This window comes from Simochromis diagramma, unplaced genomic scaffold (genome assembly GCF_900408965.1).
Source record: "Simochromis diagramma unplaced genomic scaffold, fSimDia1.1 OVJJ01000216.1, whole genome shotgun sequence".
Taxonomy (NCBI): domain Eukaryota; kingdom Metazoa; phylum Chordata; class Actinopteri; order Cichliformes; family Cichlidae; genus Simochromis; species Simochromis diagramma.
This window is the reverse complement of record NW_024386883.1, coordinates 6,441,269-6,513,357: the sequence shown is the minus strand read 5'-3', so window position 1 is coordinate 6,513,357 and position 72,089 is coordinate 6,441,269. Positions and strand designations below refer to the sequence as shown.

The 72,089-nt window shown below is 39.7% G+C and overlaps 2 protein-coding genes across 2 annotated transcripts; one reads left to right on the top strand and one right to left on the bottom strand.

The window, feature by feature from the left end:
* Positions 1 to 13,308: 13,308 nt before the first annotated feature.
* LOC120733625 (replication protein A 70 kDa DNA-binding subunit-like) lies at positions 13,309 to 61,917 on the bottom strand. The gene is made up of 17 exons (XM_040031922.1): positions 61,786 to 61,917; positions 61,260 to 61,307; positions 59,763 to 59,841; positions 59,487 to 59,595; positions 59,302 to 59,393; positions 59,112 to 59,210; positions 52,909 to 53,116; positions 50,188 to 50,290; positions 49,994 to 50,062; positions 41,031 to 41,223; positions 36,513 to 36,649; positions 35,778 to 35,926; positions 32,737 to 32,866; positions 22,574 to 22,750; positions 22,324 to 22,431; positions 22,119 to 22,205; positions 13,309 to 14,053 (listed from the first exon to the last, which is right to left on the bottom strand). The coding sequence occupies exons 1-17, from the start codon at positions 61,816 to 61,818 to the stop codon at positions 13,952 to 13,954; spliced, it is 1,923 nt and encodes a 640-aa protein (XP_039887856.1). The 5' UTR covers positions 61,819 to 61,917; the 3' UTR covers positions 13,309 to 13,951.
* A 797-nt stretch (positions 61,918 to 62,714) lies between these two features.
* smyd4 (SET and MYND domain containing 4) lies at positions 62,715 to 70,042 on the top strand. The gene is made up of 10 exons (XM_040031921.1): positions 62,715 to 62,993; positions 63,202 to 63,346; positions 63,800 to 63,889; positions 66,159 to 67,128; positions 67,709 to 67,975; positions 68,078 to 68,265; positions 68,925 to 69,072; positions 69,174 to 69,290; positions 69,453 to 69,576; positions 69,844 to 70,042. The coding sequence occupies exons 1-10, from the start codon at positions 62,860 to 62,862 to the stop codon at positions 69,965 to 69,967; spliced, it is 2,307 nt and encodes a 768-aa protein (XP_039887855.1). The 5' UTR covers positions 62,715 to 62,859; the 3' UTR covers positions 69,968 to 70,042.
* The last annotated feature ends 2,047 nt before the right edge of the window (positions 70,043 to 72,089 follow it).

The window sequence follows — 72,089 nt, the reverse complement described above, 5'->3', positions numbered from 1 at the left end:
TAAAAAGTGCAACGTGATTACAGTAACATGGAACACAGTAGCCACAGTGCTAGTCTAAAAGCATTTTTTTGTACCAGGCATTAAACATGTCTGTTTCTTCTGAAGAGTTGGACAAGTTGTTAGTATTGACTTGTTTTTAGAGTCAACCTGAAGTTTAGAAATTGCAGTTCTTGGCACGTCCACATTTTATTTGGGGGGATTTATCTAACTAAATAATTTTATTCAGTATTGTTATTAATATCATTATTATTTATGTAGTAACTTAAACAAAAGTAAGATGTTACTGATTAGCCCAATTAGCAGGTTTCCCACTGCAGCATTATTGAATGGTCATATACAGCCCTCATGTACAGTATATGTTCAACAAGTAGGAGGAAGCAGCTTTTATAGAAAGACAGTCTGTATTTGATGCCAGTAAAGTGACATTTTCTTTAGCTGTACACAGTTTCTTTTCCCACCCACTGATATTTTGCCGAATTACTTTGAACTTGGCTGCAGCTTAAGCGAGAAGAGGTGGCTGAATAGCTGCGGCGGTGGCAATCATGAGAAGCAGCGCAATTTGGATGCCATGCATCACAGGTATTAGTGCTCATGCCACCCACCTGTCACACAGTAGCACAGCATGCGGTTTTGTTTTGATCTTTTTTTTAAGGGGAAGGGGGGGGGGGGGGGTTCACGGACATGCTTCAGTGGAACTTAGCACTCTTACAGGCCCCAAAGTGGAGGGAACATCTGCATTAGTGTTTCCAGGATGAAGGGCACATCCTGTCAAACATCTCCTGGAGGTATTCGTCTGAATTCAGGCATGGTGATAAAAGTCATAGGTCATAAAGGTCATAGGAGTCATATAATTTTCATACCCATGTATTATTATTTAGTAAGATAACACAGTGTTCACTCCTTGGTGCACTGGTATTCTGCACTGCTTAATGGTAGGTGTAAATCAGCAGAGCACATTTCTGATCAAATGCATTCTGTGTCAAAATGTAGTCAAAATTTAAACTGAAACTCTGAACTCTGAAACCTTTCAATTTAATTATTAGGACTATTTAAGCCTTAATCCAACAAAGAACAAACAAACAAACAAACCTTGTGTTTCTTAGTTTGTTTGTCAGTCAGAATGTTTAAGCTTAACTGACTGAATGATGCCACTGCCCACATATCCATATTCACTCTCGAGGATTGTAACGGTCCAATGTCTAACTTAAAAGTGTGAACAGCTCCAGACCATATATACTAATGACTGACTTTTCATGAAAAGAATTAGTGAAAAGAAATGTGCATTTTACGTTTTATATCATACACTTTTAAACGCATTAGCTGTTGAATAAACATATGAACCAATGTGTTATTCAAAAGAAGAATATTTTACTGTGTCTTCAAAAAAAAAACCCTCGAGGGGATGTTTAATTTTTCAGGACCGAAAAGCAAAATGGCACACAAATTTTTCCAGAGAGATTGCTTATTTGTTTTGCATCTAAACTAAATGGCTCTTTAATAAATAACTAGCAGTTTGTTGGTACATTAACCCTATAAGGTAAAAACTGGCTTTTCTTTTATTATTTGTTCTTCTGTAACACTTTATAATAATTCATAATTTATAAAGCATTCCTCCTCCTTAGTATAAAATTTATATTTAATTCTTGATTAATAAGCTCATTTATAACATGTTCATGGTATCATTTATAAAGTTTAAATAGGTAATTAAAACAGTATTTAGTTGCATATTTATTTATGTAATGAGCTTATTGATCGTGAGTGTGTTAATAGATATTTTATAATTACTTATTTCATAGCAAATTTTAATTCGATAATACTTACAGGTGCACACTGCTGTCGTTCTCTCAGGGCCTCTGCATAACTTATTTTTCCTTATTTGCACCACATCACTCCTATGTTGTTTTGCTATTTTCAGATTCCCTCATGATCATTCAAAGACCAGCATGTGCCTGTCCTTGCAGGAACCTGGCCAAATGTGGTAGGAGCACAGACAGGTCTCATGACAGTGTCAAAGTCCCCCTTGAACTCACCACTGTCCCATAAAAAATACACACAGACCTGTCATGTATAGCTTCACAGTTTCAAGAGTCCTCAAAACCCCACTTTTTCTTGGTTTGATGGATCTAAAATTCATCAGTCAACAGATGTGGGTCTAATTTGACCCAGAACAACCTACTGTATAAAAAGTTGTAGCATTTGTACAATAGTGTAAAACTTTAAGATATTTGAATTTTTGTGTATTTTGGGTCACTTTACAAAAATAATCAAATTTCAGCCCAAAAGAATGCCATTTAGGGTATTTATACTGCCATCAAGTTTCACAACAGATCAAAAATGGACAAAAAAACAGTATGAGAGGGTTTAATCATGCACCCCACTGAAGCCTGCTCTGTGGGCGCAGCGCACTCAACTCCACCACAGTAACTCAGGGAACTTATTTGTAATGGACATCCATCTGCCATAAGTGCTCTGTCCTGCGGTCCTAGCACATTGCTAAGTGAAAAGGTTATCTGCAAACAGTGCTGGCGTAACAATTAACCCACCTGACACTGCTCCCTGGATGGCTGCCCCACCTCTCCACCTGCACTGTGCACTATTAAAAAACTGGGCTAGGGTAAAGGATCACTTATGATCAGAGTACAGCATCAAGTCAGTTAAATTTCTGGTATATTGATCTGGTCAGTTAAGTAGCAGAGATGGTTGTTAATCACTTTCAACTCTTTTGGTTATAATGAAATTAAAAACAGGTGCACTGGGGTAGGGTCAGTGTCACTACTGGCAGCATGGGGCGATACCTGGATCCCACAGAGCTTGCACAGACAGTCCAACTCCTTCTGAATGGTACATCATTACGTGCCATTGCTGGAAGGCATCCAGGCACAATAATTCTTCCAGTTTTTTCCAATCACATATGCAGTGTTGACAACATCATGAGGTAACCATTGGAGCGTGTTTTTGATCTTCCAAAAATCTCAAATATCATGAGACATCTTCTTAAAAGAGATATTCAGGAATAGTACATTTTTATATTTTCTAAGCTAATTAAATTTAATGTGTCGCATATTCACTCACAGCAGTTCTGCACCTCCCACACAAGCACATCAGTCTCCTCTTGAGAGAAACTTTTGCTGTGAATACACTCCTGACTGTTCTTTGTGCCACAGACTTGAGCTCCATGAAGCAGAGACCAATCCTCTAGAAATGAAAGGCAAAAGGCAAATTTGATTGACTGAAGTGAGTCTCTTATCACATCCTGATAATCACGCCCTGTTTCCAACTGCACTTCAATGGTACCACATGCCTCCAGCAATAAAATATCAAAAAAGTCCACCACCACAGCATGAGTGCAGCACTCTGCACCACTGACTCTTTAGAACAGAGCCCAGAGACACCAATTTGTCCGTCAACAGCAGCCACGATAGACCAAAGTACAATGCAGTGTTTTGAGTAATGTGTACCATTCACACATTTTTCTTATTCTGCTACACATAAATTTCTAATTCTTCTGCTCTCCCTCTCTTTCTCTCTCCCCTGCTGTCATTGCTCTTCTTCTACATAAAAAAGTGCAACAGCTTGTCAAGTCTGAAGGGTTCTGAAATGTATTCATTACACTGTTAACCAAAAAGGAAGCAGTCTACATTCAGTTATATGAACTGTAACTCTATAACACTCTATAACAGTACTGCTGAGCAGGTTGTTGGCAGTAATTTCAGTAAGAAAGATTGTATTTTGTCATGTTCTACTGTCACTGCGCTGCTATGTAAAATGTGTGTAAATAGCACAAAAAGTCCTTCAGACTAAATTTGATTGGCTCATTCAATCCACAACATGTAAGCATTTCTAATAAAAGAAATGCGTATTGTTGCTTTAGTTAGCCCTCATCACAAAACAATTAATGCTAGTTTTGGGGATTCTTTTGCCTTATTTTTGCAGTAGTAAAAGTCTTGCCTTCTGTTAACTAAGTAAACTGAGGTTATTTTATTCAGCCCTAAGAATGTTAGAAACGTGGTGGCTAACCAGATATTAACATGGTATTAACTTGACCTCCAGTGATGTGAGAAAAATTTTGGAGTCATTTTGTCCTTCAGTGTGGATATTAAGTAAATATGTAGGACCTTTCTTGCATTTGCGCAATATCTTTTAAATTAGAAACATCCTGTTTTAGAGTGATGCTGATAAGATAGTTCATGCATGTATTACTGTGTAATTCATTATTATCAGGTTGTTCCTAAACCTCCTTGTAAAGTCTTTAGTTGACCCAGAATGGTCCAGCAACCATATTTCTCCAAAATTAGCTTCTCTTCATTGTTTCCACGTTAAATTTAAAACTAAATTTAAAATCCTGCTCACATAAAAGGTCTTGACATATCAGTAATGTTTTTGGTCTTACAACACAAATGGGAAAGTAAATTGCTCTCCCATTTGAACATATGTCCAGTATACATTATGTACTGCTCACAAAAAGTTAGGCAAGACTGGGATAACACATCAGATCTGGATGAATAAAATATTCAACTTCTTTAATGAATTAAATGTTGTAATTTATTGAAAATAAAGTCACATAACAATGAGAAATGTAAACTAAAATTATCAACCCTCTGAGGCCTGGATGGTAGTTTACACAGAGGCTACAATTCACAGATGATGATCATCATTAATATACATTGCCTGGTCTGATGAGTCTCGCTGTCTGCAGCAACATTCAGAGGCAGAATCTGGTGTAAAACATGGATCCAGCCTGCTTTGTGTCGACAGTTCAGGTTGGACCGTTTTCTTGGAACGGTTTGGACCCCTTAGTACCAACTGAACACTGTTTAGACACCACAGGCTACATCCCTTTATGACCACACTGTACCCTTCTTCTGATGGTTGCTTCCAGCATGGTAAAGCACCATGTCACAAAGCTCAGATCATCTCAAACTGGTTTCTTGAACATAACAATGAGTTTACTGTTGCCTCCACAGTCACCAGATCTCAGTCCAACAGAGCACCTTTGGAATGTGGTGGAACAGGAGAGTCACATCATGGATATGAAGCTGACAAATCTGCATCAATTGTGTGATGCTGTCCTTTCAACATGGACCATCATCTCTGAGGAATGTTTCCAACATCTTGTTGAATCCATGCCACAAAAAATGAAGGCAGTTCTAGCAAGTTGTACTTAATACTGTGTCCAGCGGGTGTGTGTGAACTGTACACTGAGATGAATGTGCAATGAAACAAATTTATTTCCAGAACAGATCAGAAAGATGAGTCATATAAAGAAAGACATTCTCTAAATCAAAACCAGAATACACCTGATACAGTCATACACATATATTTGCCCTACTCAATTTTCGAAATGCTGTATAAATGCATTATAATTGGATAACAGGTCTCAATGTAACAAGTGCTCGATTTAAAGTTTGTGTTACTTCATCTGATGTTATCTTATAAATTCCTCAACTGATCAGGTATGCACACCATATAAACATGTCAGTGTCGTTTCAGTTTTTTCTTACCTACTGGGATTAACCAACGATAGGCACCTAAAACTTTATGTCATCACTGCACCCAGTGATTTAAGTTATGATCCATCAAATTCCTTGATTAATGTTGTTCACAGAGTCGTAAACATGCTCATGCTGGCGATTTAAAATCTTTCCATCTCTGAAGAGTTACCATGCATAAGTACGGACACACAGTGCTTGCTGGCCTTGGTGTTGATATGGCCTCTGGCTCCTCAAGAGGAGCAGAAAAAAAACATAGATGCCCTCAGGCCAAATCTGTTTATGATAGTGAGAGAGGGCAATAGGCAAGGTTTATTTAAGTGGTGGTGGGTAGGAGAGAAACAAAGATGGGAGAAGATGAGAGGCAGCGCAGAGTGAAAAAAAGAAATCGATGAGGAGCTCAGAGAGAAATGATGATGGTTCTGTAGAAATTGTATAAAAAAACAACAGATACTGTAGGTGGACAGGAAGGCAGAAGAAAAGACTGATGAGGAGAATAATGGAATGAGTAGGGAGCTGAAGGGGGATTGAGTAATTCATGTAAAGAGTGGAAGGAGGCATGAAGGAAGACTGAATAAAACAAAGAATGGCCTTCTACAATAGAAAAAAGTCGACACCGTTAATGAGAAATCTGGACCTACAGCTCCCTTAAACAAACATATAGCATGAATGGTGAGACAGTAGAGCAGAATACCTGTGCCGCTGCCTCTGGAGCTCCATTTGACTGGGATAACTGAGATCATGCATTCATGCTTCAACACACACAGACACACAGAGAGAGAGAGAGAGCAGAGCCTATAAATACCCTCGCGAGCATGAAGTGTCCTTGATAACACTGTGAAATCCTTGAACAGAAACAGGCAGTCAAACTGTCTATTAAAATGTTCTGTAAGCTCTGCAGAGAATTAGTTGGCAAACCAAAGGGGAACGTTCGCAGAGCTTCGGAGGGGGAAAAAAATCTTCCTGCCAGCGGACGCATGTTGTGGATTAATCAAAGAAATTTTAAGTTATTCACATCAAAGCACAACATGTAGATAGTTGATGGGGTTCTGTGTGCAGGCTGCTTTTAAATTCTTTTTTTTTTTTTAAAATCACATAATCAATCAAACATCCATAAACATTCTATGAACCAAGTATGTGAAATTAAAAGTTCATTCTTCTTTTGGCAGAGACAAAGAAATGCCTGGTTCACTCTTATTGTGTCACCACAGCTTTCAGGTACAGACTGTCCAGCCGATTTAAACATAAAGACTTTCATTCTAGAGATAAAAGTGTTCTGATTGTTGACTTGGACACATATTTTACCTGGCATGCTCTGACATTTTGGTTCTGTGTTTTGTAAATACTCTTCATAGAGTGTATATTTTTGTCTTTGCAAATGCTAATAAGATATTCACTCAGTTTCCTAACCCGTACTGCCAGTTACGGGTTAGGAAAGTTATTATTAACCCAACTGGAGGCTGGAGGAATCCAGCCATATGCAACTACCATACTAAGCCTCCTAGGTGTATTAGTAATCAGTATGTGGTAGCAGCATATATGCCCACAGCAGCACACCATCATTGAAACCAGTGATGGACTGTAACTAAGGTTACTCAAATAAACTACTGGTCAACCAGAAACACTTGCATACATGCTCTGAGTTTTTCAGTTTTATACCAGAGCAGGGGTCCCCAATCCCAGTCCACGAGGGCCGGTGTCCCGGCAGGTTTTAGATGTGTCCTTGATCCATCACAGCTGATTTAAATGTATAAATTACCTCCTCAACATTTCTTGAAGTTCTTCAGAGGCCTGGTAATGAACTAATCATGTGATTCAGGTGTGTTGACCCAGGGTGAGATTTAAAACCTGCAGGGACACCGGCCCTCACGGACTGGGATTGGGGGCCCCTGCCCTAGAGGAATATGCAGTTAGACCAATTACTTTAGATTGTTCATGCATAATTCACAAATGTCCAAATTTAATTGATCTGAAGTTTCTGATAAACAGGAAAACTGAACTGTTGAGGTAGATGTAAAATCCATTGTCAGAGAACAGAAACCAGAGCTGTTATGGAGAGTCTTGGTTTTCAAAGAGCAGCAATGATACAAATATAGTCTATGTTCATCACACAGATGTTGTATGAGTATAAAATATAATACAACACTGAGGATTAAACTATCCAGTGCTTTAGTAGTTAAACATAGATCAATATATACAGCAGAAACTTCAATATGCATTTTTTGTTTGTTTTGTTTTTTCCTAATGTTGCCTCTGTACTGTACACCACTACAATGAATTTTAAACCAAACAGTCAAAATGTGATTGATGTGCAGCGTTTCCGCTTTCATTCAAGGAGATTAATAAAGTTGTTGCATTAACTGTTTGGCCAACGCCCCATTTTTAGGGGCAAAATATGGCTACAAAGACTCCTATAGAGAGATCTGACCCTTCAGGTGCTCCAGCTACTCTTCACTGAGGCCTCATAATAAATGACCTCAGTTTAAGGGTGACTTTAAACAAGAAATTCTTAAGGAAGGGTAACAATGAGGGCATCTGAGGTATACCAAATTACTCAAGAACTGTAAAGAAGTCAGGAGAGAGGTACAGCAGTGAGTGTCTACACCCATCTACAAGATACAGTGTAGAAAAGACAGTGCTGGAGACACAGTGTCAAAACTGATGGAGTGATGAACACATAAAAGTACTAACAGGTTTTGAAACATCACGCAGTACCATCTGAAAAGCATCTGATTGACAGCAGCTTCTTTTTTCATCATGACAATGATCCCAGACACACAAGCAATGCAATGCAAATGTACCTAGGAAAAGACACAGTCAAACACTGTGAGCCATGGATTGGCTTCCCCAGAGCCCAGACATCAACACTGAAGCATGCTTGGATCATCAGGACAGAGAACAAAACAAAAAACAGCCAATATCCAAAGAAGAGCTTTGAAACTTCATTCATGAAGCCTGGAGAATTATTCCTGAAGTCTATATTACAATGGAGCTCAGGCTGTGTTGAAGAATAAAGATGGTCATAAAAACCTTGACTCTTTTTCCTTTTTTCCTAGCAAAAATATTTTTTAAAATGAGAGGTGTCTGAGGACTTTTGATCAGTATTTACTTTACCAGGACTCTCCTGCAGCAGGTCAGGAGACTTCCTCAAACATTTAAGAACAGTCCATTATTTGCCTTAATAAGTTCTTATGTTACTTTCCTGGAATGTTTTGCATCACCGTCTGTCTGCAATGCAACATTTGTCCTTGACTGAAGCAAAAAATATCTCTGTACACAACAGAATTCATCCCTGCTACTTTAGTCAGCTTTCACACTGTCAAAAAACACCAGTGACACATTCGAATGGTCCCAGTTAATTAGCTGATTTTAGAGGTTGTTCTTTTGTTTTAGTAATTATGCGAGTTTTTGATGTACTTCATTGTAAAGGGTTACTCGCACAATATTTGGTATTCAGCCCAGTAATAAAAAATAATTTGTTAAACACTTGTTCTGCAACTTAGACAAATAGGTAAACATGTCTCTCTACAGAAAAGGGAAACAAAGGAGGAGGAGGCTGGAGCAAACACAGTTAGAGGTGCATTATTGAATGATGGGTTGTAAGCAAATTAAAGCACGATATACTTGAACTGATCAGATTGGAGGGCTTCATTCCAGTTTCTGTTTTTATATTGCAAGATAGACTGCTGTAGAATGAATGACAATTGTGTTGCATGATCTAGCCGTGTCAAGGTTCAACTATTAAACCTTTACTACTGTGAATTTCATGAATCCAACGATATTTGATAATCTTGTCACACAAGTCCCAATGAGTTTTCCTTTAGGCATCAGATGAACCTGAAGAAGACAGGGGGAATTCTGAGTTTTCTTTAAGGATGTCGGACTAACAAACATGTTGTGTCACTTCACATTTACTGGATCAAATTGTGGCTAATTGACAGCAAATTCCAGGGCTGCTTTTGTTGTTGTTGTTTTGTTTTTCCAAAATTGGAGTCCTGTCTATCTCTGCATGTGTCTATGTGTGTATACACGCACACTCAGATTCATAAGGAGAGAACAAAGCCAACACGCTTTCATTTACTGCGGCTGGTAATTGCTGCTGTCATTCTGTCTGTCTTATTAAAATGACAAGAAACTGTGCCTTGAGTTTAACACATACACTCGTGCAGACTGCACACAGAGCTTTGGTTGACTTGTTTTTACAAGACATGATAACATAGCTGGTATTTTTTCACCTTGTGAGTCTGTGTGCGTGTGTGTGTGTGTGTGTGTTTTGGAAAATTGTCATCTAGGAGATGCCTACAGCATGCCAACACAAAGGAGGCTTTGAGTACTGTGGACAGATTTGTCTATATAATAGAGTCACAACAGCACAGATAGATACAGTCATGAACATCCAGAGGTGTGTAAGGTGAAATCAAAATGATAGGTGGGTGTGGTCCAAGTAATGAGAACTCCTGTAATTGTTTAATTGTCATTTAGTTATCTCTACATAGTAATCATGGGTTGGAAGCCACAGGTTTACAGGTATCAGTGATGTGATCTTGATGTGTTCGTCTTAGTGAAATTAGTTGTTCTTTTTTTCTAGCTAGCTAGATGTTCCTCTCAGCAGGTATCTATATCTCAAGAGCTGTCCACTTCCAATTTCAGCCCCACGAGCCTGCTCAGTGTTTGTTGTCGTGCTTAATCCCCATTATTTTTATTATCAGTAGTCCATGCTACAGTATTGTTTGGCCTGTTTATGCTGTTGGCAAACTGTTCTTAATCATACTGAGAAAAGTAAAAACAAATAAAACATAAAAATAGGAGTGGTGGATGTTTATATGCTTAAAATGGGTCATTTCAGCCTGTTGCTAGGTAGTTGCTAGGCATGTGAAATTCAACTTTAATGGATATAAATGAGGTATTATTATTGTGAAATTAAAATGGCAGGATGACTTCATGAGGTGGTAGAGGTGCATAAAGGCTAAAACCAAGTCATTTTATCCTGTTGCCAGGCAATGTGATAGCGCCATAATACATCATGTGTAATACTAATTTTGTGGATATAAATGAGATGCTGTTGGGATAGGATGTTTTTATAAGGTGTTACAGGTGCCTAAATGCTAAATATTGTCATTTTAGCCCATTGCTATTTGGTTGCAAGGCAACATGGTGACATCATATTATCTCATTTAGTGGAGGATTTTCAAGGGTCTAAGTTGTACCAAAGCCTTTGAATGGAAGAGTTGCGTCTTTTTCACAGCAATGGCCGCTCATGGAGCCTCACAATAGATCCCAAAGGAAGCGTCATAAACTAAGTGCGCCATAGAGATATAGCAGCACAGTCTGAGATTCATTTTTAAAATATAGGAAGTTAAAAAACAAGTCTGTATGTTCTCAGCACACATTTCAACTGCCCTTTAAGCAGTTGGAGGAACTATTTGAAGGCTACATGACCCACATTATGACCCCAAATTGGGAACCCCCACTGATAGGACTCCGACTTATTCAAGGACTCTGAATTGTACATGTGTGCTCAGCTCCTGGTGGTTTAGAAGGAGTTGGAGGACAAAGACACAAACAAACACGCAGATGGAGATAGTAAGATTACTGCTATTAAACCAATAAGTATATTTGTTATTATGGTCGTCATCATCAGTATGGCAACCAGTTTGACACCTTTTGAATTGAAAGCTGTTCCAGGTGTCTCCCAGATCCTAATATATTCTCTCTTTGCTATTCTTTTCCATCCAGCCATTCAAGGCAGACAGCTGCTTATCCTGGATCCGGTTGTCTTGGAGGTTTCCTTTCAGTACAAAGAGAGCTTTACTCCTCAAGGATGAACTGCCGGCTTTCTCTCTTGGTACTGTAAGGTGTTGACCTCTGTTTGTAAAGTGCATTGAGATGAAAAACTGCATGTCATGATTTGAAGAAAAACTAAAGTGAACAAGCTGCAGAAATAAGGAATTGTTTTTCAATGACATCTGTGGCTCATACCAAAGGTCTTCATGTTGTAACAACGAACACTAATAATGAGAAAAGTTTAGCCCAGAACAGCTGAATGAATAGCTTTTTTCAAATGCCACAAGTACAGTATTATAGACAAGCATGTGATGTAGAATATGTAGATGCACATGAAATATTCATGTGCAAATATTCCCCTCTTGCATTCTAACACCCCACCTTCCCTCCCCACTTCGCACACATATCCGCACAGACAGGATGGCCTGCGGACAGATTGACTGTGATCAGGACTTTGACCTCCGTGATAACCGCAGCTCATTTCCATTTGCTGTCCTTGTTGCCTCACACACCTCGCGCAGATAGAGAGACAGACTGTGTATTCACCGGACTGAAACTCCCACATTCCCACAAAGAAGATATGCCAGCCTCACTGGCAATTCAGTTCACTACTTCTTCGCACGTCACATTCAGATAAAGTTCTCAAAGGATAATAAAAATTCTCCTAATCTCTTCGCTGTGTCCTCCTCTGTCCCACAATGCCTTGGGGCTGGCTAAGGCTGCAGATTGACATGTCTCCATCTTAAGTCTCAATCATCAGCAAAGCTTTAAGTTGGAAATGACTTTCTGATCTCATGGACTCCTTTTTAGATTTTCTGAGCAGAACAGAGGGTTACACTTACTCTACCGACTTAATCTAGCAAATAATAAAATACTTAAAAAAAAAAAAAGAGTTCTGATTTGATTTGACCTGGAAGAGTTTGGGAGTAAAGTGAACCTCAAAAGCTGGAGTCACTTCTGCTGTAAGTGGTTTGGCCAGTGTGGGACTATTTATGTTTGTTAAAAAAGTAGTATGACTCAAAGTCAACCTTTAATCACTCATGTAATTCCCTTCACACTTTGGCTTTAAAATGCTTTCTGTGTTAGTAAATGTCACTACATTCAATGTACGCTGTCTAATTTTTATGTCTTTAGAAAGTGATTATTAGAGAGTGACGCATCAGAGCACTGAACAAAAACAACAAAAAACTCATACAGAGATAATGGAATAAGTTGGGCAAGAGTTGACACATGGATAAAAAGATTACTGTGTGCATTATAATCTCCCAAATCTCTACACATGGCAGGCAGCAGGCAGGAGATGTTACTGCTGGTGCTTGGGAGAGGAGGGAGCAGGCAGCTTGCTGCCAACATAAATCAGTGTCATGGCCTTGAGCCACACCTTACTGGAGGAATGCCACTGAAGCACTTCCCTTGCTTTCTAGTGTCTTAATGCATACTCAGTGAGCAAAAAGGACTCTCTAATATTGATAGAGACATTTAATTTGAAAGTAATTTCGAACTGAAATGCCTGATTTATCAGTGAACCGAGTGTGACTTTTAATCACTGCATTCACCCACCTGTCTCATGGCCACGCCAGTCACATTATGAGAGTATTTTTCCTAAACTGTGAGGCAAAATATTGTATATATATATATATATATATATATATATATATATATATATATATATATATATGTATAATATTTCCAATGCCCTTTTTGGTTCTTGAGATAAAACGCCACAGAAAAATGTCCGTCAGCCTTTAGCTCAGTTGACTGCTGACAAGCAAAAGAAAACTTTTATTTTTTATGTATATTTGATCAGTTTTTATGTCTCCTTCCTAAAACTTTTAGCTTTCAATTTGATTATTTACAAAGCACGCCAGCTGCCTCAGGTCACCTTATCCTGTGAGGTGAAAACCTTTATATTTCAGAAAGAAATCCAGGTGTTTAATATCTCTAAAAAATATAATATTTTCTGATCTCCCAGCAAATGCAATTTTCCGTTTTGTAAGCCTACCTGTTAAGACAACACAGATAAAGACAAAGACACTTTCTATTTTAATGTCCTTTTAATGCCTGTTTTTTTCTTGTCTGACATTTCTTGGAAGCACAAAAGGAAACCAAACACAAACGCGCGCACGCGCACACACCCAGGGTATCTTTTAAGAACAAGGCGCACGCTGTGAACGCAGCTTAAACACGTGCATCCCCCACGCATTTTTTCCAAGACTCTGTTTGAAGAAAAAAAAACAAAAAACAAAGATTAAATAAATGTGACTCATCTACGTCTTACTCAACTAACACTGAGCATCACCAGTACAAAACCGAAGAAATAAGTCACGTTGATGAAGAAAAAGAAAACACTACAATCATAGTATTTACATGACGCATAAGATGTGAAAATGTAAGCAGGACACAGTAAAAATTCTTTAAACTGAAAACACAAAGTTAAATTGCCATTAAAATAAAGCTGGAAGTCACTTCCATCAGATCTTTTTGCCTTTTTCCCCTCCGCTCTGCTAAATATCAGTCTTTTGTTTGGCTGCCATTTAGATGAATCACTGGCCGCCCCCTCTCCTGTCTCAGCCTGATATGCTGTTATCTCGCAGGTGGGAAAAAGTCGGACACTAGTTGCAGAATAGCGAAAGATGCGTTTAATGACCAGACAGACATTTGAATGGGTGGGACTGAGTTCATCTAGCCAATTTGTAGATGTTTTGCAGGAGTCTCCGGCTGTATTCTCTGTGGTCGACCGGCTGGACTTCCATTACAGTTACCTTCACTCGACTCTCATCCTGTGGAGGAAACAGAGAGTTTGAGTTCAGTGCACAGCATCGGGTAAGGAAACAACAACTTTAACCTCTGTGATCAGCACGATTCAAGACTGCACATAATCATTAATCTACTGAACCAATTAAGACCCAAGCGGTGGAAAGTCTGCTTTAGGACTGAAACTTCCTGCTACTGACAGAGCTTTGCTGTCAGCTCAGACTTGTACCAACAACCTTCTTCTCAAAATCTATGCAAAAAGCCGCAAGGCCAGTAGATTTTATTGTGGTCTAATTTCAGATCCTTTGGCAAGTGTGAGCCATGATGTCGTTAGTCATCTCGAGCTGAGCTGCATAATTTACATGGTATTTAATATGTTGATTTTAATTTGCATTGCCTGCTTCTTCTGTTTTGATACGTTGGAAAACCTCACAAATGTAAGAAAACGAGAGCAGCTTTTTTTCCCCCCATGATGTAAGCGAATCTTGTCATCAAAGCACTCTCTTTGGGAACCAGACACCTCTGATGATGAATTTAAGCATTTCACCTCAAACGGTGAAAATTCAGCAAGTCAGACTGAGTCCTGACTGTCGCAAGACTAAAAAAATAAAAAATAAACAAGAACACAAACACTGGCTACTGCACGATCACAGACTTCAGCAATATTTAGCAAAAACTCGTGTGATTACTCAAACCCAATGTACTGTGTGATTATAAAGTGACCCTATGTGGCCCCAAGGCGGGAAGCAGAGCAGGAAAGGTGACACTTTCCATGTCATTTACAAAAGTAAGCAAAAAGAAGGATGTTCCACCTGTTCCCTTCATATTAATAAAAATGATATCAATAAAAACATATTCTAATCTGCCATATTATACAGAGCTACAGTGTTTAGTGCCTCGTAACTTGAGGCTTCCTGGATCCACAGGCCAGCTTCTGTGTGAAGTTTGCATGTTCTCGGTGTGCCTGCGTGGGCTTCCTCCTCCCACAGATCAAAGACATGCTGGTTAGGTTAACTGGAGATCCTAAATTACCCATCGGTGTGAATGCGTGCTTGTACTTTCACAAACACAACAACAATTGAGATCGATAATTGTGTACGCAGATGTAAGCTGTCTCAACTGTTTGCAGTAAGAGTCACCATCAGTAAGTCAGATTCTGTACCATCAAACAATGGCATGATTTCCAGTGAAAGCATAAAGTCAAAAGCTCTTTTCTGTCATAATCAGTGACAGTTATTAAAGGGATTAATCCAGAGAGAATTAGCAATTCACTTAGGATAACCAGCATCAAGGATTGAACATTTGTTCACACGTTGATTCCACACTTCTACTCGTATTTTCAATTTGCATCTACCTCAGGCAAATTAAACAATACATGGGGGGAGGGGGGTTTGAATCGGAGGTTCCACTTGACAAAAGGTGACAACTTATTTAAAAATAATGGTTTTCCAAATGGTAGGGTACTGAGAGAAAGAAGGCTTGGTAATTTAATATGCGCAGACTAATACTGCAATCGCATCTGGAGAAAACAATTACTTCGTAGCCAAACATTCACCCCTGTTCTCTAACTCAATTTCAGGCGGTGCGCTGAAGTGGGGTTCTTCCCTGAAGGAATAAATACCAGCACTTCTGGATGTGTAGACAAAAAGAAAAAGAAAAAACAGAACACACACACATGCAAAAGTACAGCGCACAACTAGCCAATAAACATTTACACTTACTGATGCCACATCTTCAAAGAGAATAATTAAGATGCTGTACTGTACTGAGCAAAAAAATAACCCAAAACTACCTGCAGAGAAATATTATTCATTAACAATCCAGCACTTAGGTCAAGACTGAAATATCTTAACACATCCACACAATAGGTTTTATGGAACTGAAATGAATAGGATAAATCCTACTACCATTTTTTCCCCATATATCCAGTAAAATGTATATGCAAGGCAACCTTGATAAAGGATTCTTAAAACTTGTCTGAAAGTGAATTAAGCCTCTGACAAGGTCACCAACCACCTTCTGTTAAATTCTACTGTAGGACTTTTGGGTCAAAAGGACTATTTTGGCCTATTTGCGAGAAAACACTGGAAAACTATTGCCCAGGAACACAAGTTTCTAGAAAGTCTGGCTCCTTGGAAACAATCTCTCTCTCTCTCTCTTTCAGAATTTTCAAAAATCTTTTTCCACACTCAAGGACAGCAAAAAGGTCTGAGTGTAATGTGGTGTGAATGCTGTGTTAAGAGTGTACTTGGCTCTGAATGGCCTGTCTGTTAAAACAGGGAAAGAAAAACAGATCCCCTATGACACTAATAGATTAAATGAGACACAATCAATGTATTCACTTCAGACTGATGCACTTGGACTCTGACACAAGCACAGATATATGTGCACTAATACAGCAACACATATCTAAGATGAATAATCAGCCAGCCTGGAACAGATTCAAAGACTAAGACTTGAACTTAATTATCACATCTGAGTACTGGTTCGAAATCAGAAATCAGATAGACATTTCTTTGGATTGTCTTTTAAACAAATGCAAATTAAAAGATTATGTGTAAACAGCGCTCTTTAGTGCTCCGTAAATCCAATTCACCATTGTGAATTGTGTGTGTGTAGGAGAGGAAGATGAGCCTCTACTGCACTCAGTTCTGGAGCACTAGTTTCTGATTCACTGCACATGCTCCTGCCTTTGTAAGGCACCACCTTAATGAAACTCGGCAGACAGTTAAGACAGAACTTTATTTAAATGCAGCATTTACATTTTTATTTACGTCTGTTGCCAGCTGCGTTGGACTTTTTCATCGTGTGAAGGATATGTAAATTTGTTTACCTGGTTGTGAATATAGACCAGATGTTGTGATGATAAATGCACATTTATCATCACAACATCTGTATAAGAGTCTCCCACTTTTATACCTGTCATAAAGTATAAAAGCAGGCCAATTTTATCAGTTACTGCTTTGCTTCTTGTACTTTCTGTTTTCAGAGCTCACTTGAGCAAAGTAATCTATTCTTAATATAATATTTGTTAAATGCCAAATGTGAAAAACCTGGCAAACCCCAAAACTTTCAGAGACTACACCCCCCAACAGAGGGGGTGTAGTCAAGTTGCCTTAAGCAATTTCTGCAATTTTCAAAAAAACAAAACAAAATGTCAATCACGTCTTCCTCATGTAGAGATTAGCCAGGTGAGAAGGGGGACAGAGGGAGTCTGACCTTCATTCTTAAACTCTCAATTATCATTCTTCACACAGCTGTCACCTTTAAAGCAGGGCTAAAAGAGACTGATGCTCTTCAGCACCGTCATCACCATATTTAAACAATTATTGTGGCTTCTCTGTAATTCTCATTAATCACAAAAAAACGTACATATACATAAGTTAGCAATTGGAATGCTTATGTGTGAATAATATTTGTTTACTTACAAAAACATATACATTACGGTCCTGGGATTAAAGAGCCAGTTTGCTGGATTTGAAAATCAGAGCACTTTGGCCACATCGTGACGGCTGCCACAGCCCTAAAACTAACCTTACCCATCGTCACGCAACAAAAGAAGCCTTAAACAAACTGAAAGGAGGTCATCTGGTCTGATGAGTCCTGTTTTCCTTTAAATCCCTCGTGTGCTATTTACTTTGGGAAATAACGTCAGTGCTGGTGTTTGCTTTTGGTGAGTGTGCTGCTCTGGCGAATGCTCTGAGCATCCCACATGGGTCCATAACACTGCTATAGACCAGGTACAACTCAGTGATTTCCCCCATCAGGAAAAACAGGCTATGCCACACTGCCCGTTGTTCAAGAACTGATTGAAGAACACGATGGACTCAAGGTTCTTTGAAACGTTACCTTCAATTTCCTCAAATCTCTAGAAAAAGTAGACACAACTACACAAATTATAGGCCTTCAGAGGTTGATAATGTTAGGGTGACCTATATGCTTAAGAAATCTGATATTAAAACATATCAAACATTTTTTTCTTCCACACGAAATAAACAGATTTAGCTAAGATCTCTTATGTGTAGCTATTTATTTACATGCTTACATTCTTCAGGACTGCCCCCTGGTGGTCAAACTAAGTACTGCCATGACTCATGAGATGGTTTTAATGGTCTCCTTTTTACTTCTAGATCTCATTTCTTGGCCAATATATATGCTTTTACTGGCCGGGCCCTTTTTTAAAATAGTATTTTCCTAAAATAGGCGATTATATAATATGAATTACCTTTGTGAGAGAAAGAAAAGAATTTATCATAACCTTGTCGAAACAGGATAATGGTCTAAATAGGAAGAGTGACTGATAGATAGATAGTACACTGGTAGAGTTGATGACTGAACAAAAACATGTGAGCACATTGTGCTTGTTAAGTCAAAAACCTGGTAGTTTGTCATCTCGCTTCTGTTCCTAAAAATAAGACAAACCTTAAAATATGATCCTAAGCCAGGTCGTTCTCTCTCTGCGTGTCTCTGTTATGACAAGTGACAAAGCACACACTTTACAACTTCATTAATCTTATTAGGTTCTGACATTTCATTGCGTTGTTCTATTTTTGTGAAAACAACGTGGTAGGACTTTTTGCCTTGTGTCACACAAGTGTGTAAGAATGAAGGCTTCGGTAGAAAGACAAAGTGAACAGCTCGTGTTTTGAATCGCAGGCTGTGCCAAATGCAGACGGAAAAAATGTCTGAATACAGTGATAAGCCTTATGTAGAACACGTTTCTATTCTGAGCTCATTATATCTACTTTGTTGAAAACTGAAACGATCAAAAAAGTGCTCCTATTTGTCTTGAACTCTTCCTGACACATCCTGCAATAGAAAAATAAGTATTTACCTAAAAAGTAAAAAAAAACAACTTGATTTGGATGCATTTGTGGTCTTGAAAAAACATGTTGTGAAAATGCTCTATGTCTCTCCACAGTATCACCTTTGATGCATAATTAACAGGTGATCAATGATTTTCTTTTTATTAAGTGCCAGCTGCAATTCATTTATTTTTAATATTGTTGAATTAACTGAATAACCAGAGCACTGAATTACATGAATAAATCTGTATCAGTCTCTGCCTCAAACACAGACATGCATGGCAAAATAGTGACTGTAATGACAAGCGCTTACTGTGCCTGCATTTGCGTTCAGGGTGGAAAAAAAACCTGATTGCTCAGTTAGCTGTTCTCAAAGCTGCTTAGTTGTTCAGTAGATCATTTAAACTGTGTCTAAAACACTGTTGACATATTTTCAATTTTTCATTTCCATTTGCTGCCAGCCAGGGCCCTCTGAACTGTGATGACTCCCCTTTTCTCTGTCTCACAATTTGAGCCCAGATTACCTTGAAATTTCTTTTGGACACTGATGGTTCTCAGTGGATAATTTACACAGAATGTTCATACTCCCAAGGTGAAGTAGTGTTTGTTTTGAAAAACTATGACTCCTTCTGTAATGCAGCCCTGAGGACGGCATTTTAAGCCCCACCGGTGGTAAGGCTGTAAGAAAAGCAAAATCATCAAAATGCTATTTGTTCTGACCAAAGCGTCTGCATTGTTCAATATAATGGAAACTGCAGCCTCCAGCATTTGCTCCTCTAACTTCAGGCTGGCAAGTAGACGTGATATGCTGACATTTAGCGTAAACAGTTTCCTCCGCTTTCTACATAAAGATCACTCTTTACTGAAATAAACATTATTGTTGGTGAAGTTAGACTTTCCTCACTTTATGGTTTATGAACTCTGCATAGTTTTCCTTGTAGATTTTCTCGAGGTCAGGACACAGACCATTCAGAGCTCATCCTACATCTCAATCATTCCACTCAGACTCTCGGTATGTGCCCCCAGCAGCAAATTAGACTCTGAATAATTACGCTAATTAGGCTTAGAAAGACAATAGCTAAATGCTAATTAGCGACTAATTAAGAGAAATGAATTCACAGCTGTATTTGTTTTCTGTTATCCAAAGTGCACTGGCTATAAAACAACTCCCCTGTCACTCTTATACTAATTGAAATGAGTTCGGATTCATGTTATGTGACTGACAGCATGTCGTGATTATCCGGTTGTTCAGTCTGACGTCACTAGCCGTGTCTGGGTCTAAACTCCGCTGCAGGTCCATATATCAAACGATCACTGTGGCATTACTGAGAGTTGAAAAACTGTCTAAAGTCTTTCATCTTTAATAAAATGATCAGCGTTCTGCTCTACCAGGTGTAACAATTGAGTTTAACATCCAGGCATCCATGAAAACGGAATTTATGACATTTAACGGAGTTAGAAGTTAGCAGGGAGTTAGCTCGCTAGCTTCTATCTAAATACAATATAGCATGTCCTGACTGCGGGGTTTTGGAAACAAATTAAAACATACAGCTTTCTTATCACTTCCAGCATAAATGAAGACAGAAAACTAAACAGCAGTGACGTTTGTAGGGTTACTGAAGTTTGGCTAGCTGGTATATAATGATGTGCTACGTGACCGCTAGCGACATAGCTATGTTAGCATAATATAAACAAGCTAACTTTTTTTCCACTTGATAAAAGTTAACGTGAGTTTTCTCGGTGGTCAGAAACAAATGTAATCGCATGGCAGGATGCTGTAAAAGGACCAAACTTCAGCCAGGAGAACAACTGAGATAATTCATCCACAATACAAAGTTAGTCATTCATATACTGCTGCATGGGCTGGGCTGTAGTTACATCCTAAAGTTTTAAAAACTGAGCTTAAATAAATGATTAGCGGTAATAAAAGCCGAGGGAGGTCAACAGGGATCACTGACTGTTTTAGGAGCTTTTTGAGATCAAATAGAAGAAAATACAAAACATTAAACATGTTAACAACACAAAAGCCATATTAAACGCAGACTACTTTAGGCCCGGAAGTAGGATTCGTCGCGTCATCACTGAACAACTGGATACTGCTGTGGTGGGGCGTGGTCTGCGGTGCCGTGCAGGGAGGGCGGACGCACCTGCACGGCATCCTTAATCACGCCCGCCTAGTTAAAAACACGGGGACTCAGGGGTTGGCGGGTGTTGTGGTGTGACAAATATTGAATAAAATGGCTCAAACCTATGAACCCGCCGTGTCTCATTCACACCACAACTGCATATGTAGCCTTACATGCTTGGGTCTGCAGTGCAACCGACTGGAAGACAATATCTGATGATGAGTGCTTTAACAAACTCATGAATGGCATGCAGATCATTCATTGATGCACTGCAATAGGTTATTATTGACAAAAATAATGCATGTTCCCTTAATCTAAGAAGAAATATTTTTTCTGTTATATGTCTTTACATTAATGAGAATTTGAAAATTTGTTCATTTCTACGTGACTTCATAAAGAAAAGTGCCAATTATGCTTGAGTAAATGAAGCCTCTGTTAACACAGCTGGTTAAATTGTGGTTTATGTCAGCACTAACACTTCATATCGCCTCTTTTAATTTCATCCTTAAGGATCCTGCTGATCAGTAAATACCTTCCATTGCTAAAACTACAAGCTTTTCCTTATATAATTTTTTAATAATTAGGCTTTATACAAGTATCGAAGCACCAAAGACACTTCGACATGCGGACTGGAGGGGTTTGGATTCAAACCAAAGGCCTCCTGATTAGTATGCTATATAAATGCAATCCATTATTATTATTATTATTATCATGTGTGGCTGTGGAGTTGATAAGCAGCAAATGTTGTAATTTCCCAAAACAATTACATAATTGTAATTGGTCGCTGTCATATAAAAGAAACAGCTCGCACAAACACATCTGTGTATTGTAGCTGCTTTTTATTGTGAAACTGACCCCGAATTAAACCATTTACTGACTTCTACAACAATGTGACTTGTGTGCAAACCTTTTGTGTATTTTGAAAGCATATTATTACCGTATTGGGGAAATAAGATGCTTGCTGGTGTATTTGTTGAATATAGCGATAATACGGCTGTTTGTGACACTAGCCAATCAGGGTTGAATATTCCTCCAGGATCACTGAAAGAATGCTTGTAGGACAATGATGAGCACTAGTGTGTACCAGTATATTCTGCTCTGCTGCTAAATTGTATTGCACTGTACCACTTTATATTGCACAGCAGTTTTTAGCCACTTACGTTGTAGGTCTCTAGCTTGACTCTGTTTTTAAAGATGTGAGTTGTGAAGTTGGCTTTCTGGAAGACTTCATCGAAGGCAGCTTCATCCTTAGAAACAAAAAAACAAGGGAAATACAACATCAGGAAGCACAGGAAATAGTCTTTTACAGTTAGACCTTCTGGCAAAATTGCAAAGGCAATTTTCTTGTCCGCCTATGTGTCTTACTGTGTCTCTGAGATGTCCGAGAGTTTCTGCGCTGTGACCCAACAGGGCCTCAGCTGTCTCCTGGAAGCACGTCACCCACTGGTTATCCCCGAAGTCAGCTAAGTTGGCCTGAGAGAGGAACAGGCCGAGATGATGAGTGGGCGAGAGATTATTTATATGTGTGTGTGGTCATGCATATTCATGTAGGTTACAATAATTCTCATCACAGTATGTATAACAACCACTATTGATGTGCACTGTGGACACTTACAGAAAGTAAGAGTCTGTATTTGAAGTTGGGGAACTCTTTGTTACACTTTTCGCAGCGGTACAGCCCGTTCTGCTGGTCGATGACCTTCTTGTTGCAGTCTGCAGATGGACAAGCTTGGTACAGACAATTCTCCTTACGAATGTACAGCACTGTCGCCACGCAGCTAAAATACTGTGCCTGTATAAAATGGAACACAAAAACATATTTATCTTATTACAGGGGTTGAGCTCGATTGCTATAAACACCAAATCATATTGCTGCAATCGGATTTTCTCGGAAGCTGCAGTTAATCTGTAGGTGCTGTGCTAACCAGCAGCAGTTTAATTGCATTTTGTCTATTATATTTTTCAGTCTATTACTCTTCCATATTAAATGTGAATGTGGCAAATCAACCAAATCACCCGAGACTTGTTTTAAGAACTTTGCATTTAATGTGCAATTTTTGCAACAGTCAAACTATTCCTGCTGGAACCGGGAGACAATCTAGCATTGTTTCACCAGCTAATTAACACCAGTCCTCAAAAGCATAATTTAAGTCGGTGTCAGTAAAAATATGGCAAATTGACAGCATACAGCTGGAGGAGAAAGGAACTCATGGCAGAATAATAGTCAGTGCCAGTGTTATGGATCATTTAGTTTTCCTGTTTAACTGGCAGCTTTCTCCTTTGAATGTTTACAGAGCTGGCAGATGTTAAAACAAGAAATTAACTGTAGCCGTCCTTGTAGCTGGCTCATATTTGCCTCCTTTCATTCAAGCTTTCAGAGCAAAGCCATCTGATTGCTTTTTTTTTTTTTGCAGTTCTAGAGTTGAATAAAACTGTTACACCATCTTGTAGACTCTTGAGCCAAGATTAAAGTTAAAGGTATGCGTATGAACACTGAAAAAAAACATATCTGTACAAAAGTTTGAAACAGTCTAAACAAATAATTGTAAATATAAATGCACTGTTCTTTCATAAAGTTATAAAAATAGTCCTGACTCAACAGGACTTATAAGACAGGTCAACAATAATCATTACAAACTGACAGCTGATGACATTTCCAGTGCTTTGTCATTCTATAATTCCTTACATTTTGTGGTAGCAATTAACAACTGCAGGCTGCTTTAAGGCAGCTGACAAAAGATCTAAAACTGAAGCTAACCACAAAAGACAAACAAACCTCCCATATAAGAGCTTGAGGAAGGTTTAGCTGACAGAGAAGAGGTGGTGCACCTTTCCCTTGTGCAGTGTTGATGCGTAAACAAGACTTACACAAAACAAGTTATCAGTAGGAAACATGGACTGCTACCTCATTCGGGAACTGAACATGTAATCTTTCAATAAAAAAGGAGCAGCATTTAAAAGAACGACAAACAAACAAACAAAAAACAGCAGAACACAGGAGTGGAATAATTCAACAAATACCAAAATCTGTATGCAAATATCACGCAGTCAATCAAGAGTGAAGCTAAAAATAAGTTAGCTTCTATAAAGCAGCACTGATGCACAATCCCTTTTACTGTTTGTGATTTGTAAATTGATAAAGAAAAAAGGAGTGCACTAATATTAATATTGAGCAGCACATTAAAAGAAACATTCATCAGCGCTCCAGGTGAATAACCCTCAGTGGATGTGTTGTTTTCATCTAAACATTGTAAGTATTTTTTTGGTATTTTCTTGTGTTTTAAGCTGCCTTACTTTTAAAATCGTGACTTAAAAGTGATGAAATTAAACGATAAAATCCAGAAGAAATGTGAGATCGAGAGGAATAAAAGTGGACCTTTCAGAGCGGACAGTTTTAAAGAGGGTGAAAGAGAAATATTAAATAAAATAAAAATAAACTCAGATCAAATTTGGCATCAACTGTAAAACTGTTGCCAACAAGTTGGCCCAGCTGGTAGATGCATGCTGTTTACACATCTCTATTTGACTTCCAAACAATCTTGGAACTGTTTAAAAAGAGAGCAGAGGGAGTTTGAGAATTCTTTGCATAATAAATGCAAGATGAGACGGATCTCTTTCTCTCTTCCTCTCTAGTTTTGAAATAATGCTAATGTGCTAATGTATGCGCGCGCACAAGCACGCTGACATATACACACGGCTGCGGTGCAAGGTTATATGCAAAGACCCAAACTTGTGCATTTGCAATACACATACAATGAGCCGAACTTCTTTCTGTTAGGAATTTAAATTAAAGTGTACACAGTCAAACAGCATCAAATTAAAATGCAGCGATATTGCTGTAATTTAAACAGATATTAGCTCCTTAGGCGGGAGAACTCACACTGGTAAAATCAACAGCTAAAAAGGAAAGAAATGCTAATTCTATGGGGGGAAAAGGCTATTCTCTCATCCTGTGGAGACGCTCGGCATTTGATTTCCATAAATATAAATATAAAGAATGCACACAGCACAGGAACTGCATCTCGTTGGGAAAAGGCACGCACGTGGACGTGCCTGCATGCAAACATACACGCGGTTAAGCACGGGGTGATGAATGTGATATACCTGCACATGCTTGGAAAAACCACAGAAAAATTTATTTTCCTCGATTCACCAGAGGGTATTTCTTCTATCAGGAGAACAGGTCTTAAACAAGATGTTGGAATTGAAGCCAGAATTTAAAATGAAATGCTTTAAAATGCATTCTAAACAACAACTACAAGCTAGAGCTGGGCCAGACTCATTACTAATGTTGGCCTAAATGAGTCTATCAAAGACTCTTTCTAGGATGCCGGCCAAATTCGCGCGCACACACACACACACACACACACACACACACACACAGACACATATACACACACACACACACACGCTGACAGAGCAATGCTGTTCCTTCGTTATACAGCCCACACTCGCTGTAAAGTGTTTAGTAAGAGCATGGAATGTGAAAAGGCCGTTGTGTTCACAGCGTCGCTCATGAGAGGGTTGATGATGTCCTCTGTCCTCATGACCTCTACAGATACTGCCAGTCAGACTTAGAGCTCTTTGACACTTTTTCCCCCTCTAGCTAACACTGACTCACAGCCTCATAATCTGTCCACCCATCCATCTACCCAGTACACATGCCACACGGCAAGAACCCCTCTTGAACACTTAGTAAGGCTTTTTTTTTTTAATTAGGAGAATTCCTCCCGTTAGCAACAGCGCTCTCCCCCTCAACACTCCACTCCCATTTTCCGCCTGCCTCATCACGTTTTGCAGACTTGGGAAGATTGGAGCGCTGGAAGGCTGGAGAGGTGGGAAGGCGATGAGTGGGGAAGGTGGTAGAAGGGTGGACGTAACAAGAGAAAAGAAAACAGGATGCTTTTTGAGAGCACGGGGTTGTTGAGGACTCCTAATGTTGGCAGATGCTACAGACAATGAGCGGATAGAGGTCATCGCGATCTGAACCATAGTGATTCCTACAAAACTAGACCACTCTAAATAAATCCCACTGCATTTGTCATCATCTTTCCAGTTCTCCCTTTGTGTTTTATTCTCTCCCTCAGTATTCCAGTGTGGACACAAAAGCCTTGGGGCAAAGTCTTAACCTTAAGCACACTGAGGAGCGCCTGGAAGAGTAGCATGACTAACGCTGCACATAAAAATAGACACACTACAATGCAAAAATATGTGTGCACACTTACCTAAAGATTCAGAAACATTAACACACACACACACACATAGCTCTGAAAATAGTTTTCATTCTTATCACACCAAATCCCTGTGTCACCTTCTGGCACCTAAATGCAATTAAAATTTGTATGTGGAAGGGCAACCAAGTGAAAATCTACTTCACATAATTGACGTGGCTGCACATGCCAACTTTAATGCTTGTCCCCAAACCCCAACACACACATTGCTACATTAATTAGAAATAGCTTGTATGCTTGCATCCGTGTGCGCGCGCACACACACACACACACACACACGCAAACAGTCACACACTTAAATGGAGGAAAACAGGTAGAATGTCAAATTAGATTCCTTCAAACTATAAGCTAATGATTTGAATTCCATTATTATAACCAAAGCCGCAGCCTCAGAGTGCGCGAGAGACAAGCTTCTTAAAGCCTTTCAATTACAGAAACGGTAGGTGGTACGCAGGGCAGACAGCTAAGAAGACAGAAAAGAGGACAGGACAGAGGATAAGAAGAGGGGAAAAATAAGAAAAACAAGAAAAAGAGGGATTTCTCACCATTCAACCCTCATCCTGACTTTACCTTTTCTTAATAACCCTTGTCACTTCTATCCAGTCCACTCTTCACTACTTTCTTTACACCTTCTTCTGTGGCCTTGGTCCCCGCCCTCCCCCGAGAAAAAAACATCCCTCAGTGCAACTTTGTAAGTGACATGTAGCTTGAGTGGCTCTGCCTGCCTTTTTCCACTCATCAGCTCTAAGTCTCCCACATTTTCTATCTGCGCCACTTCCCTTCTGGTAATGTTATGCCCTATAGGCTTCCCACACCTCCAAAAACATAATTAGAAATTTTTATTAGAAGCGACATTGATCTTGAAGCTACCCGTAAGTGGCTTCCAATTAAATGCGAGGAATGAGGCAGACTAGTCTGAACTAAATCTCATTAATTAGAAATTTTAGGAGTGGCGCATCACATTTAGATGCACTCTGCTTTTGGTCAAAAGGTTGATAATTCTGTGCAATGACACCTCTTAAAATGGCACACATTCAATTTGAAGGTTCTTGCGTGCTCATCCAATGGCGTTTGGCTTTACTGCTAATACGTAAGCATCGCTATCTCCCTACCACAGCTAAAACAAGAGAAGCATGACTCTAATCCATGAAGTCATAGCAAGGCACAGCCTACAGCTGCTCTGTTTACAATGAATGGAAGACTGACTGTGGATTTGTGTTTGTCTAAATGCTTACATTTAAATGAGGCTGAGCAGCAGTCAGGTCTAAAAATCACTGGAACCATGTCTGTTTACAGAAAATCTTCTTTGATAGTTTTTAATAAGAGGCCTTCAATCACATTATGATCCTGTGATGTTTAGCAGTAAGGATTGCTTTCATCGTGCATTTTGTGGGTTCAGTTCAGTGATAATGGCTTTACTGGCATGACCATATTCAGACTCGGCTGTGCTGTGTATGAATTCTGACATGAATTTAAAAGAAATTCTGGTTATTTTCTTACAGGACAGGGAAAAAAATACAGCATTTTTGTTTTCAGAATTAAATTTAACTTTTCTTTTCTAACTCCCTGTCAGTTATTTGCACTTTGTGAGTTCCTGATTTTTCAGCAATTTCCCTTTCATATAGTGTATTACATTGCATATTAAAGTGAAATATTTCAAGCCTTTTTTAAATTTAATTTTGAAGATGATGGCTTGCAGCTCTTAATGCTCAGAAATCCAGTATCTCAGATTATTATTCCACGATTAGATAAAAAATGTTGGGGCTCCTTTTACTGCATCGGAGTGGCGCTTGTGGCAAAGCTGAGGTGTTACTAAAGTCCAGATCGCTTGCTGCCTTCAGCTCATCTGGATTTTGGGATTTTCCTCATCTTCCTCTTGAAAGTACCCCATAGATTCTCTGTGTGGTTCAGGTCAGGCGAGTTGGCTGGTCAGTGAAGCACAGTAATAACATGGTCAGCAAAGCTTTTGGCAAAGTATGACGTACTTCAAAATCTCCTGTTTTACGCCCGCTTTGACTTTGGACTTTGATTAAACACACCTGACCAACCTCCACCAAAACCAGCAGATGACATGGCACCCAAATCATCACAGACTGTGGAAACTTCACACTGGACTTCAAACACCTTGGACTCTGTGCCTCCTTACTCTTCAAGTAGACTCTTTGACCTTGATTTACAAATGAAATGCAAAATGTACTTTCATCTAAAAAGAGGACTTTGGACCACTCCAGTTCCTTTTCCTTCTGACGCCATCTCTAGTTTAGTAGTGGCTTTACATCACTGATATTAGCAATGCAACAGTTGTACCTCCTTTCCTAAAGACATCTGCGTGGTGAGTAGGGCTGCCACAAACGATTATTTTGATAGTCGACTAGTCACCGATTATTTTTGCGATTAGTCGACTAATCAGATCATGCATCCATTGGACGTAAAACGTACAGCTTATTGCACAAGCATGCATCTGCTCTTATATAACTATCATTAGCTTACAGCTTTAAGTGTTTAAGGTATGTGCTAACTAAAAATAAAGACAAGATGATAGTTTATTAAAGTTTAATTAAATTTGCAGATTGTTTCGGTGAAGTTTAATAAACTCCTTGCTTGCCATCCCATTCCAGTGAACTTTTCACTAATACGGTTTGGTACACCACTCTGCAAACAGCCAGCTTTTTCAGTAGTAACCTTATGTAGCTTACTCTCTTTGTGGAGGGTCAAGCATTGTCATCTGGAAAACTGCTAAGTCAGCAGTCTTCCAAGTGACTGCAGTACTGCACTACACCAAAGGAAGCACTTTCTGTAATGCTGCATTTTGGATTTTCATGACCTAAAAACTGTAATCGCCTAAATAAACATATCACTATATTTATTTCAATTCATGTGTAATGAACAGAGGTGTGGACTCGAGTCACATGACTTGGACTCGAGTCAGACTCGAGTCATTAATTTTATGACTTTAGACTTGACTTGAAAAAATGTTCTAAGACTTGTGACTTGACTTGGACTTTTACACCAATGACTTGGGACTTGAATTGGACTTGAACCGGTTTACTTGAAAAGACTTGATATTTTACCCCAAATATAAAATTTAACATGCATATTATATAGAGATTGAAAATGTGACGTCATTCACGGGTAGAACCGCAAAGGATTCTGGGAACTCGTGGCAAGCGGTACTAGCGCACGCAGGCTTTCAATTAAAATCAGTTATACAGCGATAAAAAGAAACACAAAAATGTCAAGAAGCTGTTGTATTATTAACTGCAATAGCCGGTCGCATGACAGCCACGGGAAGCCGACGGGTAAAGAGATCGGTTGTTATCGGATTACGTCGTTGAAGAGAAATTGTTCGAGCCATGTTTCCGAAGTAACAAAGAGGCGACGGATGGCCTGGATTGCAGCCATTCAAAGACCAATTATAACGCCCCAGAACACTCCAGCTCACAGGTTAGTCTGCTCCAAGCATTTCCACAAAGGTCAGTCTGCTGTTGTAGTTAATGCGTCATTTTTCTTAACATAATTGGTGATATAGGTTACAAGCAAGTCTGGCACTGAACAGAAATTGTCGCGCTATGCTCCTTTGTTTATTGTGCATAAATAGTGAATTGTCCTGACACAATATTGTGTTTCGCTTCTGTTATTATGGTACATTGACAAAAACATATACTTTCATTCACAGGGTAAAACAGTTGTTTTGTATCACCAATCGCCCAGTACGATTACAGCATACAATATTATTGTCACTGCTACATTTCTGTGATGCTACCAGAAATTATTTCCACTGCTAATTAATTACCGTTGAGCTCAAAGGTCCTATTAATAAACGGTTAACGAATGTGTATTTATGACGACGATTTGTGAGACTGGTAAACTTATGATACGTACGATGGTCTTTACTTTCTACACGGTGCATTTCAAGGTCCTGTACCCATCCGTTGGTAAACTGTACCTGGGCTTGTTGCAGTGACCGGAAGTTACTAAACTTCACGAGTGTATGCACTCACTCCAAGAAGCGTATAATTATAAATATGCATATAAATATGCTACGATGAGATAGCTGACTTCATCTAACTAGCAAATGTTTTCCAGGCTACGTTGGTGATGCAGTTTTTTTTTTTTAAATGATATTTAAAAAAAAAAAATCATTTATTTATGTATGATATTTTGTCATGCGATTTTAAAGCCGGTCCTACAAGCGCATCCAAGAATAACATGCAGCTTATCTCAGAACTGTCAGTGAAAATTATTCTTGGAGCTAGGTTTAATTGAGCTGCATTTTAAAGAGGTGCAATTTCACAATTTGTGTATATTTTCTAAGTTCACTATTTTGTCATGTGTTGAGAAAAACACAGATTTAAAAATTACATGGTCTAATATTTACATTTAGCATATAACTGCAACATGCTTTTTTTCGGGTTTTTTTAAAGACTCGAAAGGACTTGAAATTCAAAATTTCAGACTTGTGACTTTACTTGGACTTTTACACCAGTGACTTGAGACTCGACTCTGACTTGCCTGACATTACTTGAGACTTGACTTGAGACTTGAGGATAAAGACTTGAGACTTACTTGAGACTTGCAAAACAATGACTTGGTCCCACCTCTGGTAATGAATACAGAATATATGAAACAAAACACAATCTTTTTTGCAATATTCTAATTTCTCCAGACGCAGCTGTATAGGAGGGGTGCAACGATACACAAAATTCACAGTTCGGTTCGATACTTTGGTGTCACGGTTCGATATTTTTTCGATATAAAAAAATGTTCATGCCTTTTTAATTTGTCATTTATTAAAATTATAAATATATATTTTAACTCAAAAGTACAGTTTTTAAATTTAATGTTGCTGAAACAACAAAATAATAATAATGATTAAAAAAAAAATCTATCTGATCGAGAAATCACTCATCTTTGGAAAAGAGAGTTTATTACAGAGAAATGTCTCTTTCCAAAATAAAAGCTATACTATACGCTTCTTCTGGGCTATATTCTCAGCAGCATATTAAACATATCAGGTCCCCATAAGGGGAATCATGTGCTAACGGCTGTCTAAATGACTCGGGTAAAGTTTGTAGCATGCATGCTTGTTGTTTTTGTCTGCTTCCACTTGTCTTTGCACTAGGATGATGTCGGCGTAAATGTGCAGTCATATTCGTTGTGTTCCCACTAGTGCTGTCAGCGTTAATCTCTTTAAAATGACATTAATGCCATATCGCGGCAAATCTCTGTTAACGAGTTACCACGGATCGCCCCGTGCGTGTGGCTGGACGGCGTCAACACGTTAACAAGCTAACTGTGCTAACGCACTAGTTCCCACAAATTGAGCATTGCGTGGCACATCCAACATACTGTTTTACTTTTGTCCATGACGCGCTTACCATCAGGGTCATGCTTCACATGAAAACCAAGATAGTACCAAACGCCAGCTCTGGTGGGGGAGGTTCAATTTTGGGTAGCGTTGAGGCAGTTGCCATGTTGCAACGAGCTTACCTTCTGTCTTGCTAGCTTGCGCTGCGCTCAGTGGATCTGCACTCGACAGTGCAGCCTAGGTGGAGTAGTCGAACGCAGATCCACTGAGCGCTCAACACAAACAGCATCGTCAGAAGAAAAGTTGATAAAATAAATAAAAAAATTTGTGTTGTTCGATACATATGTGTGTACCAAACCGAAAGCACTGTATCGAACGGTTCAATATCGATATGAGTATTGTTGCACCCCTACTGTATACGTAATTCAAGAAAGCCCAATCCACACTGTGAAGGTAACAAGAGCAAGCAAGTTAAAGTTAAGAAATAAAAAATGTAAAAACAACATTACACTCCTGACGTCAAAGTCCGTCAACATGATGGATTTGTCCCCGTGTGACTGGAAACTTTCAAAGCATTAAAGCTTTAACTCTTTGATTTTTTGGGGCTGGTGCCAAAACTTAATGTTTACAGTGCTTGTCTTACAACGCTGGAATGATTTTCTGTTATCAACCTTGGCTGTACTGTAGCTATGCTGATGTTACATCATCTGCACAGGGTCTCTTTCATTCCTCTTCAAACAGTAGCCAGCTGCCTGAGTGAGAGAAGGATTTTCTGACTCACATATCAATCTGCTTTCTACCAAGATTTTCATAAAGAACTGACTCAGAAATCAAACTAAAACTGCAACACAAACAACAAGATTTACCCTTTTGCTGTTTAACACCTTGTGGTTTAATTTTGATCAGATTCACTGCAGATCTCACACTGTGCATTCAATGTAGCAAGCACTATAGCTGCTTGTGGTTCATAAAACAATTAATAAAACATAAAACAATCAAAGACTGTAAAACAAAGTCACCTAATCCTAACTGCAAAGAACATTTTAATGGCGTCCATGGATCTTACTTTAGTCTCGTCCACCCCATTCCTGAAATTTATTCTGATATTGGCTGCTATTTGGGTAAAGTAAACCTTCAGTGATCTTTATTTTATTTCCCTTTTAAATCTAAATGCATAATGTCTTTGGAAATAAGGTAATGCAATGTGTATGTAAGTATGTTTGCATGTGTTGATGTCACCTTCTCTCCATGGCCCATGTCTTCATTCTTAATGTCGCTCAGTGTTTTCCAGTTCATGTTTAATCCTGTGCCTGCTGATCTGGTCTCTGTCAGCGACTGGCTGTTGACTGCAAAGCCTTCCCGGTCATACCTATAGAGATGACACGTACATGAATAAATATGCGTCGATTAGGCATAGCATTATAAGCACTGACAGGTGAAGTGAATAATACTGATTCTCTCTTCATCATGGCGTCTGTTAGTGGGCTGGATATATTAGGGAGCGATTGAATATTTTGTCCTCAAAGTTGATGCGTTAGAAGCAGGATAAATGGACATGTTTAAGGATTTCAGTGAGTTTGACGAGGGCCAAATTATGATGGCTAGATGACTGGGTCAGCGGGGTGTTCACAGTCACAATCTATTAATAGCAGCCCAAGGAAGGAACACTGGTGAACCAGTGACAGGGTCATTATCGGCCAAGGTTCACTAATGCATGTGGAGAGCGAACGGATGAGCTACTGTAGCTCAAATTGCCAAAAACGTTTATGCGAATTTCTGATTAAAAAGTGTCCAAATACACAGTGCATCACAGTTTCTTGTGTACGGGGCTGTATAGCTGCAAAACAGTTAGGGTGATTATGGCCCCTCTTCACCACTGAAAGTGAGGATCAGAACTGGAGCAGAGAGCAATGGAAGAAGGTGGCCTGGTCTGATGAGTCACATTTTCTTTCACAACATGTGGATGGCCAACTTTGTGTGCATTGATTACCCACAAAACACCTGGCACCAGGATGCACTATGAGAATAAGGCGAGTCGGCAGTGGCAGGGTGATGCTTTGGGCAATGTTCTGCTGGGAAACTTTGGATCCATCTATGTGGATGTTACTTTTACATGTAGCAGCTACCTAGACACTGTTGCAGACCATGTACACCCTTTCAGTGAAATGGCATTCCTTGAGCTCTCTTTCCGCAGGACAATGCACCCTGCCACAAAGCGAAAATGGTTCAGGAATGATGCATGAGGTATTTACTTGGTGTCCAAATTTCAAAGCCCTCAATCCAATCAAGCATTTGTGGGATGTGCTGGACAAACAAGCCTGATCCATGGAGGCTAATATCAGATACCACAGCATACCTTCAGGGATCCAGTGGAATCCATGACAAGTCAGGGCTACATGGCAGCAAAAAGGGTCCCAACACAATATTAAACAGGTGGTCATAATGTTATGCCTGATGGGTGTATGTCCAGGCATGCCTATGAACCAAAACACATTGGTATATTCTTTTTAAATTGTCATGCACATTATACAGAGAGCAGGGAAAAGAAATACGGATTTGATAAGTCAAAAGAAAGCACACCGTATGCTTGAGGACACAAGTAAAGATCCCTGGATACTGAAAATATTAAACTACACTAGATGTTCCATAAACACTGGACCTGAATATGTTCAGCAGTGTATTTATTTGTGAAAAAGAAAGTGTCAAAGCAAATGTGTGTATATTTTTTTACATGTTTGTTCTATGGCATTTTCTTGTGGAGTAATTAAACTCAATCACTAACTGCACTGTATCAATTATATTCCAAATAAGCATCTTCAGACATGTCTGAATCGCTCTTGTAACTGATTTCCAGACACAACATCCTGCAATATATCTGATCTGACATATGGCTGCCAAATGCATTAACAGACCATTTATCATTTTTTCTCTGCATACATTAGCATCCACATACACAGTTCATTCACCAAGTGAAAAATACAAATAAATAAAACCTCTCGAGTATTGTCTATGCATGCCTTTTATTAATTTATCTACCTTTTTAATATACCATCTAAAATCTTCATGGATCAGTGTGACTCCTGCTCAGCAGTCTAACTAAGCAGTGCAATCTAATCAACTCATCATCCAAATTCATCAGCTTCCTTGAATTATGCAAAGAAGTCTGGTCCAAACAATCCCACATAGCACCGCATCGCCACAGGAAGTAGAGTCAGACAGACCTCCTTTGTCTTTCTAAAGCACAGACCTAAATATAAAAAAGAAGTGGATAACTGTCTGGTACTTGACTAACTTCATTGTCATTCACTGACTGCTGCCAGCATGTAAACTTGAATAAGCACCAAACAGCAGCTGAGATTGAGAGGAAAAGCTGCGGATTAGAGGAGAATGGAAGGAGTGATGAAAGGAAGGAGGGTGCTGTTCTTTTACTTATTTAGCCCTTTAAATATCAACACCAGAGACCAATAAGACCAAGATTAAAGCTAGATCAATGCAGCCTACCCCTTCACTTTCTCCTGCACACAAAAGTAACTGGCATAACTAATATAACGTACCCGTAAAAGTGGCCAAAATGATCAATCATGGAACAATTAGCAGAATTCATAATGCAGTCATTAACAATTTAAAAGTGTGAACAGAACCATGCCTTCGGGAACACGCCTGAAATTACTGTATTTACACTTTGAAGGTATGAGTGCTGTTTGACGCAATTTAGTGCCTACGAATAGATTTCAAGAGTAGCACACAGGCAATCATATGCACACAGAAGGATTGTTATGTACACAAACACACACACACACAGAGGGAGGAAAAAGGAAAAAGCATTTTTGTTTCAACAGTGTCCAGACTTGGGAACAGCCTTAATGAGTGAATGAGTCATAATTCAAAATCCCTCCACAGGAGCTGCTAATAAGAATCCAGTTTGATGCTGCTCACCACGTTCCCATCTTTGTGAGCAAGTACAAAAGCAGTTAGGAGCTGGAAAACACAAATACTTGTGCTTTGTTTCTGTGGTGCTCCCTCCTTCCGCCCTTCTGTCTACATCCTGTCTCGAGTCCTGCTGGGACTGAGGGGGCACATGCCACCAGTCTCCAGCCAAGTAATCACTGGGGCTTTGTATTTATATTTATGTGTGAGACGCCTGGTGGAATTTACCATACTTCATTTCATTTGTATGAGCAATGCAGTAGGGTATTTTTTTTTTTAAAAGAACTTCTTGATGTGATTATCGGTGCAAGTGTATAATTGTTGGTGTATGGCTGCACATCAGAGTGACTCACCAGGCTCTCAGTCTAAAGGCCTGTGGTATATCTGGGTTGACCATGACTGTTGAACTGAACAATGCAGAGAGAGATCTTCCCCCAAAATCAGACAATCGAGCTCCTTTGATGGCAACCACTGGCTGTGTAGAGCCATCAAACTTTTCTGCCTGGAGAAAGAAAAAAAAGAAGAAAAAAAGTGTCTAAGAAAGTAATTCAGGAGACAGAATGCGAGGCTGCAAAAGCAGTTGTATTATTGTCTCTTACTTGTTTAGTCTGTGTCTGCAGCTTGAAGACACCAGAAAGTAATATTTGGTATGGTGTGCTTTCATAATTGGACAACCTACAAGTTAATTTGAAAGTCATTTTTGGATTTCTGCAAAAAGGAGGGGATTAGCTCTTGCAGATCGAATGAGCTTAGAGAAGAATAGTGCTATTTCATGCACATTCGAGAGTTATTTAGCCTTCTGTCTCAAATAGGAGACTCTCGTCCAAAAAAATCACTGAAGGTCACAGGAATGATTTGACCGATCCAAATTTTACAGCCCAGAAAACCTAATCAGAGTGTTTTTGTACTCGAGAGCACCCAAAGAGAGATGTGTGACTACACATGCATGGCTGTATGCACACATACATACATGGGCAACTACATAAACACGTTCAATTAAAGAGTGCTCAACACTTTTTAATGTCAAATTGGAAATCAATCCATGGATACAAAAAGACAGAGAGTGAGAGAGAGATTACAGTAATTACCTCTTCGCCCCACAGTGTGACTGTCACGACTTTGCCTGTTTCGTCGATTATGCTGAGAGCCCTCTTGGAGACTTCTCTGCTGTTCTTAGTGGTGATACGGGATACATCCTCAGCACTCTTACATATTCCAATCACATCTAGAGGTAGAGAAAATCATTTTACAACTCCATCTCTTGATAACAGGAAGACAATATCCTTACAGTTGGGCATGAAAAAGGGCGTTATGTGAAGAGCACCTCCTGAGATGTCTCTACACAGTGTAGAATTTAAAAATGCCCCCTGGATATACTCTACATAATGTGAAGTGTTATCACATCATAAGCAGTAAAGGCCCAACAGAGCACAGAGCTGACACCCCTCTGATATTGCCAAGTTACAGCAGAGTGACATAAATGTCATACCAGGCTGGCTAACACCCAGCACCACTTTCCAAATGACAACAAACACACTCATCCCTCTTTCAAGTTTCTTGTCATGTCAAGGCCTAAACACTTCATTCAGGATTACTGCACTGAGGAGCAATGAGGAGCTCTAAGATAATAAAGAAAAAATGATAAAAACAAAATATTCAAATACAGATTTCAGTTCGACTTGAGTCAACAATTGCGATGTTCCTTTACAAGGTGGAATCAAAATGGCATGACTCCACCCATAAAAAGCATAAAGAAAACATGACTGAATATGGCAGATTTCTCCATCTAGGTAGTCTTCTTAAGAAGCTCATCACAATTTCCTCCTGCTATAACTGGATCACTCCCTGTAAGCTGTCTGTTTCAAAGTGCTGTAAACAGCCACATGATGGCATTCACCGTGGCATTCAGATCATTTGTTCCCTCAGATACATCAGAAAATGACAGAATTGTGCACTGATAGTCTAACCATGGAGGACAAACTGGTAGTGCACAAACATACTCCTGCTAATACACCTGAAGTTAAATCTGAAGTACCTGTACCTGAAGTGTACCATTTTCTGGTTGTGGCTAATAAAGCTGTTTGGCTTCTGGGTCAAAACCCAGCTCTCATCAACATGTAAATCAGGTACTATTTTGTGTTTTGCGGTCATTGTCTCCAGCAGTGTATTTCATAAAGTAATTATCGTCTCACTGTGAAGAAACTGCTTGGTACCAGCATCTGCTGAGGTGTGTAGTCTGCTACATGTGCTGCAAACAGTACTGTAGTATTATAAAAATGCTGCTATGTGGTGACACCACTGATAAATTACCCCAAATATCTTTTCCATGCATTAAATTCTGTAAAAACAACAAGCTGGCATATTGACAAGATCAGACATTTACATCATATTTCTGATGGGTGATTATAGGTATCAGACAGGCGTTGACTACCTGTCATAAGAAAACACAAATATTTATTTATTAAGCAAATAACAAACTAAATAAATGTTTTATACCAAAATCTAGACAAGTCAGAAATTAATCAAGTATGACATCCATCCATTTAAACTATTTTTCTATCCAGGAACGCAAGGAAATAACAGTCATTTGGCATTTTAGTTTTTTATAAAAAAGCAAATGTGAAAATGCACGGATAACAACAATAATTATATTTTAGTATTAAAAACAACATTTGAATTAAAATGTTTGTGCATAAAGGTGGATTAACCATTACTGAAAGATAAGAAATGAGTTTTGGTACAAAATACTGTTACAAATACTGTTTTTACTATTTTACTATTACTATTTTGAATATTGCCATCTCTGAAAAGCCTCATTGCGGGTGACTGTTGCCATTTCACTTGAGATAAATGATGTTTATAACATTATTTATCTCCTTGTGTACGTGAAATAAAACACAAAAAAATCTATGGGGGGTGGGGTCTGTAGCACGTTTCATGGTGTCCTGAGGATTTACACATTTGTGTTCATGTATTCAACAAAATAACTACACTGAATAACAACACCTTTTTTCAGATCACTCATCTGGCCTTTCTGCCTTCTCTGCTAGCCTTTTTCTAAACTCTCCCCTTCCTACCCATCCTCCCGGTATTTCTGTCAGTGCTCTCTCAGCCCTCCTTAATTCCATTATGATTGAGACGTCATCCACCTCTGAACTCCATTATCACCACAGGAACAGGCTGACAGTTCTCATTACCATGTTATAATCCCCTATTTAACAAAGGAGTAGAGTGAGAGGCAGTCGAGGGAGAGAGTGAATAGAGTCAACAGATGACACACAGGACATGTAACACTGCCCCTCTGTGACCAACGCAAACACACTCCTACAGCTAAACTGCTCAGTGCATCTCTAAACTATTTAGTGTGGTGCTGTGCTGGTAGTTTGCAATAATGTAACCATGTAATATAACTGTTCAGGATGTAAACCTACATGGAGCTTTCAATTGGTAGGGTACAGCCAGTTGCTTATATTTCTTTCTGACCATTAATTTCTTTTATAGTGTGTCCAGCACTTAAAAGATTCAACATGCCTGCTTCTGTGCTATCAGTTTTCTTACTTGCTCTGTTAGCCCATGACGCTACAACACTGGATTACTGTGCAATGCAAAAATCAAATCTCACACAGCGCACAGCTCTAGCATAAGACAAACGCAACAGACCTGAACTTTTCAACCCACAGAGGCCAGCAGAATAGGTTTCATCCAAACAGGATTTAGTGTAAAATTCCTCTTTAATCTTGTTTTAAAAAGCTGTTTGTTTTTAGCTTGCACAAAAAATGTATTGGAATAAATAAAGAACAACTAAGCAACAAAAACAACATATTCCTGTGAGAATTACATCAAAAATCACAAACTAAAGTGAAGTCAGGCCAATAAAAATCAAAAGAGAAAACTGATTTAAATTTGACAAATCTCCCCTTCAAGGTAGTGTCCTTGCACGTTTCTGGACTCCTTCCAGTCTGACTGCTATTTTGTTTTATTGTTAACTGAAGGCCCTTGTTTGTACTTGTGCAGACTATAAACATCAACTTCTGTGATGCTTTCACATTCAGAGCTCAGTCTCGTTGTACAAGTTGCAGATTAAACAAATGTTATGCATTGGTTTTTTTTATAGTTATTAGTCTAGAGGGCATTCAGAGAAAATAAAGCCTGGAAAACAGTATATTTGTGTATATATATATATATATATATATATATATATATATATATATATATATATATATATATATATAGAGAGAGAGAGATTTTTTTTTCTCCCTTTATGGGTGGAGATGCAGATCTCTAAAACTGCAGGATGTAACGTGCATACCGCCTAGGAAAAGTTTTTTTTTTTTTTTAATCTCTATTACCCTAACTATAAAAATGTCACTCATACCTTTACATCGTCTCACTAATAAAAAGGAAAACACTACCAAATTACTGTCTCTCAAACCTAATCTTCATTTGGATCATCCCAATTTATCTGCCATGAAGATAAAACTTACCTGTCACGCACACTGTGTCCAGGAGCCACAACAAAACTTAATAAAAACAGCAGAATAAACGTAATCGTCTTCCTATGACTTCTCTTACAGTATGCCTGAATTAACCTTGATTTTGATCCTGCCATAACAAATTTTCCCAGAAAATCTGGCTTACAACTGACACGACCGTGCCTGTCAAATAGATTCGTTTTTTGTAGCATCTACACCTATGGCCTAATTGCCTAAACAGTAGAAGCAGAAAATCATGTCTTGTCATGTCAACAACAGCCCATTTCTAAAAACCATAAACCATTCTAATTTCACAAGTAATTTAAATTCACTTGTGACATACAGCAATTTCTCCTTCAAATTAAAAGTATAAACAAAATGCCTGGCCAGACCAGTTTAAATTGCAATCAGATAGTATGATACTCCATGGGCAAAAAAACACTAACTGAGCCAAAGTCATAAAGCCTTTATCTAAATGATTTTTGATTTTAAAGACAAAAAAATGAATCCTAATTAAATGAGTAATATTCATAAGGTTTTCCTGTTAATGGAGTCAATCGAATGTGGTCTACAAGATAACATCACAGAGAAAAAAAAATTACCTAAAATTTTGTTTTAGGTAAAAATATATAAAAATATTCTTTCATGGTTGAGAAATGTGTTGTATTCTTTGCCTGGATTGACTCACACAACAGTCACTGGTATGTTTTTTGTTTTGGCTTCTGATTTGTAAAACATACACACGCACAACACAGTTGCTGAATCACACTAAAGTTTCTATCTTTAACGCTCTGTTTAAGCAGTTGTTCCACAAAGTTTGAAGAGGCTGTGAGTCAGGTCATCATCAGAACGCTCACTGCAGTCTGCCGATTGGTGTGACAAATTCCCATCTGGATGAGTTCATTAGTAATGTTTCTGAGCTGTGATTGCAATAACCGAGCTTGTCAGATGCAGTTTGGTTTTGTGAGGCTTAAAAAAAAGAAAAAGAAGCAAGTAGTCACGTCTCCTGCTTTTGCCTTTTTTCTAACCATCCTTGACACTGAAGCTCTACCTGCTCACTCACTGTTAAGTTTTTCTTTTATCTGTTAAATTGGAGAAATGTATAAATAAAGTGTGATGAATGTTGTCTCCTACCAATGATAGCATCTTTGTCTCGATTTTCCAGCTCTGCGATGGGCACAAAGTCACAGTGCACTGTGGGGATGCTCTGATTGTCATCACATGGCACGATGGATGAGTGAGCGTGGAGGGTCATCTCGTAGTCGTTCTTCAGCGTGGTGTACTGTTTGTTGGCCGGCTTGAGTGTAGCCTTGGAGATGTAGTACACCTACCGAGAACATTAGATCAAAGTTGTTGACATCATAAAAATTTGACTTGAAAATCTGCAGTTTCCTGTACATTTAATGCGATTGATTGAGTGGGTCACCAATTTATTGATCGTGTAAAAGGAAATAATTATTAAAAGGCTGCTTGTGTTCAACCAAAACCTAATAAGAGTTGAAAACCTTCAGGTCCAACTAAAATGTGGTGTCATATCAGCCCCATCAGTCCTCTAATTCACCAGAAAATGAGAAGCAGCTGAGAGCGAGGCTGCTAAACAGCATAATTTAAACTCAATCTCCGAGGCTCACTTCTTCATTTACTCTCCCAAGTCTCCGATATCCCCCCTCTCTTTCCGCCTCCCAGTTTGTCTCTGTGACTCTCTTCTTTTTCCTTCATTCTTCCCCCTCTGATTTACCCCACACAGAGATGGGAGCATGAAACCAATGTGATAAGCATTCTGGCTGCTCAGAGTCAGTCACACCCACTCACTGCTCTGTCAATACCCAGATCACGAAGAGACGATGGATTCGTTCCTTTATCTTTGGAGGGCAGAGGACACAAATTGGATATGAGCCTGTGTTGGGAGTCACTGCCAGTGGCTGATACCTGAGCCAATGTGACTACCAAAATGATAGCGAGGGTTAATTGAGTTATTAAGCTCTGTGGGCGGGACTAAAATACGCAAGCGCTTTACCATGTGTTCTACCTGTCAGGTAATCGGACAGGTAGATAAGACAGGAACAGGTGGCTGAGAAGATTTCGACTGGTGTTTACTTAATCTTTCTAGAAAAAAATTATTGTCAGTGATTATAGAAAGAAGGAATCTATGTGCAGCAGATTTATTTTTACTTGATTAAAAATGTACTCAGTTCTTTGAGGTTTCTTCTAAAAACCAAAAAACTAAATTATATTTATATTACTTGCCAAAATGATTTGTATTCTTGAGACAGAATGAATGTCTTCAATTATTTTTTTTACCCACAAAACATTTACAGGGCTGACATTTTTCTTTTTCAAAAGCGCAAAAATGTTTCCTTCTGTATTAAGTAGTGGGTTAAACAAAATTTTGTTGCAGATAAAATTCTTGGTGACTCCTATGTTCTGTAACGTACACTGAACGTCATAAATCAAACACACGCAAACGGAGGAGGTAACATCACATTTGCAGGGTGGTGATACAATGAATATAATATATACATGGAAATCAAAAGAATTAGGATTTATAATATGCTACGATCATTATAGAAAGATTTATCATTACAATGCAGCTGACACGTTTAACAGGACAAGGAAATTATTCACAGGTGGAGATAAACATCAAAATATCCAAAAACTGGTACACAGATTCCTATAAGTGCTTTTTTGATGAAGCCCATTGGTTATTTGAAAACTCAAGATGGTAGACAATTTCATGTTAGCTGTCAAAAAAGGCAAGAAACATAATAATTTTCCAAAGTAAACTAGAAATCCAAGAATGTGTCACGGTTCGGGGTCATGTTGACCCAGCTTTCTGTTTCTCATGTTTTGGTGTTTTTCTAGATTATGATTTATGATTTGATTAATCAGTGATACTGTTTTGATTATGATTATTATTTAGTAGGTTTTGGTCAGTGTCAAGTTTGTCTCTCTCTGTCTAGTCCGTGTCTTAGTAAAGTGTGTTTTGCTTCCTGTTTTACTTTGAAGGTTCTTGTTCCTGTCTGATGTCAGTGTTCCAGCTTTGCTCTCCCTGTCTCGTTAGGCCTTATTCCTCCCAGCTGTGTTCCCCTTCTGTCTCTAATTCCTTGATGACTCCCTCAGTGTATTTAAGCCCAGTGTGTCTTTGTGTCAGTGTCGTGTCGTTAACGGCGTCTACTCTCATGTTAACTGTGTGTTCTGTCTGCTCGCCTGCCTGCCTAGTTCGGTTTTTGTATTCCCAGTTTAGTGAGGTTCCTGTTCTGTTGCTATCAGCAATAAAGCTGAGTCTTTTGAGTTTATGTCTGCCTTCGAGTCCTGCATTTTGGGTCCTTTCTCTCCGTCTGCCTGCACACGGCCATGACAGAATGATCTTGATGTCAAATCATACACGACTGAACACATAAAAGTCAACTATAGAAGGCTGAAATTACTCAGAATTGTTTTGTTTTTTTTGTTTTTTTTAATTTGCAAATATGGGTGTAGTAATAAACATCTCCTGCATGGACCTTTACACTCCTCACTGGTTACTCAATTCTCACCTACTACTAGGGCTGTTTGATATAACGATATATATCGGATGATGATATAAAAACGTCTGTCGTTTCATTTTACGCTATCATTTGTTTCGTGGTGTTGCAAAATACACTGTTTACAGCAATATTTTTTTCATCGTTTTGATGGTCACTGTAGTGGCTATATTCATTTCTTAAAGTTCTCTCTTTCTCTTATATTTAATATAAACACACTACGGACGGACAAGCGCCTGTTTTTATGGGTTGTGGTTAGCAAAAACGACGGTAACAGCATGCGTGTCCGCTTGTTTATGTTCCACATAAACCTTTCACAATAAAGCTCAAGATCCTGTTGAGACTTTTCAAAATAAACTGAATCACGTGAAAGAGCAGATTATTTACGGATGAGAAGTAAAAAAGATCCGCCATGTGCTAAAAAATAAACCTTAGACTCAAACCTTAGAACAGGCTTTTCCCCGTAGCACGCCGTGTAATAAATACTCACAAAGAAAACGGCGGCCGTTACAACTTATGTCTAAAAATGTATTGTTTCATGCATCTGTTAAAACACTCGACTCCAGCTACATGACGCCCAGCTGGAAACACTTCCCGCAAGTCGAGCTGCCCGAGATTCACAGAATTTACAGAAAATGTTACATTTTTGTGATTTATATCGTTATCAGGACGATAGAGGTTTTATATTGGGATATGAGATTTTGGTCATATCGCACAGCCCTACCTGCTACCACCAAAAATCATGTTATAGTGCCTCGGGATTGAATAAGATAGAGAATGGATTGGTATATCCTTACCCATCCATTCTGGATTGCATGTGAGTGTTAAAAATGTGTCTGTAGGTGCATATTTAAAAGTGCTTGGGTGCTAGGTGAGTGTACCCATATGGAAAAGATATATATAAATCTTGTAAAGTTTGTATCTGTCTTGTGTGAAACTTGTATGAAAAGCATGTAAGAGTGGAAACAGATATAAGATCCCTTGAAAAATTATATAATGAAACTTGTATGTTTTGGATACTTACTAAAACAATGTATGAAAGTAATGAGAAAGTGGCCACTTTCATGAGTAATCACATATAAGTTTTTACTATTTCTTTTCCATATGGTCATTCAGTCATTCCCCATGAACTAAACTAGGAGACATTAGAAGATGAACTAACATTAAATCTTGACAGTGTATTTTAACTACTTACATTAATTAACCAAAGAAACAAACAGCTAGGCATCACAGTGTTACATTAGTTGCCTCACATTAAGGTTTTAGGTTTGAATCTATCCAAAGAGCTGTAGTTCACTGAAAGTGGCTTTTGGTGTGATGGTAAAAGGTTATCTCTGTGTTAGCATGTTACAAAATAAATGATTAAGAAAATTGACGACAGGGTGTGTGAGCATGAGAGCTGAGCAAAGGGTAAAGAAGCCTTCATGCATTGAACACATGGAATTCACTGAATCAAAAATTAAGAATAAATCAAGAATAAATTGGCACCGGATGACTGTTAAATGTCTGAACCTAGTTGTAAGCATAGTATCAAAGAGATAAAAGGGTAATCCCTCTGCTTGCACAGCACAGTGCAATTTTTATTGGCCCACTGGAGCTTCACTGTCAATGTCTCATTGCAATTATTTTGTTTAACATTTGACAAAAAAAGGCCTGAAGAACATTCCAACTTCCCCTTTAGTGTGTTTGTTGGGCAGCTTAGATAATGTCACTACAGATAAGAATATAGCCCATATGGTTTTCACTGCCCTATGCATAGCCAAGAAAACAGTCCTCATGAACTGGAAAAATAAAAATAATCTTAATTCTAACCAATATAGAAATTATCTATTAGATTACATTAGTCTCGATACAGCCTCTGCCACCACATCAGATCAATTGCTCTGGGCTCCTTTGATTAGCTCCATCACCTAGTGGGGGTGGGGGGGTCATAGTTTGGTCCCACCTTCGCTGTTGTGATTGGTGTGGGGGTAGGGACAGGCTTAGGGCATCGGGGGGTTCCCCAGGAGCATCTTCCTTGGGGGGCTCAACCCGGGGTAGCGGTCATGGCCTATTAGGGGCTCTGTTGGCTCTAAGGTATCGGTTTCCTCGTGGCTGTGTGCAGCAGGGCTAGGGGAGGGTCTGTGCTGACGGACGTGGGTTACTGACCTGGTAGTCTGGCTACCCCTGGGTGGGTCCGGGACGGGCGTGAGGTTCTGGGGGCGCTCCGTCTCTGGGCTGGGGCCCTGGCCGGGCCTCGGGGGCTTGGGTCCTGGTTGGTATGTTGCTGGGGTTGTGGGCGGGTGGGTGTATGGGGGCCCGGCCCTGGCGCAGGGTGCCACCAGTGCATCGAGCCACCTGGGGGGCTCTTCAACTGGTGGGGGAGGTTGTTACACCTTGCAGGAGCTCTCCTCTCTTCAGGAACTCACTCTGCAGGAGGGGGAGATACAGGAGAGGTGGAGAAAGATCTCAGCCTGGGCGTCTATTGTCTTGTGTAGTCTGAAAGATGAGTGGATGGTGGGGTGGGTGCAGTTTTCTCTGTGGTGGGGTCAGGTGGGCTGTCCCGGGCTCTGTGGGGCCGGGCGTCGCTGCTGTTCTGGGCCCCGGTCCGGATGGGCCTGGGCCCCCTTTCCCTGGCAGGTTGTGGAATATAGGGGTGCCTACTGGGGTCAGCGGGGGAGCTGGCCCCAGGGAGGGGTCACTTGCCCCTCCCTTCCTTCCCTCCCCATCTCCAGCTGCCTCCCTCTTCCCGCTCCACCACAATCACCCACACATGCAGGGCCTTGGGGTAAAGGTGTGTCACCAGGGTGCAGGGGAGGCAGCCCCCCCCCCTCACCCCCCCCTCTCACCCCCCCCTCTGTCCCCTTCTGGCTTCTTGTGCCTCAATTTTATCTCACAACTTAGACATTCACATTACTCACACTCTCATAACACATACATATAGGATCTTGGGGGTGGGCACGCTACACGGACTCCAAAAGACCATCAGGGTGTACACCTCACCCCTGGCGTCGTTGCCCACCTCTCAATTTTAAATACACGTAGACATTGAGGGCTAGCAGGAGGGACTATGCGCTTACCTGCTGCTCTCTGGCAGGTAGCTCCACGCCCTCCTGGGTTTTAAATGCACCTTAGAACACACATGCATCAACACTACATATGAGCGGGCGGAGGGAGGTTTTGAAGTCTTCTCACACCCCCGTTCTCTGCGACCTGCTGGAGCGGGGGGCCAGGATCCCTGCTGCTGCGGAGTTGGGGCAGTCTGCTTCTCCCCACCGCAGGGAAAAGAGTAACACCACCTGGGTCTGGGTGCAGTTTCCCCCTCCAGGGGCAAGGGTACCTAGACCCGGTTCTTAGAGTACGCTTGGGGAGTGTGATCGTGTGTACAGTGTCTCTCTATGTCTGTCTCCACGTTGGTTGAGTGTGGAGTAAGTGCATATGAGAGCATGAGGGTGGGAATGGATGTTTGTGTCTGTGTGTGCCTGTATGTCTGTGTCTATATGTCAGGTTGGGTATCTGACGCCACCTCTCTGGGGAAATCTCAGGACCTCTAAGGTATGGAGGCCTATCTCCCCCCACCACTTCCCCTGCCAGTGGCAGACGCCCTCAGACATCGGTGCATTGGTGGTTCTTTGTGTCTGGGGATGGGCGCCCAGGTACACACCGGCTCACTCCTTGGTGGCTGCTTATCGGGGCCTGGAGCCTGGGGCTCGCTCGGGCCATTTCAGGGGTGGGGTGCCCTCGGCCTCTCGGCCTGGGGCTCGGTCACTCTGGCACAGCTGGCTGCCGGCGGAGCTCACGGGCACATCACTGCAACCCCCCCCCTGGCTTCTGCTCCGCGGCTGCTGAGTGACCCCTCATCTGCGACTCTCCTCAGCTCTTTCTGGGATAGTGGCGCAGCTGCCCCTCCGTTGGTCTTCCTTGGTCTCTTGTGTTCTGGGGGCCTCTGGATGTCTGGAGTCTTGATCTCCTCCATACCTGCTTCATGCCCTGGTGGACGGGGCTGTGGCTCCCCACACCCTCTAGCAGATCATTACATGAAGGAACCTTTTAAAAACAAGCGCATCCATGCTCACAGGTGTACACATGGGTGCTCACACACACAAACTACACCCTTTTTGGCTCCTACTTCAAAGCACAGTGTGCGCTGTCGATATTACGTGCTGCACAATAATGTTTAATATTTAGTATTTACTATTATATTCCCATATATCATCGTGATGTTGTTTATTGTATTGCTCTCGTTTTCTTCTGCTTGTTTTCTTTTTTCTTTTTCAACAGGTGATCCAGGTGATTGATATATGTATTTTTTTTGTCTGCTTATTTAGTTTTTTGTTTTTTTTGCCCTTTATCCCCGTCCCTCTTCTCCGCTGTTTTTTCCCCCTCTTCCTTTCTCCCTTTTCTTTTCCTCATTCAAGTCTGTCCCGTATCTAGCAAGTGAAAATAAAAAAACAAATAAAATAAACAATAAAAGGTGAATCAAATAGACCATTATGGCAAGGCTGGGATGGTCAATTTGGTAAAGTAAATCCGTTGGGCATCTTTCCTCGCCTTTAGACAATAATTCTGATGGCAAAAGAACCAAACGGGACAGGCAAAAAAAAAAAAAAAAAAAAAAAAAAGGCCTGAAGAAGTTTTTTACGTATAGTGAAGTACAGAGCTTATAAATGGAGACTAAAACCTCAGAAATGTATTGGCTGAAATTGTGTAGTAATAGAAATAATAGCCAAACTGGAAATGTTTAAAATTCGTAAAATTGAAGTGGCTAATGGGATTTCTCAGATTAATGGCTGCATAGAGACAAACATGGAACTTTTGGCATTTGTATCCACTTTTGAAAGATTGTTTTACTTATCTGCAGCACTATTACATGAATCTGTCTCACTGATCGTGTTTTTATGAATGTAGCCACTTGAAAGCAAGATGCAATGATTTAATAAAATTCTTATAATTAATAAATAATTATTCCTTACTATCATTTGGAATTTATATAACCATACTTAAATTTGATCAAATATCTTGTTTGATTTGCAGCCCTGCAGTAAGCCCAAGGATCAGTGTCTGTGTCAGTTATGTGAGTGCAGCTGGAGCTTGTAGGCGTAGCATTTCTTTCTAATATGGATACTTTCTGACACGGGGTTTGAACCAGGGCCCTCTGGTCATAAGATGATCCTATTACCACATGATATTTCCAAGATTCTTTAAGACCATCTGGTTTGGCAGAGACACACATAAGCATCAGTGCTCGACTTTCTAGTATTCAATCATACATGCCCATTTGCACATTGAGGGGGGTTACTGGTCATTTTAATCATGCTCACCCTCTAAACTTGAAGCGAAAAGAGACATTGCTTGTAGTGCAATGAAACTCAGTGTGACGAAAGCCTCTTTTATACCTAAATTACCACAGGATTTATCCACTAGACTGAATCTTTAAATAAAGGGTAAACCTTTGGGTATGTATTCGAGTAACTGTAGCCAAGTCAGTTTTTCAGAAGCATGGATGAATAAGACAAAAGACTACACAAATCGTAAGCAACATAGGAGCAAATAGATAAAGAAACATCTAGCAATTCATCCCGTTAAAAATATTAAAAGATTATTCATCTGCAGGTAAATGTACACAAATATTTAGCAGCCCACAAGGTTTTCTTGAAATATGTCAGCTTCATGGGTATCTTTCATATATTTATAGTATTCATGGGAGACAGACAACACTGACAATAAAGCTATATCTGATTATTAGAAAAAAGATACAGAGATAAATTAAAGAATGCTGATCAATCATATTAGCTTTTCACCAAAATAAATCCTGTTTTACTCCCAGTGTCGTACAGTCGTACTCTCTTTATAAGAAGAGAAATAATGATTATGGTCACCAACAAAATTCCTGTACTAATACAGACATTTAGGTGCTGTATAAAGATGGATAAAAATTCATACCAGTCCTTTAATAATTTACAAGAACACACTTAAATCTGTAATGCCTGTATCAATTCCTTAAGCTCTGAGTGACAGACACTGATGTCAGCCTTAAGGCCTCTGGCTAAGAACATCAACAGCAAGGCTAACAGTTATTTCTGACACAATAATGGTAATAAGACACCCGAACCACAGCCAAACAATATCACAATGTCGCATTTTAAATTTTCTTACAAACATTTCCAGTCTTACATATCCACACTGCTCAATATGTCTCAAACACACAGGTATATATTTTAGCAAAAATGACTTAAGGAGTCTCCCCTATAAAATCGAAAAGTCCTCCAGACATGAGAAGATTTTACAGAAGGATTTTATTAGGCAGTATTTCACCGATGTTGTTTGAGGACCTGTGTGTGCATACAAAATAAATACCTGAGACTTAAGCCGCAAGCAGTGTGTAAATTTTTACAGCCTCTAAGATCGTCTTTCTTTTGTCAAAATGAGTATTCAGTCAGATTTATTGGCTCGAATGCAAGCGCAAACCTTTCTTTACACTCTTGAGTCATAAAACTCAGTGTAAACACATGTAAAACGTATAATTTTGCCTGAAATTTCCAAGGAAGCACTTATCGCTTCAAGTGTGGATACAGATGACTGGGATCTGCTCACCTTGCCTTGCTCCACTAGAGAGAAAAACTTGTCCACTTCCTTGTTGAAAGCAGTGATCCTGATTTCACCCTGTTGACAAGCACGTTTCCATTTAACACCATTTCATTGCACATCGAAGGCAAAAATCAGCCACGTGTGACCATATTAAGATGCAACAGTCAGATTTAATAAGACCTCTCTACTCCTCTACTTACACTCTCATCCACTATCTCAAAGGAGAAGAGCTTGCCCTCTCCTTTGGAGTTACTCCACGTGCGAATGCTCGACTTGTTGGTGACTCTGGCTCTGATAGTCCACCTATGGAGAAAAAAAATAAAAATAAATCTGTATTAATCAGTGACTGATAAATCACTAATCATTCAAGACCTCCTAGAGCAATTTTGTTCTGTGACTATAAAACAATTAACACTATTGTATATTATAAAAAGACTGATTGCTAGATAATTTTGTCTTTGGCAGTGATTGTATTAAAGCCCATTCGTCCATCCATCCAATTCTGAGTCACTGGGGGGCTAGAGCCTGTCATAGCTCACATAGTGCGAGTGGGAAAAGCCTGTTCTAACGTTTGAGTCTAAGGTTGATTTTTTTTTTTTTAGCACCTGACGACTCTTTTTTTGCTTCTCATCTGTCAATACTCTGCATACTTTTTCACGTGATTCCGTTTATTTTGAAAAGTCTCAACAGGATCTTGAGCTTTATTGTGAAAGGTTTATGTGGAAAATAAACAAGCGGACATGCGATGGTTTTAAGATCGTTGTTGCTAACGACAACCCATAAAAACAGGCGCTTGTCCGTCTGTAGTGTGGTTATATTAAATATAAGAGAAAGAGAGAACTTTAAGAAATGAATATAGCCACTACAGTGACCATCAAAACGATGAAAAAAAATATTGCCGTAAACAGTTTATTTTGCGACACCACGAAACAAACGATAGCGTAAAATGAAACGACAGACGTTTTTTATATCGTCATCCGATATATATCGTTATATCGAACAGCCCTACGGCAGACACTTTAAAAAGCCTCCTTTTTTGTTAATGAGCATTCCAGCTCGGCACACATCAGTCACCAATGTGTAACACAACTGCACAAAAAGAACAATTTCCTAGGAAATTGAATGAGTGTCTCACAGTCATTTTAAAGTTCAGTGAAAGGGAAAAATAAAGCATATCACAACTTTCTTTTCAAAGAGTGAACTGGTTGTTGTACATCTGCCAAGTCCTGGATGTGCTTCTTGTTCTGTTTTTAACAACAGCCAGCCATGCTCTGCGCTTTATGAAGCAGGATTCTTTTTGACTGCATTGATAATTTTGCAGTGGAGGATATTCTTACTATAACTTTGCCTGCAATTAAATCCCCTATCATAAGAGCAGCTGCTGGCCTCGAGTGAACCCTATTTCCTGCTCAGTATGGATAAGACTGCTACACCAAGGTTTATGACAGTCAAAAGCCAATTATAGTCTGCTCTAGATGCTTTTACTTAACAACACCAGAATGGGATGGGGAAAGCCATGCGAACAGCCATAAAAGACCTTGCACACATAGAAAGCATCACTATATAATCCACTGCATGTAACACTGTGTCACACAACGACAACAAACCTCCACTTTTAATCTCACCCAAATGTTCATAGAAGGACTACAGCTGCTGAAGTCATCTGTTTTACTCACTGTAGGTACTCCCCAACTTCAAAGTAGGAACAGTCATCAGTTTATTACAACACCTAGAGGCACAGTTATCTTTACAGCCTACAATTTCAAACAGTGCTACGTTATCAGTGCCCAAACACAGAGCGAGTTGACAGGGTGCCTTCACTACAACTAGAGCTTGTTATTCTGTGCTCTTGTCTTTTTGTAGCTAACTTTAAGGTCAGAGACAGAGACTTATGCTTAATGAAACGATAAGAAACATGAGGGTGGGGGGGAGGGTGCAGTAAAAGGGAACCCTGGAGGTGAAACTGTAAGAGGGAAGGAAAAGGAAAAAACGTGGTTAGCCAAATCCCCACCGGGCCAAATAACAAAATCAAAACCTCAGCAGCAGACCATAAAGACCCAGCAGTACCTGCTGCAAAAGTGTCCGTTTCCAAGGCAATATCGGTCATTTCATTTCATTTCCATGCAAATGGGTTGTATAACATATGCACACTCAAGTTCACACAGCCACACACATTGTGAGCGAAAAAAAATGAATGCTCATACATGCATGCGTCAACACATGCCCCAAAGTGCTACCAAGAAATGGTAGCAAGCGGGGAAGCAGAGTCACAGCGTGAGAGAAAGTAGTTTAGCTGATGAGCAGAAAAGCAACAAAATCAAAGTGAAATCATAAACATATACAGCTTAAAGTTTGTTTGGATATTAGGAAGAAATATGGGCAAGTCAGATTCAACTTCACAACTTTACAATGATCTGCTACAGAACTTAACTCACACACAGTACATGCATGTGAAGGGTGTCTAATGTAAGGTACAAGTGGCCACTAAAAGGTCCAACCCTGCCCACAGCAAAATGTCCAAATTGTTCATTTTTTTTACCCAGATGTTTGATTTATCTGTTTTATATTCTTCTGAGATACAACAACACTATCTACCGCCCGCCATAATACACCAAAGTAAGATGGTTAAGCTACAGAGACATGTCAGCACGTTCCAACAGTTCTGTTTCTTTGTAATGACACACGACTGAATGTGGAAATAAATACAAAACTGGACAGTTAAAATTGAATGCCTCACAATCTAAGGGTTCGTCTTTACACTAAAATAATTAGAAAGCATTTGGTTGTCTTTATTTTTTTATAGTCACTGTCTCCTAGGTCTGACCAACTTAAAATACATTTGAGCTGCATGCTAAAACGAGTCTTAGACCCCTGATGTATATAAAAGTGAGCAAATTTAGACCGAGATCACTTGCACTTACTTGCTTTGGTAGGGGTTGAGGCTTGCAATAGGAATCACTTTTGCTGAAGAACCTGGAGAAGCGCTGTTGGCCTTCATGGGTGAAGCTTTCATGGGTGAAACCTTCATAGTTAAGCCCTTACTGGGTGATGCTTTAATAGCTGAGGCCTTCATGGGAGAAGCTTTCATGGGTGTTTTTCCCATAAAACTTCCTCCTCTGCCTCTGGGAGCTGAAACACAAAGAAGCTACTTAAAAGAGTGTTGCACATTAACAACATGGTAATTTAATATTGCTGAAAGAGATCATCAACAATCTTGAAAATGGATTCACCACAAAAGCCATTTTCAAACTGAAATGCCAAACACTGGCTGGTTCAAACTTCTGAAATGAGAAGACTTGCTGATTTTCTCAGTGTTATTTTACTGTTGATTTATAGGTTTAAAACTATTTTTTAAACTATAATTAACGTATGTAGCACGATCCCACATCCGGTGAGACTACCAAACATTAGTTTCCATTCTATTTAATACCTGCATAAGTTATGTCTCTTATGTTGCAAAAGTAGCTTGTTAATAGTTTTTCATTAACTCTATCAAAGCTCCAACCACTGTGAGGTATTTATTAGCCCAACTACAGTGGTAGAGCACCTGCCAGTTTGCTATTAGGCAATACAATCTGAAACACGCTGCCAAAAATTTCAGCTAGGATTAAACATTAGTGGTAGTATTATCATCTGATCTGTGAGCAGCTACCAAAATAATAAAACGGCTGAAAAAGTTAAATTCTCCCAACAGAGATGCATGCTCAGAGTTACTTAATTCCCTGTTAACATCGGTTTGTGCCAATTAATAAAAATGTTTTTCTTCTTCGGGTAAGGCTGCCAATCAATTATTAATTTCATAATTACTATATCTGTACGTGCCTTTCAGTCATAGGAGAAAGAATAATTTGAATTAGTTATCAGACTATCGGTCTCATGGCCAAGAAAGCAAACATACTTGCCTTAATTATGTTCATGCGCCATGATTATTTTTTAACTTAGACTGAGTCAAAGACAGAGCAGTTATTCTAGATCAGTAGGAGAGAATATGGGAGGTTAATAATCAATGATTGCATATTTCTCGTCCTGTGTAATGCTCAACAGAACATAAAATGTATCTACTTCAACCACGAAATGCTAAAATTGTCAGAAAATATCAATATGAAGGCTAATGTGTAATTACTCAAGCTGAGAGTGATTCAATAGCATAATATGTAATTTATGTAATTTAATTTTGCAGTGTTGATCTTATTTCTGTCTTTGTTACGTGCATACTCAACTCAGGACTAATTTAACTACCTCACATAGAAATAAATCAACACAACTGTATTTTTTTAAGTTAAGACGAAGTTTTCTTTGTATAAAATTAATTTAAAAAAAAAAAACTCCACAAGTTTTGTGTTCTTCTTTGCAAGATACAACAGTTTGGACCAACCCACAGACTCATAAGGTGCTATCTCACCTCCCACAATGAAGTAGCATCAGCCCCATCAGTATGATTCAACCCAAACACTTATCTGCTGACACAATATTTTTTATGCAATTGCTTCTTTTGGCAGGAATAACATGCCATATTGAGCAGCAGTACTTTTTGGAAAGGAGGATGTGCGGGGATTTTCAGGGATAAAGCGAATCAGGTCCACCGAGACCACTCCCTCTGATTTAAGCTCCGGTTGTAAAGCACAACAAATATGCACCTCGATGATACCCTCCTTTCTGTGTGTGTGTGCACCTCATGATCAAATTCCTTGGGGAAATTCACAGATTGAACAGCTATTTTCAGCCGAGGGGTAATTAACATCAATATTCATACACACGCTATCTGGATGGAGAGTTAGGAAGAGGGAACTGGTGGCGAAAGAGAAGATGAGGAGATGATAGGTGGAGGGAATCGGGAATGGACTGAAAAACAGCAAAGAGGGGGCAGAGCTTTATCAAGGATGCTCGTTTTCTGTGGCTTAGATCAATGCAGGCTTCTAATATGTATGCCAATACCATATTCGACAGCTCCTGTTGTTAAAGAGCGGACTGTGATGAGTATACACTAAGAGGGGAATATACAGTATGGATGAAAAGGAAATAATAATAACAAAAAAAGAGAACGTGAATGAGAAAGAATGAAAACGTGTGTGTGTGTGTGTGTGTTCATCAGAGTGAGGGCAAAAGGGAAAGAGTTGTGTGGGGGAAAAAGAAACCTACAGAGAATGGTTAGTGATGAATTATGGATATTATTTTAACCGCACTTTAGTGAGTGCAGATATCTTTTTGGAATTTAAATATCATCTACGAAGCAGTTTGAGAAGACTCTATTTCAAGAGATAGCTGCTGATGAATATTTAAATGGGAACACAGAACTACCTGTGACAACTGTGTCGTGGCCTCTGACTTCACACCTACTGCTGTTTTTTTGGGGCTTTTTCTGTTCTGTTCTGTTTAAGTGAGAGAGGACTGCGAACCTAAGAGGTGCTCTCAAACAACTAGACGCTCAAAACACTTAAAATAAATGCCACAAAATCTTCAACAGGAAAAGTCTTTCTAACAGCATCCTCCTACTCCCAAGGTGTCAAAGGTCAGGAGTCTCTACAGAGCACAATGCCTACAGCAGCTTTCCATTCAGCCAATTACTGTACGCTTCCTCCAGTTTCTCACTCCTCTGTCCTCTCTGTCCTCTGGTCTGTGATTTTTAGAACTGATCTTAGGTTTGCATCATCAAATATGTTCCAGTTCTTAAATGGATAACATGTATGTTAAGTGTTTGTATTTGGGCTCATTCAGGAGAAATGTATGTCGTATAAAGCTGCACAGTGAATTATTGTTTGGCCCAACCATTAATAAACTTCACTGCGACATCCTTTTCTATTGTTTTAGTAATGGGTCTTGTTTCATTATGCACTAATGCAGTGGTGTCAAACGTAAGGCCTGGGGGCCAGAATTGTTCCACCAAAGACTTCATTCTGGCCCACATGAAAGGTGTCCTCTATCAACTAAAGAAATTTCCTTATTTTTAGTGGGTCCACAGTAAAGACATTTTCTGAGAATTAAGAAAACCAGTCTAAGCATGGAGCTACTAGAACTTTTTCTGTAATTTTAACAATTTATCATGTCGTTTCACTGGTTAAGTGTTCAAAGTGTAGTGTATGTGGCTCATAATGTAAAGAGAGTCTGACATCCCTGCTCTAATGTATGAATATATCTACATATATATCTACATAAAGCACAGGAGCAGCAGTCGTAGAGTTTCAGTTAATACCTCTAAAATGTTTGTTTTAATATTTCTTAACCTTATGTCTACATGGGTGATAGCCATCTCATGAAAATGGTGTAAGAGTTAAAGAGGATGTGCTGTTTGGTAAATACATATCCTACATCTTTGTGTCTCTTCCCTGCATCTTAGGCTTCTCTGCCAATAGGATCCCTGCTGCACGGAGCTACAGTACAAGAAAGAGACATAATTGAAAGAAGTAATGAGCCAAGTTAGCCAAATGGAGGCACCCAGGGAGTCAGTATGTTGCTCAAAGACTGGGACGTCTGCACAGAGGTTTGAATCAAAACCCTCAAATACAACAACAGCCCCATGAGCCATTACATAACCCAAAGCTCAATGGAAATGCTTGATTTGTGGCATTTAGCAGTCTTGGAAACGCTCAAAAATGCATCGACTTAGTAAGAATGCAATTTAGAAAAATAATGAAACAATCAATCACTAAGTCGCATTCAAAAGGAGAAAAGGCTTGAGAATTTATGCACAAGACCCCTTCATCAACAGAACAATTAAATAGAGGAGCAGTTTTCATCTATCAGGTTGAATCTCTGAAGCAACACAGATCAAAGGATGTAATGAGGAAAGGAGTCTGATGAACTAGTTAATGCGGAGCCTCGTCTTTGCTGAGTCAAATTAGTTGACTTCTCTCTCAACCCCCCCGCGCCGATTCTCCGTGTGCACCGCAACAACAGGATTCAGTCCACAACACAATATTCATGAAGCCATGAACTGGAGGAGCCACCGGCCCACACAAGCTCCCTCAGTCACAACACGAGCACACAGACACACACCTACACATGCACAAACACGCGCAATATACTAAGGACTCATTATCCACCCACATGCCTACATCCTCCACCGAGGAGGACTATCGGGTATGTTTCTGCCACATAACAAAATCAATGTCAATGCTAAGCGTAGTTGGTGGTGGTATAAAACAACTGAGTGAAACAAAGGCTAAGCTAATAAAAGCAGATCCAATAAAACGCAGACTACTTTAGGCATGATACATGGCAACAGCTACTGTGGCAGGAAAGCGAGTATCATTTGGGGCTCCTAAAATGTTACAAAACTCTGGTTGGTGGTAAAATAGAGGAAGAAGTGAGTTATGGACTCCCCCAGTGGCCAGTGGGCAACAAGATAGTTTGCCGCTCTGATGGCTGAGCTGTAAATATGATTTAAGTACCCAACGTGTTATGAAAAAAGGTACTTAGACTAAAGCGACTTCAGTCTACCATTCATTTAGCATTTCCTGTGGCTACCACAGTGTGCCTTATGATCCTGCTTTATCTAGTTCTTAACCCACCCCCAGACTACAGCCTTTGAACACTGAACTGCTATGAATATCAAAGGGATGGACATCAGGATGTACTGTTTGGTTAGCAATGTCTTTCCAAGTCTCTGTTCTCCACCAAATTATAGCTGCAGTTTGGGGTGAAAACAGTGAGACGACTGCAAATCAACTGTCAGCAGCATTTGCTTAAAGGGTGCTTGGCTCCCTCTGTTGGCAAGATTAGGTTTTATTAAGAAATAATATTCTAATTGTCCCTGAAATAACTGGACCAAATATTGTATGTTTAAGCTTAAACAAAACCCTCCTTTGTTCCCTGTTAATATTATACACACATGATTAGGTGCTCTATACCACTACAATATATGAATTGTAGATGACAAAAATGATTTGTAGCTCATTAAAGACCTTGTGGTAAGTACGGCTAAATGAGGACTTGTTTTAAATCAGTGAGGTAATTAAATACTGTAATCTGCAAAGCAAGTAATGATATCCATAATCCAAGAGCAGGAAAACCTCAGGCCTTGACACACTTTGACACCACCTACATATATAATGTTAGAGACCAAGCATAATCCCTCTTATGGCAGTGGCCTCCTCCAGCCAGCCATGCACCCCACTGCTTGGTACTGACACCAGGAACACTGAAAAGGGCCTAAGGCATTAACCAATCATGTTGAGCAATTGCTGGATTCACCAGAACAAGCCCAAACCACAAAGGCCCCAAACCACAACCCAGTGGTGTCCTGCCAAACACCACATGATGCCACCAGAGCTTTTACACAGCATGACGGGATCATACACTATATATAGCAGGCCGTCTTAATGTTGCGGCTTGTTGGATCATGTTTTTGGCCTTACTATTAATAGCTTCATCCTGATCATTCTGAAAGCAAAGCTTTTACTGCTGTTGTTTCCCAAATATGTGAGCAGTACACACACACACAGCAGATCGAGTCACTTTGAGGGAAGAAACTTTTGGATCCTGCGTCTACTGATGCAAAACTACCACTTTATGCATCTCAAATTTTGGCTTGTTTTTTGGGGGGATTCAATTACAAATACTAATTAAAATTATTTCTTTGCTAAGTTGCCTGTCATGTGCAGATGCAAAACTGGTTCATATATTGAGCTAAGTTGCTGTTTTATGCATGAATGATCGATAGGTCTGTGTAAGTGGCTCAAAAAAAAACATTCCTCTGAAAATGCTCAGCTACAAGGACTGACTGAAAAATTAGAGAAAATGAAGACAACACCCAAAGGAAAAAAAACACAAGAACTATTGCTCAAGACCACTTTAAAAACCTAAAAGAAAATCTGGCTGCTTGGAGGCAAAATATGAAGAGATGAGGGGTTCCTCAAAGCATCTGCACAGTGCTGCATATCATATAATGAATGACACATATTGTAAATGAATAAGTACACTCACTTTTTCTTCAGGTTCTCAAAAGCCATTGTTTTGCACTATAAGCGATTTATTCTGATACAGTGAGATATAAAGTAGTGCTGATGTCAACACAATGAAAAGGTGCTTCTGCCACACAAGTGACTAAATAACAAGCAGGAAATGGCAGCAGTATTATCTTATATTACCATGATTCATATACAAAGTGTTTGACAAAAAAACTCACAGCTGTAGTTCCTATAGGAGGGTCCAGGCACGGCAGCAGACGGAGGGGACTCTGGAACATAGGTACTTGATGACACCTTCTGTGGAGATGAAGTCTTACCTAAAAGTGGAACAAAAACCATGAGGGGCTTCCAGAGGCTGTTTATTACAGTTCCTTACCTTCATCCATGCACACTTTAAAAGTACTATACCATCTGTATTATAAGGAGTGGGATTTCCAATCTTCCCCCCAGCTTCCTTTGCTGACTTTAATATATCCATGTCCATAACAACAACCACACGCCTGGAACAAAAAAAAGGAGCAAAGTGAAAATTATACCAAATGGGAAAACATGAGTAAACAAAAGAAGAAAGGAAATAAAGAGTCAACACATACCTGCCATCAGCCAAAGTGTTGTTGATGGTCTTTTTCAACAAACACACACAGTTTGGTACCAGGAGGTTCTCTTCAGATAAATAGTTTAACTGAGTAGCAAGCAGGCAAGCTAGACACAAAAATACACAGAAACATTCATATATAATTTCTAGAAAAAGAAATATCACAGTTTAACTGGCTATATCTCAGTATTTAAGACCTGCACATTATCTTTGACTTTTATTTCTGGTGTCACTTCCAAATTTAAAAGTTGTTGTACTACTGGAGGACACTCACAAGTCAGAGAGTGCTGGCCATCACTCATCATAAGTCGGAACCTGGGTGGGCTTGAGGCATTACTGATCTGACGGATGTTCTGACAAACAGAGAGGGAAGGAAAGATGTCAAAATCAAAACAACAAAAGGTCCCAAGATATATTAATAGAAATCATTAAACCGCTCTGTTTACACATGACAGCAAAGAAGCAATAAAATCAATTATAACAAGCAGGCATTTATTTACACAGCCCTTTCCCTCGAACATCTCCACAGAGATAGCAGATGAGTCAGGACCTAAGGGTGCCGCTGCCTCATCTGTAAGCTCTGAGTGGTAAAGAAGGGAAATGTTTAACTAGCTAGCCTAGCTGAGAAGTTATCAAACGTTCTAATCACAAAACAGGTACAGTGGACACCTGTGTTTGATGTGTGTTTGTTTAACACACAAGTACAAGCACAACACAGACTAATGAAAAAAAATGCATTTTGTCTGCATGTGCTGACTGTGCTGTTTTAGTGAGTAGGAGAGGTGAGAGGAGGAGAGAACAGGAGAGAGCAGAGGACAGATGAGATGCTAAACGATCTGCTGTAGAGGTGAGGAAGAGGAAATTATCACATGAGACAGAGTTAACACTCTTTGCTCAAAATGAGCCCGTCATACAATGAGATCAGAAGATGAGATGCGAGCTCATTCATTTTACAAATTTAACAAAGAATTGAAAAAATACAGAGCGTAACAAAAAGAATCATCTGATTTTTAAAGGTTATCTTTTATAAAGTAATGAAAATAGAAGCTTGCAGTAACTACAAAAAACATGGCTGTACATAAAATTTTACATGCAAAACTTTCACTGTTGACAAGTTCTCAATGTGTCCCCCTCTATATGTAACATTCCATACAACATATTCCTTGCCGAGTTGTAGTCACTGCTACCTACCAGCAACCACATGAAACTCACAAATCTCCTCTTTCTAACAGTATGTGGCTGTGGAATTAAAGCACTTTGAAATCAGATGGTTCTTGTTGATACATCGTGTACAATCTCTATTATGTCTCCATCTGCAATGGCAAAGGTGTTTCACAATGACATCACTGGATCATTCCATCTCCAAACACAGTGAGCCTTCTGCTTGACTATGTCATTTTTGCATAAAGACTAACAACAAATGTTTGCATTGAAAAGACCACTAGTGACAATTTCTGAATGATATATAGTTGTATTTAAACATAATGCAAAATAAAACACGTAGAATACTTAACATGGAACCTTTACTCACAAAATTGAAAAAGGAAATGCTGTCTTTATTCTGTGCTTGTGCTTGAATGTTAAGTCAAGTTGCACTGCAAAAAGAAAAATATAAGTAGTCTAAAACTAGACCTAAATTCTTTAGTTTCCAGATGGTATTGTAATTATAACTCATATATACTCACATATACTCTGTACTTATGCTATAATAGAGCCTTCTATGCATATCATGTAATCTGAAATACAAGTGGGTTTCCACAGAGCCACTCACCAGCAGCTGCAGCACGGGCTTGTCCACGTCTAAGCCTTTGCACAGGGCCTAGACATCAATAATAACACACATAGTCGTCGTTAGTTACAACTGCCTGTTTGTCCTCATTACATATTACAGTGTTGCTAAGGCAAAGTTACAGTGTAACAACCATTGGACAAACTGCCATCTATTCTGTTTCTCATGTGGATGGTGACAAACACTTTCTCTAGACGTCAAATATTATCGAAAAACTGTCGAGAGGTAAAATGTCATTATAGCCCAAAAATAGATTGTTCTGTTGACCCAGCCTGATTGTTTTTGCTCTTCATCACAAATATTGCTCTTAGAGCTTTTTTTTAATCAACCGGTAACAAAGTTTATTTTTAACTGATCTGGTAATGCTACAGCTGATGAACCATTAGGACCAAAGGTAAACATTAGCGCACAGTGCTAGCAGCCTGAAGTTACACCACACCACAATCAAGCTTGAGACACGGAGTCAAAGAGAAAACAGCAGCTCAGTCAGTTCAAGGTTTATGCTTACTTCAACCGCCCCTTTTGTAAGAGGTACGTTCATGTCTCTCGTGTGAAGCTTGTCTCAAAGCTTGCAGAGTTTAGCTTTTCTGGTACGTAGCTCCAAAAAAAGCCATGACACTTATCGCGATAGGAGAGAGGCAAACGATACTTTGCCGAGACGTTAAAAGACCGGAAATGTCACATTTACGCCTTCAAAATAAACGATATGCTAGGCTACTGCACGACATTGACTATTTTGCCAGTCTGTTACATTATATTAATTTGACAGTTTCAGTCTGCAGCTACTGCACTGGTCTAAAAACTAAACATACTACATACATACTACTACATCTGCAGCATTTACCCAAATTGCATTTAAATAATATTGCATAATAACAACGCAACAGCCGTTTTACTAAAAAATACTTAGATAAATAAAACCTATTATTTGTATTTATACAACAAACAGATTCAACAAAGCTGTGACCACCACTATGTGTGTATTTGTATAATAGCCAGAAATGAATAAAACAAAACTTAAAAGGCGAGGGGCAACAAAACTGAATAACACCAAAGGTAATCCAACTTGTATGGAGAGTTGTGTTACTACTTTTAAACATATGTTTCCAAAACTTACTTATTTAAATACTGCCCTCACACAGAATTACTACAAATATCAAAATATTGAATATTGTTTCATATGGCACATCAGATTCCGGTGCAAAATGTGAAAAGCGCCTTGAAAAAAGTCACGAAAAGCAATTTTATAACCTCTAAAATGAAACCTAGCTTCAGAATTATTTTTGGATACTACCGAAAAATATTGTTTTACGACAATGTGATTAGTTTGAATTGTGTCATTAACCTAATAAGGAGAATATTTTTCAATTTTCACATACAGGATGGTCTTTGAACAGTTTGGTTTGCAGTTTTGATTTTATTGTGAAAGATATTGCCGGGAACTGTAGTTCGGTCCACTCTAACGTGACAGCTGTGCTGAGAGCGCTGAGAGCTCATGTGAAACTGATTCAAAACAAACCCAAACTACTCTCCGGTCCTGCGGTCCTGTCAGCAGGGTGACGCGGGTCTGTTGTAATCCATAATGGATCTGCCGTGCGTTCAGTGGCAAGATCACGTGGCACAGAAGTGGCGCGCTCTCGAGCCCAAACTAAAGGAACAGTTTACGTCCCTGCTTGAAATAGATGACGTTTTCAGATGTGGTCTAAGTCTCGTGAGGTAAGCACCCAGTTCAGCTCATGTAGTACCAATGAATTTAAGACTACGAACCTATTTTATTAACCTTACACTGACTGGTAGTTCTGAGGCAGCTGCAACAGCTTGGACCACTTGAACTGGACTTTAGCCCAGGAAAAGTTTTTGAACAGTGCTCTGCACCTATTTTGTGTTTCTGTGTATTATTAAAGGGTTCTTTTTGTTTTTGCAGACAAGATGATCTGGACTTCTTGCAGCAAGAATCTGCAGTATATTCAGTACAGAAGGATGCAGAGCTAGCAGCCAAATGCAGGGTGAGGGGAAACTCCAGCTTCAAGACTAAAAACTACACTGCAGCTGCTCTGCACTATTCAAAGGTAAATTTGAAACAATATTATATCTTACTCTGGGACTGTAGGCACCCTAGATACTTTAATTAAGTAAAAAAAAATCCTTTCTTTTAGCAGGAAGAAACATCCGGCAGAACCAAGCTCAGTAAGAGAGTGGCTATATGCTGCAATGGGTTGGAATGATTGGGGGGAAGACAGGACAAAAGACACACTGTGGAATAAAGCCAGAGATTAATAATAAGCAATGATTAAATGCAGAGTGGTGTGTAAACACTGAGACAGTGAAACAATGTGAACTACTAGCTCTGATGTAAGTTAAGTAAGAAATACTACGCTGGTGACTATCGCTGTTACATCTGAGGTGTATCTGGATTTTATTTTGACTCTAAAAGTGTAAGCATGCCTTTGATATTAAGCACCTTAAACATGAAAACACTGCCCACCATAAACCCCTACCTCGACTGTCTCCTGTTGTTACAGGGCATCTGTTTTGCTCCCAGTACTTCGGAGCAGCTGTCTCTGTGCTACGCCAACCGCTCTGCTACGCTCTACCATCTGCAGCACTACCAGGTGAGTCTGTGCCACCTTCACCATTAAAACCAGCTGTGCTCAGTGGTTGGCTAGTGTTGTCATGGTGTAAGCTACAATTGCCTGTAGGAAGCTTGCAGAGAAAAACGTGCTGGTTCAAATCCTCATGCAAATGGTTGATGATCTGCACACAAGACTGCATAAGTGTTCTTTTTTTAACAATGCTGAAGACTTTCTTGCTGTGGCCAACAGGAAGGATACCCATGTTCCTCACATCACACCCGTTTCCGTCACAGAAGCTTTACCTGGAACCATTTATAAGTCACTGTACCTCTGCGGGTGCTTTGCAACCAGGAGCTCATCTTCTATAATGATTTTTTTTTATGATTCATTAAATAAAAAAAATATCGGGCATTATAATATTTTTTAATATCCTATTTCTCAAACTTGTGCCAGGCACTAGGATTAAGTCAAAACTGTACAGGGCATTCATTTATCCTACTTACTTTTGAAGCTGTTATAAAACACCTTTGACTGCTAATTCCACACTGTTCTCCCCTCACAAGTCAGGTAAGAGTTTTGAAGCACCAGCTGAGTCCACAGTAACAACCCTGCTCTCCATTACTTGATGTATAATAAGCCTGTATGGTTAGGAAGTGTCTGTGGGAGGACATTAATCTACCAAAAAACAGGAATAAAAAAATTTTAAAAAAAGTTCAACTGAGCGAAGTTAAAAAGCAGTAATTCCTGCAGTTTCTCATGTTTAAGCCTAACATGTCAAATAAGTTATTATCAGTTTATTAAATTTTTAACACCTTCAAATGGGAAGCGTGAATTAGATATTCTAGTTTATAAAGTTGTGCATGTTTAGCAAAATCTTGATAACTGTCTAAACCTAACCCCATCTGGTTTGGCTTTAACTCTTTTCTCTAATAAAGATGACATTTAACAACCTCCCCGGTATCCGTAATGAGGAGTTTTGACACCTCTGTATATGTCAATAAAGACGTGGTTTGGCGACTATTAGAATAGTTTTCAGGTTTTTCCAAGGGTAGCTCTATAAGCAGAGACCACCCTCACTAATATCTGATGCAAACAGTCATTTTGTTCTATAAGCAGACCTGACATATGAGAGGAACCACTCAGTTCAGAAAGGGTCCTCCTAATGGATTAAGAAAGAGTTAAAACAAAATAGTTAATTATCCTAACCATAATCACTGGGATTATAGGTCTAAACCCACCGTGGTTTTTAACGTTTGTGCCATGAGTCAACAGTAAACCTATCCAACAAGGAAAGAATGCACTACTGCATATTTCATTCATCCAAGGTTCAGATCGCAGAACAAAATGAACTCTTTTGTTTTTTTTTCTTTAACTTCTCTTCTTGGAATCATAGCAGATTCTTTTTCTTCTCCTTCCTCTGCTTCTACTCCTCCTTCCTTTAGGGGTTGCTGCAGCAGATCATCTGTCTCCATCTCAGCCTTTCCCTGAAATCCTTTTTCTATCACACCAACCCTCTAAACATCCTTCTTCAGTGCAGTCCATGAATCTTCTCTGTGGTCTTCCACCTTTTTCCTTCTGCGTGCACCATCTTAAACATCCTTAATCCAGTATATGTACACTATCTCTCCAATATATACTGAGTCCCTTGACTAAACAAAGTATTTTTGAATCACATTGACTGTCAATCTCGGGTTTAAGTGTGTGGTACAAACTCTCAACATCAGACTTAAAGCAAATCCTAATCACAACCACCACACCAACTCAAATGCTGTCCTCACACTAAAATTCTCTCAAATTCATGTTGGCCTAAATCTAAACTGCTCTTTTCCGAGTCCTCCACATAGACAACAGCAGGTTTGATGAGAATAGAGAGCTGTGAATGATGTGTGTGTCAGTGCATTGACTAGACCTTCTTTGACCCCCCTAATTCAGCTGCCTATTCGACAGACAGTGTACAGACCATCATTATGATAGCTAGGCTACCTAACCATAGCCAGAGCTGTAACTGGCAGAATCATACTTCATATGTAAAACCTTGCAACAGCTTAGCAGGCGTGTGAAATGGGTCAGAATGATAAAAGTGCTTATTTGTATACAATCTGTATGTAGCATTCACAGCACTGCTTACTGTCCTTAAAAAATGCCTCCAGTATTCCTTTTCTCAGTCTTCTTATGACAGGTTTCTAAGCCTTACCCCTCCGGTTCAGTGCAGAATTCATGAGTTAGTAAAAAGTCTGCCATCTCTATGTTTTGCTCACAGTCTTTGATTTTGTGATTGTTTACACTCCAGCTTTTCTGTTTTCCTCAGGAATGCCTTGATGACATTGACAGAGCCGTGAAGAATGGCTATCCCTCTCATCTTTTACACAAACTGGAGGACCGCCGCACTCTGTGCTTTAAACATCTCTCTGTACATGAAAAGGGAAGGGAGGATGATCAAAACCCTGCCTCAAACGATTGTAAAGGTTCAGACACAGCAAATTCACCATCTGTTGGGCCTCTCACAGTTGGGATTTGTCCTCAAGTTGTTGTTGACTCCACTGTGGAGAAAGGTCGACACCTGGTGGCTGTAAATAGAATAGCAGCCGGGGAGGTGATTCTCACTGACAGCCCGTACAGCTGTGTCCTCCTACCAGGAATGGAGGAGGTGAAAGGGAAGGTGGGACGGTACGGCAGAGAGAGAGAAGTGTTGTTTGGAGTGGAGGACAGGCGTTGCCATAGGTGTTTGACTGAAACGCTGATTCTTGTACCATGTGACAGGTGTAGCTACAGCCGATACTGTTCAACTGGTTGTCAGCAGGAAGCCTGGGAAGAACATCATCGCTGGGAGTGTGCGCTGGGAGCAGATCTGATGGCGATGGGCGTTATGTCACAGCTTGCCCTGAGGTTAGCTCTCAAGGCAGGGTTAAAAAACGTTCTACTAGCAAGGGAGCCAATCAGAGACAAGCACAAAGAGTGTTTTAATAATCACTCGAGTGATCCTTCTACGTCATCCTATGGGGGCTCTTACCTGAATGTGTATAACTTGCTGCACCACCTGAATCACCACAGCCCTGCTCTGCGTTTCATGTGTGCGGTCACCGCAGCAACACTCTACCTGAAGCTCAGCAAGGCAGGACCACCACCTGTATCATGGAGCCATACCCCACAGGGACCAAACAAGGAGGGAGGAGACGCTGATTGGAATGCAGAGCTATGGATGCTGGGAAGTGCAGTTCTACAGCACATCCTACAGCTGAGGTGTAACGCCCAGGCAATAGTCGTGCTGCAAGACACAGGTGACTGCAGGTGCAAAATGTGTTGTTAAGTTGGCTCAGATTGAGTGTAGTTAGAATAAACAGCTGCAGCTGCGTGTCACAGGCAGAAAAATGAGAAAGAAAATCGTGTTCCCTCTTTGATGAAATTGATGGATGACACAACCAAAAACGATTCCACTGGCATAAAAGTCGTTTTTTAGCTGCTTCAGGTGTGACAACACAGCAGATGCTTTCAGAGGAAGATTTACAGTGCGCTCACTTTGCTTCTTTTTCTAACTCAGTGGAACGAAAACAGTAATAAAAAATGTGGGTGAGAATGAAGTTAAAGAGGAACTCAATTTAAACATGCTTGGATGATGGGACATGTTTACACTGCTTGTTGGGTCAAAAATTCAGTTTCAGGTTATCATAGAAGACCACAGAGGTTTACTTTTAGGATGTCACAACCAGAAGATTTAGGAGATTTTTGCTTCAAAAGGATTTTAAGGATATATAAAACTTTTCTTATTGATTTTTGCAACTGTGAATACTCTGTAGTGTCGACTACGCACGAGGTCCCTTTTTATAATTGCATTTTGTTTTGGCTTTTTGCATCTCACAGGAGCAACAAACTCACCGGTGCAGTCCAACAGGGAAATTCGCATTGCTACTGCAGTATTCCCGACTCTTAGTCTTCTCAATCACTCTTGCTGCCCCAACACCAGCCTGGTGTTCAGCACTGGAGGCATTATTGAGCCTTCTGGTTCAGCTCTGTCTGCAGACTTCAGTGGGGGTGAAGCTGAATGGAGGCACAAGGCGCAGGGAATCACTGTAACAGTCAGAGCAGCCAAACTCATCACTCCTGGACAAGAGATCCTGCACTGCTATGGTATGATGTACGATGGAACATTTAGATAGATTAGAATCAATATGGTATCATAACCTTGTGTATAAAAGCAATTTTTCACCATTCATTTTATTTTCCCTTCAGGTCCTCATAGCAGCAGGATGGTGACCCAGGAACGCCGTCGTCTTCTGCAAGAGCAGTACTACTTCTTGTGTCAGTGTGAGGCCTGTAGCCAACAGCAGCAGGACGTGGAGGAGCCCAGACAGCAGGAGCCAGGCGCTGAGGGCAGAGATCTTGGACTCCTGTGCATCAAGTGCAAAGGATCTCTCAAAGTATGAGATTATTATTGACTTTTTTCAGGATTAATGGGGGCACAGTGTTGCAATTGAAAACATGCTGGTTAGTTAATTGTTAATTCTAATTCTCGACGTACGTTTAAATGTCAGATTGTGTGGTTGTGTGTCTCTCTGTGTTAGCCCTGTGATGGACTGGCAACCTGTCTAGGGTGCACCCCTTCTTTCATCCGATGAAAGCTTGAATAGACTCCAGCCCCCTCTGTGACCCTAAATTCGATAAGTGCAGTGGTTTGCCTCACAGCTCACAGGGGTTTGAATCCACTTGCCGACTGGAAGCTTTTTGTATGGCATGTCCTTGTGGGTCTTCTCTGGGCACTCTGAATTGCTCCCACAGTCCAAAAACATGTATGGGGTTATTTTGATTTGTGATGTTAAATTGACCATAGGTGTGAATGTGAGTGTGAATTGTTGTCTTTTTCTCCCCTGTGACCAAATGACGACTTGTCCGGCGTATGCCAAGCCTCTCGCCCTGTGACTGCTGATATCCAGCCCTCCATGAGCCTGAATTAGATACGATGGGGGGGGAAATGAAAGAATTTTAAAGGAAACCGATCCGTCCATTCTTCTGGTCATTTGCCCAATGTCTGTTGACATTTCCATGTTAATCATTTAAAAATACTGTAAATACTTTTCAGAAAAGGAGTGAGGACAGAGAAGCAGGATTTGTATGTTCACGCTCATCCTGCAGTCATTGTATGTCCTTATCTGACGTGAACAACAGTCTGCAGGAGATCAGGGTTAACCTGGAGAAGGCTGTGGAACTCATGGAGACAGACAGGCCAGGTGCTTGTAAAAAATAAAAAAAATAAAAATAAACATCCAAATCTAATCAAATATAGAAATACATCACTGTCATGTGATTCTTCTCTTCTACCCTCCCCCAGGTGAGGCCCTAAGACTTCTAAAAAAGACTCTGTGTCAGTCTGGTCTCATCCTTGCAGAGGCACACCCACTACAGGGGGAGCTAGCTGATGCCACAGCCAGAGCTTATGCTTCTATGGGTACGCATAATAATGATGTGGAGTATTTGCATATGAGCTGTGTGGTTAATGGTGTTTGTGTTTTTAACACCCTGAGGAGTTAAAAAAAACCCTCCAAAAAGCATCTGTGCATATTCTTTGCAGTCTTCTTACTGCTTTGTTTGTGTTCTGCTGTTTCTGTAGGTGACTGGAATAGTGCAGCATCCCATCTGGAGCGAAGCGCTGTAGCCATTGCCTCCCAGTTTGGAAAAGAAAGCGTCGAACTGGGTCGACAACTCTTCAAATTAGCACAGCTACACTTCAATGGGTGAGAAAAGTTATGCAGAGAGTGGGCAGAAAAAAACTTCAGGTTGCGTTCCTTCTTTTTTAGTGTCTAGTGCTAAATGTGCAGTCACACTGCAGCTGTCAGAGTAATTGCCTAAACTTAGAATACTTGGTTTAATAAGACGACAAACCGTACCTGAGCCAAGTGCCTAAAGCTTCACAGTCTCATAACTTCTACTACGTTCTGTTTTTGGCTGTCTTTATTTGTAGAAATAACAACCTTTGCGTCATTTTCCTCTCCTTCTCCCAGTGGTTCCCGAGGGGCAGCTCTCTCCGTCATCCCCAAGGTCAGGCGACTTCTCTGCCTTCACTGCGGTCCACACTGCCATGAATTACAGGAGCTGAAGGCCATGGAGGACTGCTTACAAGGGTAGTTTTCAAAAAAGCAAACTATAATTAGTTTTGTACTTTGTGAAGCTCATTAAAATATGAGAAATTTCATGATTGCAGGCCTTGTTTGTTTTGTGTCTTTAAAAAGCTGTTACATTACAGGTAACATATAGTCTTTTTATAAGTTCTTGTTTTTACAAGAAGAAATTATATTATAGCACTGTAGTGCTGTACATAACCTCAGCTATACTATAAATATAGGTAACCGTCTGACCTTTAGATGGCAGCAATTGTCCAGTGACTAATTCAATTTCATGCTTGAATGACTGGAAAGTAAGATGTAGCTTCTACTCCTGAACCTACAGTACATGGCCCATGTCCTCCAAGACCTTCAGCTTAAAAGTCTTTATAGGACCATTAAGGCGTGATGTTCAGGTGTTGGAGCATTTTTCCTCTTTCAGTCAATCAATTAAAAGCCTTGCATGTAAGTGATGAAGTACAAAGACTACCACAACAGTGAAGAAATAAGGGTTCAGGTCACAGTAAGCTCTGATGTAAAGGTTCATTAGCTTTTAAAAAGGAGCGGAAGCTCATGTTGGGCAAAGACAATAAAATCATGATCACAGCTGGAAGTCCCAGGGCATGTGCCAGTTAAAACCTCACAAGTGTCTGGAGGGCAGCCAATCTGACAGATGTGAAGATGTGCGTACAAGTCAAGGTCAAGACAAAACTTTGGTGAGGCAGCTGGTGAAAGAAGCTGAGGAGCAGTGACTCCTCAGTGAACTCAGAATGGTCCATGGGGCAGATTCCTGCTGATGATTGTGGGAAGAAGGTTGAAAGTTAAGTCTGAATAACGTCTTCATTCAGGTCAACTTTTAATTCTCTCTAAAAACTGTAGAAAACTGAGACTGTAGATGAAATTCTTTTCAACATCTATTAATGTGCTGATTAAAAAAAAATCAGATCTGTATTCTATAACACATTAGAAAGTGGTTAGAAATTTCTTATCACAATATTCCAGAATGAAAAATGTCCATCGGGATATCACAGAGCACAAAGTAACATTAATAATATTGAGCTGTCCAAATCCACTAGATGTTTAATTTACTGGAAAGTAAACCAAAAAGTCTGACAACCATCAGAAACGTCAGTGACTAAAGCGTGTGACTTCCTGAAAGGAGCCGAAAGATTCACTCTACTTATTAAATTCAAATATACTGGTCAACAGAAAATCAGTGTTGCAAACAGAAACCGATGTCTGCAAAATCAATTTTGATGGCTTTCCTTATTTTTTTTTTTGTTATAAATGATGTCACACAGCAGCCAATCTGAAAGATGTTATCATACAACAGAAGTCTAGACTGCCTGGCCTTAATGAGTGAATGAACTATTAAACCACATCTATACAGTGCCCTTATGTGAACCAAAATTTCAGGAGCGGGACCACGTCTCCAAACATGCTCCTTCCGGTTCTTATCTATATATGTTCCCCCAGTTCTACAAGCTGTTCATTCTGGTTTACGTGCCCCACCCACCTTCCCCTTTCCAATTCTTTAACTTCTTCACTTCAATTTAGTACATGGGAATCTGCTAGGCCTGGGAGCCGCCGCCAGTCCCTTTGGAGGCCTTCCCCAAACCGCAGCTTAATTCATGTCATTCATTATCTACTAAAATGCTGTCAAACCTAAAATGAGGACGTGGGCCCAGCTAGCATGAACTAAAATCTAATTGAGATGCTTTGGCATGACCTTAAATCTGCAAAAAAAAGACTTTTGACATTACTGTGTGGGTGTTATGCCAGTCACATCTATACGTCTATCCACATCTATACTAAACAGTCAAAAACATTTGGTGATGTATGTTCTATAAGAAGAAACCTTTTGACAAAATAATCATGAGAGTTTTCAGATCTTTAGTCATGCTAAATTTCAGTGTTTAGCCAATCAAGCGGCAAATATTTTAATCGCTTGTTTTTAAATGAAATTAATTTAGTTTTCTCACTCTTTGGTCAAATGTCTCGAAAAACATGTCTCTTTGTATGTTTTGTCCTCTTATAAGCTAATGTAAACTGAGATATTGTTAAAAGGCAAATATGCAAGTGATTGTAGCTTTAACACAGCTTATAGGCTTGAGAAAAGAAGCTGATGGAGTGCATAATAGGAGATT

Excerpts from the sequence above, each read along its gene's own strand:
- LOC120733625 (XM_040031922.1), bottom strand. The coding sequence starts at position 61,818 with ATGAACGTACCTCTTACAAAAGGGGCGGTTGAA. Across the intron at positions 59,596-59,762 it reads TGGCCAGCACTCTCTGACTT|CTTGCCTGCTTGCTACTCAG; the intron begins GTGAGTGTCCTC and ends TTTTGTGTCTAG. Across the intron at positions 50,291-52,908 it reads CTCAACCCCTACCAAAGCAA|GTGGACTATCAGAGCCAGAG; the intron begins GTAAGTGCAAGT and ends TTTTCTCCATAG.
- smyd4 (XM_040031921.1), top strand. The coding sequence starts at position 62,860 with ATGGATCTGCCGTGCGTTCAGTGGCAAGATCACGTGGCACAGAAGTGG. Across the intron at positions 63,347-63,799 it reads CTGCTCTGCACTATTCAAAG|GGCATCTGTTTTGCTCCCAG; the intron begins GTAAATTTGAAA and ends CTGTTGTTACAG. Across the intron at positions 67,976-68,077 it reads AGAGATCCTGCACTGCTATG|GTCCTCATAGCAGCAGGATG; the intron begins GTATGATGTACG and ends TTTTCCCTTCAG.